Source organism: Pristis pectinata, chromosome 4 (genome assembly GCF_009764475.1).
Source record: "Pristis pectinata isolate sPriPec2 chromosome 4, sPriPec2.1.pri, whole genome shotgun sequence".
NCBI lineage: Eukaryota > Metazoa > Chordata > Chondrichthyes > Rhinopristiformes > Pristidae > Pristis > Pristis pectinata.
The window spans coordinates 8455456-8527544 of NC_067408.1; positions in this window are offsets into that span (position 1 = coordinate 8455456).

The following is a 72089-nucleotide window of genomic DNA, read 5'->3' on the forward strand; positions in this document are numbered from 1 at the left end:
ATTGGCGGACTCTTTTCCCTAATGGTTAGCGTAACACTATTACAACGCCAGCAACCCGGGTTTAATTCCGGCCACTGTCTGTAAGGAGATTGTACATTCTCCCCATGTCTGTGTGGGTTTCCTCCAAGTGCTCCGGTTTCCTCCCACATTCCAAAGACATACGGGTTAGGAAGTTGTGGGCATGCTATGTTGGCGCCGGAGGCATGGCGACACTTGCGGGCTGCCCCCCCCAGAACATTCTATGCAAAGCTGCATTTCACAGTGTGTTTCAATGTACATGTGACTAATAAAGAAATCTTAATATTCTAGATTGAATAAAAGTAGAAACATTTTTGGAATCTTTTTCATTTTAGTCTTGTAAACAAGATTCTTAATAATCATAAGCAAATTTGAACATAAACTTACTTGGTTCCTCAGCTACAAATTGCTGCCAAAGACAGTTTTCAGGGAAGAAATGCAAGCCCCATGGGCAAATCCTCTTGATAATTTCGAAAGATGAAAACCTCAAATCACGCTGGCATTCCCAGAACGAATGTCCTTTCCTTGGAAAGATTGAGGAAATGATTAGCATGGAAATGTTCCCTGATGAACTGCTCCATCATCCAATACTACAACCATAGACAAGGACACAGTTCAATGGGAGAGGTAGGTTATTTACAAAGACTTGTTTTGCAACTGCATTGTGTGATCTTGAAAAGGAAAAAAAAAGTTCTTGGGTATATATATCATTTTGCCAAGTTGCAAAATAGTTCCAGCACAGGTCCAAGATATAGAACATAGAACATTAAACATTACAGCACAGTACAGATCCATTGGCCCACAATGTTATGCCAACATTTTATCCAGCTCTAAGATCTATCTAACCCTCCCCTCCCACATAGCCCCCCATTTCTCCATCATTCATATGTCTATCTAAGAATCTCTTAAATGTCCCTAATGTATCTGCCCCCACAATTTCTGCAGGCAGTGCATTCCATGCACCCACCACTCTCTGTGTAAAAAAACTTACCCCTGATATCCCCCTTATACCTTCCTCCAATCACCTTAAGATTATGTCCCTCATGTTAGCCATTGTCGCCCTGGGAAAAAATCTCTCTCTGTCCATGTGGTTCATGTTTTCAGTTGTTCCACAAGAGCCTAGACACATCTCACTTCATTTCACCCCAGTAACACATTATACACTCATAAATTGTTACTCCATGAAAGAGGCCATTTGGCCTATCAAGTCTGTGCCAGCACCCAGGAAACCAAAAGACACAAGAGACCAAAGATGGTCTTGGTTTTGGTTTATTATTGTCACTTGTACTGAGGTACAGTGAAAAACTTGTCTTGCATACCGATTGTACAGGTCAATTCATTACACAGTGCAGTTACATTGAGTTAATATAGAGTGCATTGAGGTAGTACAGGTAAAAACAATAACAGTATAGAGTAAAGTGTCACAGCTACAGAGAAAGTGCAGTGCAATAAGGTGCAAGGTCACAACAAGGTAGATTATGATGTCAGAATCCATCTCATCTGTATAAGGGAACTGTTCAATAGTCTTATCACAGTGGGGTAGAGGTTGTCCTTACATCTGGTGGTACGTGCCCTCAAGCTCCTGTATCTTCTACCAGATGGAAGAGGAGAGAAGAGAGAATGACCCGGGTGGGTGGGGTCTTTGATTATGCTGGCTGCTTCACCAAGGCAGCAAAAGGTATAGACAGAGTCTAAGGAGGAGATGCTGGAATCTGGAGCAAACAATCTGCTGGAGGAACTCAGCAGATCAAGCAACACTTCTAGGTGGAAAGGAAATGTCAACATTTTGGGTTGACCCAAAGTGTCAACAAGCGCTTTCCCCCCCACAAGTGCTGCTCGACCCACTGAGTTCCTCCAATAGATTGTTTGCTGCTCTAATTTCCAGCATCTGAGTTTCTTATCTCAGGGTTTTGACCCAAAACATTGACAATTCCTCTCCCCCACAGATGTTGCTCGACTTAGGAGACTAATCCTGTCCAGTTCATTTGTCTGTTCTTTCCCCATAGCCCTGCAAATTATTCATCTTGGGGCCTGTTCAATTCCCTTCAGAAGGCACTGATCGACTGTGCTTCCCACCACGAGAGTTCAGATTATAACTACTCTCTGAATAAAACATTGTTTCCTCACATTGTTGGAGACACAAGAGATTCTGCAGATGTTGGAATCTGGAGCAACACACACAAAATAGTGGAGGAACTCAGCAGGTCAGGCAACATCTATGGAGGGAGATAAACAGTCTACGTTTCAGGTAGAGAAGTCATGATGAAAGGTCTCAACCAGAAACATCGACTGTCTATTTCCCTCCATAGATACTGCCTCACCTGCTGAGTTTCCTCCACCCATTTTGTGTGTGTTCTTCACATCTTTTGCTGGATATTTTGACTCGTTTCTCCCTCATCTTAAAACCAGCTGAAAATGGAAGCAACTTCTCTCTACTAGTTTCTCCAATCAATCCATAATCACATACACCTCTGTGAAATCTCCTCTCTCCTCCTTCTTCAAGAAAAACAAACCCAGATTCCTCCATCTAAACTTGTGGCTAAAATTCCTGGTCCCTGAACCTACCTGCACCCTGCATCCTCTCGAAGGCATTTGCACCTTTCCTAAAAGATGGTGATCAGAATTGGAGTCAAGACTCCTAATGGAGCCAAGCCAGAGCACCTCTAAATGAATTAAAAGTGCTTTCAAATGCACTGCTGTACATAGGAACAGGGGGAAGGTGGAACCAATCTGTGAAAAGCAAGCTCCCATTAACAGAAATATGATAATGACCATGTCCATGATAATGACACTGGCCCACTAGGGCAGGCACGGTAGTGTAGCAGTTAGCACAACGCTATTACAGTGCCAGCGACCCGGGTTCAATTCCCGCCACTGTCTGTAAGGAGTTTGTACGTTCTTCCCGTGTCTGCGTGGGTTTCCTCTGAGTGCTCCGGTTTCCGCCCACATTTCAGTAAGACGTACAGGTTAGGAAGTTGTGGGCATGTTATGTTGGCGCCGGAAGCGTGGTGACACTTACGGGCTGCCCCCAGAACATTCCACGCTAAGATGTATTTCATTGTGTGTTCCGATGTACATATGACTAATAAAGATATGTTATCTTATCCTATGTCATATGGATTGTAAAGGTTTCGAGGGATATTGGCCAAACACAGGCAAATGGGACAGGCATCTTGGAAGTATGGACCAGTAGGGCTGAAGGGCCTGTTTCTGTGCTGTATGACTGCTGTATGACTCTATGAGATAAACTGATTATGGGACAATTTTATGAAACATTGCATTTCTGGTGGTCACATTATAGGAAGGATGTGATTGCACTGGAGATGGTGCAGCGGACACTCATGAGGAATTAGAATTGGTTTATTATTGTCACTTGTACCGAGGTACAGTGAAAAAACTTGTCTTGCATACCGTTCATACAGATCAATTTATTACACAGTGCATTGAGGTAGTACAAAGGAAAACAATACAGAATAATGTGTCATAGCTACAGAAAAAGTGCAATGCAGGTAGACAATAAGGTGCAAGGTCATAACAAGGAAGATTGCAAGGTCATGAGTCTGTCTTATTGTACTAGGGAACCATTCAATAGTTTTATAACAGTGGGATAGAAGCTGTCCTTGAACCTGCTGGTAGGTGATTTCACGCTTTTGTATCTTCTTCCCGATGGGAGGGGGGAGAAGAGAGAATGTCCGGGGTGGGTGGGGTCTTTGATTATGTTGGCTGCTTTACCAAGGCAGTGAGAAGTGTAAACAGAGTTCATGGAGGGGAGGCTGTTTTCCATGATGTGCTGAGCTGTGTCCAAAACTCTCTGCAGTTTCTTGCAGTCACGGGGCAGAGCAGTTGCCATACCAAGCCATGATACATCCAGATAGGATGCTTTCTGTGGTGCATCATTAAAATTGGTGAGTGTCAAAGGGGATGTGCCAAATTTCTTTAGCATCCTGAGGAAGTAGAGTCATTGGTGAGCTTTCTTGGCTTTGGTGTCTACGTGGGTGGACCACGTTGGGCTACTGGTGATGTTCAATCCTCGGTATTTTTTACCTGGATAAGCTGTTTTTTTTTCCTTAAAGCCTAGGAGGCTAAAGGGGAATCTGATGGAGGTATTCAGAATTATGAAGGGTATAGAAAGAATCCATGGTAAGAAACTTTTCCCCATAACGGAGGTGTATAAAACAAGAGCTCACAGGTTTAAGATGAGGGGTAAGAGGTTTGAGGGGATCTGAGGAAGAATTTTTTTCACACAGAGGGTGGTTTGAATCTGGAATGTACTGCCTGACTGAGTGATGGTGCAGAGACTCTTGGCATTTAAATGTATCACGGCAAACAACTGAATTGCCAAGACTTGGAAGTTTGTAAACCAAGTGCTGGGTAATGGGATAAGTCTGGATTGATAGTCAGCGTGGACATTGGGGGCGGAAAGGGTTCTTTTCCTCCTCTGTCACTGTACTCTGCTGTGGAGACTTGATTATTTTGTGACATGAATTATAATGACACAGGTGAAGAACTCTCCTACTAATCTTCAGATTGGGATCTTTATCATTCATCTGAGGGGGCTTCAGTTTAATTACTCGGGCAACACGGCGCTCGATGTACAGTGGAGTCTCAGTCTGAGATGTCAGCTGAGTTCAACGGATGTGGAATCTCACTAACACCACTTGCCGAGAGTGTGCCGGGAAGATCACCCCCATTATCAACTGTCACATTGCCACCATTCAGTTTCCTGCATTTGCTCCGTAAATGACTCAAATACCAACACTAAAGATTGAATGTCATGAAGGTATTAGACAGACTGAACTGCAAGGCACTGCAACTCCCACTTGCAGTGTTCCTAATCGTTTCCTTTACAAAATAAAACCTTTCTGAAATATTCATGAATGTACATATTAAAGGCTACATTCTATTCTTTTGAAGTGTCTGTCAGCATGGGGGGAATTCAGCACTGCGACTAACTGAATTTTACCAAAGTTTATTCCAACAGTCTTAAAAATATGTGACATGTAAACTGTCTCATTCTTTTATCAAATACAGTAATGGTAAATTCTCTAAAATGCCAAAGAGGAAGTCCATTGATGGTACATTTTAAATATTTCGATTTATTCAGGCAATCTCAGCATCTTAATTTTAAGCAAGAAGGAAACATTTTCGCAGGATTGTCATAAACCACAGAGCCCCTCCAACCTGTCCCACGTTCAAAGAGTCCATAACCAATTAATATAACTCAATCCTACAACTTAACTCCATCTTCATTTGTACCCACCCCAGAGGACAGATAGGATTTGGAGGTAATTGTCCTTTACAGCTAACCTTTGCCTGATCGTGCCCACAGGAGAGGTAAGTCGCAGGGTCCTGAGGCAGGGTTCCTCCTGAAACATCGACAATTCCTTTCCCCCGGAGATACTGCTCGACCTTCAGAGTTCCTCCAGCAGATTGTTTGTTGCTCCACAGAAGTAAAACTAGTCAAGACTCACAACCAAGAACTCTCTCAAAAATTTATTAGGAATGAATGAAAACAACAAATATAAAGTAAAATACAAGCACTACATCATGAGAATTCACAAGAAACTGCCAAAGATAATACACAAAGCGCTGGAGGAACTCAGCAGGTCAGGCAGCGTCTATTGGAGGGAAATGGACAATCGACGTTTTGGGTCAAGAACCTTCATCTGGACTGAAAGATAGAGGGGAGGTACCCAGTATAAAAAAGGTGGAGGGACGGGGTGGAGCAAGAGCTGGCAGGTGATAGGTGGATCCAGGTGAGGCAGGGGGTGATAGGCAGATGAGGAGGGGGAGGAGTGGGAATGGCGTCAGAAGTTGGGAGGCGATAGGTGGAAGCGACAAAGGGCTGAGGACGATGGAGTCCGATAGGTGGAGCATGGAATAAGGGGAGGGAGGTGGGGAGGTGAACCAGTGGGAGGGAGTGTGTGGGTGATGGACAGATGGAGGGTGAGAGAGGGGAAAGTTATATGCTGATGAGGGAGCTGATGGATCAGGAGAAGAGATTAAAGAGAAAAGGGACAGAGGGGAGCAGTTAACAGAAGTTGGAGAATTCAGTGTTCATACTACCGTTGGAGACTACCCAGGTGGGATATTCTTTCACTCCACAGTATAATTATATGTATAATTTATATATAATTTATATTCCATTTGCTGTCTGTTCCTACGTGCCTGTGATACTGCCGCAAGAAAGTTTATTACTGTACCTGTACCTCACTGTATTTGTGCACATGACGATAAACTTGAGTCGGTTTGATTACATTTATTTTGTGTGACCCCATGACTGTGAACAAATACACTGCCAGACGTGACAAAAAACATCACATTCTAACAACTTTTAAAATTGTGAAGCGCTTCGCAATGTATTGGTATTGGTATTGGTTTATTGTCACTTGTACCAAGGTACAACGAAAAACTTGTCTTGCGTACCGATCGTACAGGTCAATTCATTACACAGTGCAGTTACATTGAGTTAGTACAGAGTGCATTGATGTAGTACAGGTAAAAACAATAACAGTACAGAGTAAAGTGTCACAGCTACAAGGAAGTGCAGTGCAGGTAGACAATAAGGTGCAAGGTCACAACAAGGTAGATTGTGAGGTCAAGAGTCCATCTCATCGTATAAGGGAACCATTCAATAGTCTTATCACAGTGGGATAGAAGCTGTCCTTAATGCTGGTGGTATGTGCCCTCAGGCTCCTGTATCTTCTACCTGATGGACGAGGAGAGAAGAGAGAATGATGCGGGTGGGCGGGGTCTTTGATTATGCTGGTTGCTTTGCCAAGGCAGCAAGAGGTAAAGACAGAGTCCGTGGAGGGGAGGCTGGCTTCAGTGACGCGCTGGGCTGTGTCCACAACTCTCTGCAGTTTCTGGCGGTCCTGGGCAGAGCAGTTGCCGTACCAAGCCGTGATGCATCCAGATAAGAATGTGCTACTGTTAATGAAGGTAAATGCATCCCACTAGAATATGGTTGCAGCAAAAGAAAAAAGTCTATTGAAAACAGTGTCCATTGATAACCCTGTGGCAGCTGCTGAGTTGTAGATGGTTCGAGGTGTACATTTGGGCTAGCCACTGTTAACTATGCAGCTAACATCAAAATAATAAAAATAATTCTACTTACAGAGTGGAGGTCACTCATGGATGAAACTACAGCAACTTCCTACTATCTAAGCAGTGTATTTTTTCCAGAAATATAGGGAGTGAAGGGTAGCCACACACTAATTGTCAGTTCAGTTCAGTTCAGTCCGGTCTTGTACAAAACGTTGTCACCAGACTTGATTGATTAGCCGAGCAAATCCATTCTCTCTTGAAATAATGTTGTCACTGAAGGCAGCCTAAATAAACACTGTTTGACAAAGTAATCAGCCTTATGCTTTCCCTTGTGGAGGTGCCTAAGTTCCATTTCACCCACAGTGAAATGGCTGAAATCAGGACCTGCTGTGCAAGGACTCACAGTTGTGATCAAACTCTCTGCATTGCTGAAAATACTCTGAGCAGCGAACTCAGCCTGAGTGGAAATTCAAAGGGCAGTCCTGCTCCAAACTCAAGCAGACCTCCAGAAAACAACATAGAACATTACAGCACAGTACAGGCCCTTCGGCCCACAATGTTGTGCTGACATTTTATTCTGCTTTAAGATTTATCTAACCCTTCCCTCCCACATAGCCCTCCATTTCTCTTTCATTCATGTGTCTAAGAGTCTCTTAAATGTCCCTAATGTATCTGCTCCCACAACCTCTGCCGGCAGTGCGTTCCAGGCATCCACCACTCTACGTGTAAAAAATTTAACCCTGATATCCCCCTTATATCTTCCTCCAATCACCTTAAAATTATGACCCTTCGTGTTAGCCATTGTCATGCTTGGAAAAAGTCTCTGACTGTCTACTTGATCTATGCCTCTTTTCGTCTTGTACACCTCTATCAAGTCACCTCTCATCCTCCTTCTCTCCAAAGAGAAAAGCCCTAGCTCGCTCAACCTATCCTCATAAGACATGCTCTCCAATCCAGGCAACATCCTGGTAAATCTCCTCTGCACCCTCTCTAAAGCGTCTACATCCTTCCTATAATGAGGCGACCAGAACTGAACACAATATTCCAAGTGTGGTCTAACCAGAGTTCTATAGAGCTGCAAATTACCTTGTGGCTCTTGAAGTCAATACCCCGACTAATGAAGGCCAACACACCATACAACTGCTTAACAATCCTATTGACCTGTGTGGCAACCTTGAGGGATCTATGGACGTGGACCCCCAAAGTCCTTCTGTCCCTCCACACTGGTAAGAGTCCTGCCATTAACCTTGTATTCTGTCTTCAAATTTAATTTCCCAAGTGTATCACTTCACACTTTTTTGGTTGAACTCCATCTGCCACTTCTCAGCCCAGGTCTACATTCTATCAATATCTTGTTATAATCTGAAGCAACCTTCTACACTATCCACAACACCATCAACCTTTGTATCATCAACAAACTTACTAACCCACCCTTCCACTTCCTCATCCAAGTCATTTATAAAAATCACAAAGACCAGGGGTCCCAGAACAGATTCCTGCGGAACACCACTGATCACCGACCTCCAGGCAGAATACGCTCCATCTACCACCACCCTCTGTCTTCTATGCGCCAGCCAATTCTGAATCCACACAGCCAAGTTTCCCTGGGTCCCATGCCTCCTGACTTTCTGAATGAACCTCTTTTGTCAAACATCTGACAAGTGGGAGGCTTTTAGCAAGAGTTCAGGGCCAGCATGTTCTGATAAGAGTGAAGGTCAAGGATGGCGAGATTAGAAAACCTTGGATGACAAAGGATATTGAAGGTTTAATTGGGGAGAAAAAGGAAGCAGATGACAGATAGAATCAACTACAATCAAATGAGCCCCTTGAGGAATATAGAGGGTGTGGGAGAGCACTTGAGAAGGAAATTTGGATGGAAAAAAAGAGGCCATTAAATATCCTTGGCAGGTAAGATTAAGGAGAATCCTAGGTCATTTGATGAATATATTAGGAATAAAACAGCAGTGAGAAAAAGACTGGGTCTCCTTTGAGCCAAAAAGGCGATTTAAGTGTGGAGCTTGTGGATATGGGTGAGGTCCTAACTTAATACTTCTCATCTGTATTCTCCAAGGAGAAGGATGTGGAGGACAATGAATTCAGGGAGAGATACGTTTGTAGTCTGGAGTATTCAGTATTAAGGTGGAGGGGTTAGATATCTTGGAATGCTTAAAATTGGATAAATCAATCTAAGATTAATCACAGAATGCTATAGGAAATGAGGGAAGAGATGGCTGAGGTCCTGATGAAGAAGTCTGCATTTTTGTCAGCCACAGGTGAGGTACCAGAAGACTGGAGGATAGCCAATGTTGCTCCCTATTTAAGACGGATGGCAGGAATAAGCCAGGTTACTACAGACCGCTGAGTTTTACATTAGTGGTAGGGAAATTTAAAGGGACAAGGCTTATGCAGATTTGGAAAGGGCAGGGACTGATTAGGGATAGTCAGCATGGCTTTGTGCAGTGGAAATTCTGTCTCACTAATTTGTTTGAATTTTTTTGGTATTGGTATTGGTTTATTATTGTCACTTGTACCAAGGTACAGTGAAAAACGTCTTGCGTACCGATCGTACAGGTCAATTCATTACACAGTGCAGTTACATTGACTTAGTACAGAATGCATTGAAGTAGTACAGGTAAAAACAATAACTACAGAGTAAAGTGTCACAGCTACAGAGGAAGTGCAGTGCAGATAGACAATAAGGTGCAAGTTCATAACAGGGTAGATTGTGGGTTCAGAGTCCTTTTGAGGAGATAATGGATATTGGTGAAGGCAAGGAGATAGATGTTGTCTATATGGACTTCAATAAGGCATCTTACCAGGTGCTGCATGGAAGGCTGGTTCATAAAGTTAAAGCAAAAGGTACCCAAGACAAGATGGCTAATTGGATCCAAAATTAGGTGAATGATGGGAGGCAGAGGGTTGTGTGGAATGACTTTTTTTCTGATTGGAAGTCTGTGACTAATGGTGTACCACAGAGATTGGTGCTGGGGCCTTTGCTGCTCGTGATATATATATTAACAACATGGATGTGAATGTACCAGGTATGATCAGTAAGTTTGCAGACAACATTGTTGGCTGACAACAGGTGTTGGTCAGACCACATTGATAAGATAAGATAAGATATCTTTATTAGACGCATGTACATCGAAACACACAGTGCAATGCATCTTTTGCGTAGAGTGTTCTGGGAGCAGCCCGCAAGTGTCGCCACATTTCCGGCGTCAACATAGCATGCCCACAACTTCCTAACTCGTACGTGCATTGGGTGTATTGTGAGCAGTTTTGGGCCCCATATCTAAGGAAAGATGTGCTGGCATTGGAGAGGGTCCAGAGGAAGTTGACGAGAATGATCCTGGAGATGAAGGGGTTAATGTATGAGGAGCGTTTGATGGTTCTAGTCCTGTACTGGCTGGAGTTTAGAAGGATGAGGGGGGATCTCATTGAAACCTACCGAATATTGAAAGGCCTGGATAGAGTGGACGTGGAGAGGATGTTTCCAGTAGTGGGAGACACTAGGACCAGAGGACACAGCCTCAAATGTCCCTTTAGAACAGAGATGAAGAGGAATTTCTTCAGCCGGAGGGTGGTGAATCTGTAGAATTCATTGCCACAGACGGTTGTGGAGGCCAAGTCATTTGGTATATTTGAAGCGGAGGCTGATAGCTTCTTGATTAGTAAGGGCGTCAATGGTTTCGGAGAAAAGGCAGGAGAATGAGGTTGAGAGGGTAAAATAAATCAGCTAAGATCGAATGTCAGAATGAACTCGATGGGCCAAATGGCCTAATTGTGCTCATATGCCCTATGGTCTTACATGAAAATTGGTGGTGTTTTGGATAGCAAGGAAGGTTGTCTACAGGATATGGATCGGGTGGAAGGTTGGGCAGAGCATTGGCAGATGAAATTTAGTCCCAACAAGTGCGAGATAATGCATTCTGGGAAGTCAATTAAAGGTAAGACATGTACAGTAAATGGTAGGGCACTAAAGAATGTTGATGAACAGCGAGACCCAGTGGTCCAAGTCTATAGTTCCCCGACAGTGGCAACACAGGTGGGCAGGGTGATGAAGAAGGCATGTGGCATGCTTGCCTTCGTAGGTCGGGGCATAGAGTGTAAGAATCGGGATGTTACGTTGCAACTTTGCAAAATACTGGCTAGGCTGCACTTGGATTAATGTGTGCAGTTCTGATTGCTGCACTGTGGGAAGGGTGTTGGTGTGCTGGACAGAGTGCAGAGGAGATTCACCAGGAGAAACAAAGGACTGCAGATACTGGAATCTAGATGAAAAACACGATGATGCTGGAGAAACTCAGCAGGCCAGGAAGCATCCGTGGAGAAAAGCAGGAGGTCAATGTTTCGGGTTGGGACCTTTTTTCAGGACTGCCAGGACCAGGATTGTTCACCAGGATATTTTCTGGATTGGAGGACTTTAGTTATGTGGAGAGATTGTATAGTCTGGGCTTGTTTTCCCTGGAGCAAATGAAGCTGATAGAAGCATATAAGATTATGAAAGGAATTGATAAGATAGGTAGTCAAAATCCTTTACCCATGGTAGGCACATCAATAACAAGAGGGAATAGGTTTAAGGTGAAAGGAAGTTTTTACACAGAGTATGGTTGATATCTGGAACATACTTCCAGAGGATGTGGTGGAATCAGATACAATGACTATATATAAGAGGCATTTAGACAGACACTTGAATAGCAAGGTACAGAAAGATACGGCCCTAATGCAGGCAAATCAGATCAGTGTAGGCGAGCAAAAGGGTTGGCGTGGACACGGTGGGCCGAAGGGCCTATTTCTGTGCTGTACAACTCTGTGACTCCATGACTCCATGAGGTAAACAAAGAACATTGGCGTGAAATGATGGGAACCCGGAAATGAAAAATGTTCACCAACACCTGAAAGAATTAAAAGATTACTCGGAGATTCATGTAGAAATAAATGTCTACCTTTCTTCTACTAATTGGCTTAGAATCAAACATCAAGGCCCAAAACAGGCCATCTGGCACTTCTTATCTGCATTGCTGCTTTGAAGAAACCCCTATTAATCCCAATCCTCCATAATTCTGCAAAGTGTCTCGTTTAGGTATTTAACCAATTCTGCTTCGGTAAATCACCACTGTACTGATCTTCTCCAACCTTTCATTCAACACATTTCAGGTCATAGCATCACTTTATGTAAACATTTTCCCTCACTTTACCTCTGCTCTTTTTGTCTTCCATCTGCATTCTCCAGCTACCGACCATTCTGTGCTCCGGAACAGTTCATCCTTAACAAAACCCTTCATCATTTAAAACACCTCCACCAATCCACAGCCGAAGGTTTGCTGCTCAAAAGAGAACATCCCCAGCTTTTCCATCACTGTACTAATTCCTGTGAAGCTTTTCCATTTCCTCTCTCAGAGCTTACTGAACTCTAGTGCCCAGAATTGAAAGCTGTACCCTGGCTGAGTGTTTCATGGAGGTTCAGCCTATGCTAGTGGAATCATAGAATCATTGACTTGTTATAGCACTGAGGACACTGTGACACCCTTCCAGTCTCTATTGGTGTTGGTATTGGTTTATTGGTATTGGTTTATTATTGTCACTTGTACCGAGGTACAGTGAAAAACTTGTCTTACAAACTGATCTTACAGGTCAATTCATTACACAGTGAAGTTACATCAAGTTAGTACAGAGTGCATTGATGTAGTACAGGTAAAAAAAAACAATAACAGTACAGAGTAAAGTGTCACAGTTACAGAGAAAGTGCAGTGCAATAAGGTGCAAGGTCACAACAAGGTAGATCGTGAGGTCATAAGTCATAGTCCATCTCATTGTATAAGGGAACTGTTCAATAGTCTTATCACTGTGGGGTAGAAGCTGTCCTTAAGTCTGGTGGTACATGCCCTTAGGTATCTACTACCCGATGGAAGAGGAGAGAAGAGAGAATGTCCCGGGTGGGTGGGGTCTTTGATTATGCTGGCTGCTTTGCCAAGGCAGCGAGAGGTAAAGACAGAGTCCATGGAGGGGAGGCTGGTGTCCATGATGCACTGGGCTGTGTCCACAACTCTCTGCAGCTTCTTGCGATCTTGGGCAGAGCAGTTGCCATACCAAGCCGTGATACATCCAGATAGGATGCTTTCTATGGTGCATTGGTAAAAGTTGGTGAGAGTCAAAGGTGATAAACCAAATTTCTTTAGCCTCCTGAGGAAGTACTGCTCTACCAGCTCCAGTAGGGCAATCCCGTCAATCCTATTTCCCTGTAGCACTGCCATTTATTTGCTCAAGTGTCTATCTCATTCCCATTGGAAGGTACTGATTAATTCTGTTTCTACTGGCCATACAGGCAGCTAGCTCCACATCAAAGCCACTCTTTGAGTAAAAAGTCCTTTATCACATCTTATTTGTGTCTTTTGATGGAAATTTTAAATCTATGCCGTATGGTCCTTGAACCTTCTATTGGCAGGAGTAGCTTATCTCTATTAACCCTGTCTAAGCTAGTCATCATCTTGTTTACCTCTATTAAATCCCTTTGCAACCTTTGTTGCTACAGGGAGGACAACCCTAGCTTCTCCAGTCTAACCCTGCAGCTGAAATCCCTCATCACTGAAACCATTCTTGCAAATGTTTTCTACACTTTCTCCAGGGTCTGCATTTCCTTCTTGGATGTTTAGCTTAACGTGCATACGCTTGTATCCACGCCTCTGTTTATGAATCACACAATCCCACATGATTTTTACATCATTTGCATATTTAGCACACAGAATTCTAAGTCATTGACATTTACCAAAAGATACAATGATTGAACCACCTTGCCTTAATCCTCCAATTTGAAAAAAAGAATCATTCACCCACCATCCCTATAATGTTGCTACTTCCTGCCTTTATGCCAGCTTCAGACCCATCTTTCTTGTTAATGTTTAGTTCCACGTGATTGTATTGGACTTTGTTCTTCTGAAAATCTATGTTAATGATATCTACGTTCTCTATTATCCCTTCTAAAGATTCAGTGTTAATTGAACATGACCAAACTTACATAAATCTGTGCTGCCTTTCCTCTATGAATAAAAACTTCTCCAATTAATATTTCCCCTGATTATTGCTTCTGAAAGCTTCCCTGCAGCTAAGGTTAAATACTCACCAGCATTTGACTGGTATGTCTTTTTACCCCCTTCAGAATATTTGCTGTGTTCCAGCCGTCTGGCACTTTGTATATATTGAGTAAGGATTTGAATATTATGACAAACCCTCATCCTCAGCGGCATCAGATGCCACCCATTCAGATTTGGTGGCTTCTCCACTTTAAGCTTATCTCATACCCCAACCTTATCCACTTTTATCATGTCATCTTTTCCGCTACCTCCTCTACTATAAAGATTTTGGCAGCATCCTCTATTTTGGTAACAACTGTAGCCATGTCTGTAGCAAGAACACTTCAACTCGAAATAAATCAAAATCAGAGGAAGGATGTGGAGGCCTTGGAGAGGATGCAGAAGTGGTTCACCAGGATATTGCCTGGTTTGGAGAGTATTAACTATAAAGAGAAGTTGGACGAACTTGGATTGTTTTCTCTGGAGCACTGGAGGCTGAGGGACGACTTGATAGAATTATATAAAATTATAAGAGGCATCGATAGAGTAGATAGTTGGTCTTTTTCCCAGGGTGGAAATGTCAAATACTTCAGGGTTTAAGGTGACGGGGGAAAGGTTAATGGAGATTTGCGAGACAAATTTTTTACGCAGAGAGTGATAGGTGCCTGGAACCTGCTGCTGGAGGAAGCAGCAACAATAGCAACATTTAAGAGGCATTTAAACGTGAACAGGCAGCTAATGGAGGGATATGGACCATGTGCAGGCGGATGGGATGAGTTAGATTGCCAGCATGGTTGGCACAGACATCGTGGGCCGAAGGGCCTATTCCTGTGTTCTATGTTCTACGTTCTACGTTAAAGGGGCAGTTTGCAATACTGTAAACGTATTTTTGTGGCCTTAACGCTTAAAAAAACCTTTACATTTCAGCATGATTAGGAAACATAAAAGCCTTTAAATGACCTTTAAAAACAGAGTGTGAGCTGAAGATAAAGGTGAAATATGAACCCTTGTATAATGGCTGTCCACAAGACATAAACGTCCACAGAGGTTTAACAACCTGGACTCCACCAGATGTCGATTCACCCACGAAATTGTAGAAATGCTCGGATCCTTGTTAAAATATTATCAGCCCTTTAAACTGCTACTAAACCCAAGACTTTAAAACCCCTTTGAGTAATAACAGTTGAACATCAAACAGATTTACCATTGCTTAATTACTGGTTCACTTAATTGACAAATTCATAGACTAACAACAAACAAATCGGAAAAAGATCACACAATCAAAGGTTAGGTGGTAGCGTTGGGGGATAATTGATTGCATCAAGAAAGGCATGCAGAGTTAGCTGATGTTACAATAGTGGTAGCAAAGTTGTTAAAGAAATTTCTGAAGGACTGGATTTATTCAGAAAGGCAGGGAATGATTGGAAAGAATTAGAACTGTTTTGTGCAGGAGAGATCACATCTCACAAATCTGACTGAGATTTTTGAGGAGGTGACCGGGGAGATTGATAAAGACAGGGTGGTAGATGCTGGCTACCTTGATTTTAGTAAGGTTTTTGAGAAGGTTACACATAGTAGGTTGCTCCGGAAGGTTAAGGCACAAGGAATCTGAGGGGTGTTGGTGAACTGGATCCAGAATTGGAAGCCTTAAAGGAGGCAGAGGGTGGTTTTGGATGGGTGTTTTTTCTGTCTGGAAATCTGTAATATCTCCCCTGCCCTGGGAAAGATATTCTGACTACCTATCCTATCTCTTCCTCTCATGGTTTGTGAACCTTGATAAGGTCAACCTTCAGCCTCGTACGTTCTGGCTGTGCACCGCTCATCTCCTTTGAACTTACCCCCTCTCACCTTAAATGCATGCCCTCCAGTCAGAGAGAGATCAGAGGTTGTAGTGCAGTTGTTAGTCTGTATTCCAATCTCTTAATTTAAGTGCAGATAGATCTTCATACAATAATAAATTCTAGTGTCTTGCCATTTACTAAATCTGTAGCTTGGGCTTTCATACAGCCAACAGAAGCTCTATTGTTAACGTAGCTTGTGATAGTGGAAATATCCCTCTGACACTTCAGTACATTAAAAATCTAGTGACTTCAATGGCGATCTCCTTGCTTTTTGTTCTCCAGTATATTCTGTTATCATATCATATAATGAACAATCAATCAAAATGAAATCAAAATTTTGCCTCATGCAAAAATTATATAAATGTGTAATTTTTTTCACTGTTATTTTCACATCCCTGGGGTGGAGATCCAGTTTGAGACAAAGCAAAGATTTTACTCCATCTGTTACTGTATGAGCTGAGAAAGTCAGGTTTTTTTAAAAATTTCTATTACTTTTTTCCCTTTGATGAAATGTATTTGCTTAGATGGAACATATTACAACCGTTATTCATTAAAATTGCATCCCTTTTGGTATACAAAAGAAACATTGCACAGTCTTACCAGCAGCTTATATAAGCCTCATTTATCAGCGAGAAAGAGAATTGAATAAGCATTGATACAATTTGTAACCTGCCTCAGTTTTATAATTCTTATCGTGCTGTTCAGGTCCCTCCAAGGCCTCTGTTCTCATTGCCTCCAACTCTATAGTGCTCTGGATTTTTCCCAGTCTGGTTTCCTGTACATCTGTGTTTCAATTGAAATAGTGTTCCAGATGCAATATAAAATTCTTCAACTTTCGGGAAAGGTCCACAGAATCACACCAAACTGAAGCAGCCTTCAGCTCCCAGGGAGTCCATGCTGGGCATCAAACGCCCAGTTACATCAATCCTGCACCAATTCCATAATATTGTCCGCGCATTCTCATCAACATCTCCCAGATTCTACCACTCACCGACACACTAGGGGCAATTTACAGTGGCCAGTTACCAACCAACATGTCTTTGGAATGTGGGAGGAAACTGGAGCACCTGGAGGAAAGCCACACAGTCACAGGGCGAATGTGCAAACTCTACACAGGTAGCACTGGAGGAGAGGATTGAGCCTGGGTCACAGGAGCTGTGAGGCAGCAGCTTGACTACGTGAGGAGGCAAAGGAATAGTGGACATTAAGATAAAATAAGATTTCTTTAATAGTCACATGTGCATCGAAACACACAGTGAAATACATCTTTTGCGTAGAGTGTTCTGGGGAGCAGCCCGCAAGTGTCACCACACTTCTGGCGCCAACATAACATGCCCACAACTTCTTAACCCGTACGTCTTTGGAATGTAGGAGGAAACTGGAGCGCCTGGAGGAAATCCACGCGGACACGGGGAGAACGTACAAACTCCTTACAGACAGCAGCTGGAATTGAACCCGGCTCGCTGGCGCTGTGATAGCGTTACATGAACTGCTGCACTACCGTGCCTGCCTGGACTGATGAAGGGTCTCGACCCGAAACACCACCTGTTGCTTTGCTCCACAGACGAATCAGAATCAGGTTTATTATTACTGATATATGACATGAAATTTGTTGTTCTGCAGCATCACTACAGTGCAAGACATAAAGACAAAATAAGTTAAGTAAGTTACAATAATAAATAAATAGTGCAAAAGAGGAATAATGAGGTAGTGTTCATGGGTTCATGCACCATTCAGAAATCTGATGGCGGAGGGGAAGAAGCTGTTCCTGAAATTTTGAGCGTGGATCTTTCGGCTCCTGTACCTCCTCCCCGATGGTAGTAATGAGAAGAGGGCATGTCCTGGGTGGTGAGGGTCCTTAATGAAGGATGCCGTCTTCCTGAGGCACCGGCTCTTGAAAATGTCCTCGATGGTGGGGACAGTTGTGCCCATGATGGAGCTGGCTGTGTCTACAACCCGCTGCAGCCTCTTTCGATCTTGTGCATTGGAGCCTCCATACCAGGCAATGATGCAACCAGTCAGAATGCTCTCCACCGTACATCTGCAGTAATTTGTAAGAGTCTTTGGTGACAGACCAAATCTCCTCAAACTCTTAATGAAGTAGAGCTGTGTCTTCTTCATGATTGCATCAATGTGTTGGGCCCAAAATAGATCCTCTGAGATGTTGACACCCAGGAACTTGAAGCTGCTCAACCTTTCCACCACTGACCCCACAATGAAGACTGGTGTGTGTCCTCCCAATGTCCTGACCTGCTGAGTTCCTCCACAGCCTGCTTTATCTCCAGATCCCAGCATTTGCAGTCCCTTGTGTCTCCAACTTTAGGTATTCACTGTCTCTTTCTGTCTGCACCAGAATTGGCAATTTCCGCTCACTATTATTTTGGCTCAGTTTATTCTTAATCTATTCCGATCATCTGTCCTGCTGGTCCTAGAGTCATGGAGACCCTTCTGGTCCATGCCAACCAAGGCTCCCATCCAAGCCAGTCCCACTTGCCTGCATTTAGCCCATATTCCTCTAAACAGTATAGCACAGAACAGGCCCTTTGGCCCACAATGTTGTGCCGACATAGCCAATCCTTCCCACCTACAGAATGCCCATATCCCTCTATTTTCCTCTCATTCATGTGCCCATTTCAGCCCCTCTTAAAAGCCCCCAATGAATTTGCCTCCACCACCTTATCAGGCAACGCATTCCAGGCATCCACAACTCTCTCAGTAAAAAATGTACCCCTCACGTCTGTTCTGAACCTACCCTCTCTCACCTTAAATGCATGACCTCTGGTATCGAATCGCTCAATAATGGGAAAAAGATATTGCTTGTCCACCCTATCTATGCCCCTTATAATTTTATACACTTCCAACAGATCACCCCTCAGCCTCCGCCACTCCAGAGAAAAGAGCCCAAGATTCTCCAGCCTGATAACTTTCCTTTCCATGTACCTGTCCAAGTACCTTTTAAGTGTTGTTAATGTACCTGCCTGAACCACTTCCTCTGGCAGCTCGTTCCACACACTGACCACCCACTGTGTGAAGAAGTTGCCCCTCAGAAATGGTTGCAGGAAGACCTTTAAATCGTTCCTTCTAAATCTTGTAAATGTTAATTAATGTACCTGCCTCAGCCACTTCCTCTGGCAACTCATTTCACATACTGACCACCCCCTGGGTGAAAAGGTTGCCCCTTGGGTTCCTATTAAATCTCTCCCCTCTCACCTTAAACCTATGCCCTCTTGTTCTTGATTCTCCAACCTTGGGGAAAAAAGAGTATGTGCATTCACCCTACTGTCAAGTCCCACAGCGTTGCCATTTTCAAATCATTACACAGACATAGAAGTTTAATGTGCTGGTAACTATTCCCTGTAATTTGGACTCAACCTTTCAGGGATGTTCCCTTTATTATAACCATCTGCTTCCTTACTTTCTCTCCCACTGAAAGCAACCTTGTTTTTCTTTCTTTCCCAGTTCTGACAAAGGATTTTGGACCCGAAAGGTTAATTATTTCTCTTTCCACGGATGCTGCCTGACTTGCTGAGTGTTTCCAGCATTTTCAGTTTTTATTTTGGATTTTTCAGCATCTGTAGTTTTTTTTAAATTTTCTTTATCAATGCTTTATTCCACTGCCCCAATAACTTCTGAGATACCTTAGAATTCTTTCTCAGACCTATCCATCTTCTTTCTTCCTTTAAGATGCTCTTTAAGGTTTACTTCCTTAACCAAATGATTGATCACTACCTCTAATCTCAGAGTATAAGACCGTGATGTTTTAGCAAGTGTAAATAGAAGGAAACTCGTGGAAGGTTTGGGGATCAGACAACACAGATTTAAACTTCTGGGCAAAAAATACAGAGGAATGAACATAGAACATAGAACATTACAACACAGTACAGGCCCTTTGGCCCACGATGTTGTGCCAACATTTTATCTTGGTCTAAGATCTATCTAACCCTTCCCTCCCACATAGCCCTCTATTTTTTGATCATTCATTTGCCTATTGAAGAGTTTCTTCAATGTCCCTAATGTATCTGCCTCCACAACCTCTGCCGGCACTGCATTCGACACACCCATCACTCTCTGTGTAAAAAACTTGCCTCTGACATCCCCCCATACGTTCCTCCAACACCTTAAAATTATGACCCCCCCCACCCCACCCCCCATTTTCGCCCTGGGAAAAAGTCTCTGACTGTCCACTCGGTCTATGCCTCTTATCATCTTGTACACTTCTATCAAGTCACCTCTCATCCTCCTTCTCTCCAAAGAGAAAAGCCCCAGCTCACTCAACCTATCCTCACAAGACATGCTCTCCAATCCAGGCAGCATCCCGGTAAATCTCCTCTGCACCTTCTTTAAAGCTTCCACATCCTTCCTATAATGAGGCGACCGAAACTAAACACAATACTCCAAGTGTGATCTAACCAGAATTTTATAAAGCTGCAACATTACCTTGCGGCTCTTGAACTCAATACCCTGACTAATGAAGGCCAACACTCCATACACCTTCTTAACACTCCTACCGACCTGCGTGGCAACCTTGAAGGATCTATGGACTTGGATCCCAAGATCCCTCTGGTCCTCCACACTGCTGAGAGTCCTGCCATTAACCTTGTATTCTGCCTTCAAATTTGATCTTCCAAAGTGAGAGTTAAAACATTATTTCATGCAATGAATAGTTATAAACTGCATGCTAGAATAATGGAGACAGAATCAAAGGTACCTTCCAAAAGGAATTGGATAGACATTTCAGAAACAAAAATTTTCAGGCCTCTGAGAAGGAGATGGGAATGGGACAAATGAGAATCCTCCACTGGGAGCTGATGGGCCAAATGACCTCATGCTCTACATAGCAATTCTATGTTCCTATATTTCTATGGTACATGGCTCAGTGTTAAATTTCATCCAATGTAGTTCTTGTGAAGCACCTTGCGGAGCTCTCACTTTACAAAGAGTGTCATCAATTGTTGCTATGACATAGAACATAATGTGTTGGAGTACACTGATAACCAGCCAGTCAGCTGCAAAACGCACAACAATTTGGAAGATACTGGAGGTCACATACAGGCACATAGAGCATAGAACAGTGCAGCATATCTGACCTCTTGCACTGCCCCAGTGCCCACCCCTGAGTCCAGGGACTTTCTGAGCCAAGAGTTTGGAAGTACGTTGTATCTGACAACCAGCCATAATTTTGATGGTACAGTGGCACAGTCAGCAGAGTGGCAGTCTCACAACGCCAGTGACCTGGGTTCAGTCCTGATCTCAGGTACTGTCTGTGTGAAGTATGCACGCTCTCACTGTGACTGTGTGGGTTTCCTCCCAAATCCCAAAGAATTGCAGGTCAGTAGGTCAATTGGCCACTGTGAATTTCCCCTGGTGTGTGGGTGAGCAGTAGAGTCTGGGGTGATTATGGGGGGTAGTTGATGTGGAATGTGAGATCACAGAGAAATTATGGGGAAACTGGATTGCTCTAAGAGTTGGAATAGACTCGATGGGCTGAATGGCCTCCCATCTCATAAGAAAATATGGAATATAAAGAGATGGGATATTTAGAGTAGCCCATTCATTGGATGGGATCACCAGCCTTCAATTAAACAAAAAGTATGTTTAAATGAGTCTTTTGGCTTATTTTTCTTTGATTACTTAGCTGGTTTCATGGGTTATTAAATACGCTTTTCACCTTTATCACTTTTTAAAAGCTTTTTCTTCAACTGTTTTCAGATGTGATTTATTCCCAGAGACTTTTGCAAACAATGAAAAGACATTTGGACAGCACAAACTGTCAGAAAGCAATCAAGTCAAGTCAAGTCAAGTCGAGTTTATTGTCATGTGCACAAGTACATGCATGCACAGTTGCAATGAAAAACTTAATTGCAGCAGCATCACAGGCACATGGCATTAGAGACACAACATTCTCAAAAGAAACATAAACATAAATTGTACAAAATTATACAAGAAAGAACACAATAGAACAAAAAATACAAAGTCCATGGTAGTGCAAAGTGGTCAAAGTGGTCATAGTGTTGCTCAACTGAAGTAATAATTAGGGTTGTGCAGGTTAGTTCAGGAACCAAGTGGTTGAAGGGAGTCAATGCAGTCATATATTCATGCTAAAACTTGCCACAACAGAAGGAGGACATTAAATCCACGGCAGCTCCAAGCAAAAGTGGTCTGTTAACCTAGCCTTTCAATCCTCCGCCTGGGACCCAGTCACCTCTCCCTTACATAAAGACAATGCCGACAATTTGTTAAATGCAAAATCTTTTGCAGATGTGGGTCTCATGCAGAAGGCAACTGCAAGAAACAGCGCAGAGAGTTAATTTTTTTTCTTTCACAGATGATTCTATGTTCTATAGTAAAATAGAGGGCTATGGGTAAGCCTAGTAATTTCTAGGGTAGGGATATGTTCGGCACAGCTTTGTGCGCCAAAAGGGCTGAATTGTGCTGTAATTGTTCTATGTTCTATGAGAATGAAGCAGGGCATTTATTTTTAATGTGTGGCTTTCTGTTAAAAGCTTCTGAGCTAAGTTTACCAATGTGTACATTGTCCTTCCCCATTAGTGCTGGAACCTCAGTGCTTCAGTTCACTGCTTCAGATGAAGACACCTTGTGATTCCAAACGTTGATCGCTAGTTTTTTCTTGAGTGATGGGTCAACCAACTGACACTGAAGGATGTATCAGACAGGGCTCTGTTCCAGTTGAGCTTTGAAAATGGGTGACTGATGGGCAGGATTAAGGAAAACCCCAAGGCATTCTACAAGTATGTGAAGAGCAAGAGGATAAGATGCGAAAGAATAGGGCCTATCAAGTGCAGCAGTGGGAAAGTGTCTATGGATCCGGAAGAAATAGCAGAGGTACTTAATGAATACTTTATGTCAGTATTCACTACGGAAAAAGATCTGGGGGATTGTAGTGGGGACTTGCAGTGGGCTGAAAAGCTTGAGCATGTAGATATTAGGAAAGAGGAGGTGCTGAAACTTTTGGAAAGCATCAAGTTGGATAAGTCACTGGGACTGGATGAGATGTACCCCAGGCTGCTGTGGGAGGCGAGGGAAGAGATTGCGGAGCCTCTGACGATGATCTTTGCATCGTCAATGGAGATGGGAGAGGTTCCGGAAGATTGGAAGGTTGTGGATGTTGTTCCCTTATTCAAGAAAGGGAGTAGGAAAACCCCAGGGAATTATAGACCAGTGAGTCTTACCTCAGTGGTTGGTAAGCTAATGGAGGAGATCCTGAGAGGCAGGATTTATGAACATTTGGAGAGGTATAATATGATTAGGAATAGTCAGCATGGCTTTGTCAAGGGCAGGTCCTGCCTTACGAGCCTGATTGAATTTTTTGAGGATGTGACTAAACATATCGATGAAGGGAGAGCAGTAGATGTAGCGTATATGGATTTCAGCAAGGCGTTTGATAAGGTACCCCATGCAAGGCTTATTGAGAAAGTAAGGAGGTATGGGATCCAAGAGGACATTGCAGTGTGGATCCAGAACTGGCTGGCCCACAGAAGGCAAAGAGTGGTTGTTGAAGGGTCATATTCTGCATGGAGGTCGGTGACCAGTGGTGTACCTCAGGGATCTGTTTTAGGACCCTTACTCTTTGTGATTTTTCTAAACAACCTGGATGAGGAAGTGGAGGGATGGGTTAGTAAGTTTGCGGATGACACGAAGGTTGGGGGTGTTGTGGATAGTATGGAGGGCTGTCAGAGGTTACAGAGGGACATAGATAGGATGAAAAGCTGGGCTGAGAAGTGGCAGATGCAGTTCAACCCAGATAAGCGTGAAGTGGTTCATTCTGGTAGGTCAAATATGATGGCAGAATATAGTATTAATGGTAGGATTCTTGGCAGTGTGGAGGATCAGAGGGATCTTGGGGTCCAAGTCCATAGGACGCTCAAAGCGGCTGCGCAGGTTGACTCTGTGGTTAAGAAAGCATATGGTGTATTGTCCTTCATCAATTGGGGAATTGAATTTAGGAGCCAAGGAGTATTGTTGCAGCTATATAAGTCCCTGGTCAGACCCCACTTGGAGTACTGTGCTCAGTTCTAGTCACCTCACTACAGGAAGGATGTGGAAGCCATAGAAAGGGTGCAGAGGAGAGTTACAAGGATGCTGCCTGGAATGCGGAGCATGCCTTATGAAAGCAGGTTGAGGGAACTCGGCCTTTTCTCCTTGGAGCAACGGAGGATGAGGGGGGACCTGATAGAGGTATATAAGATGATGAGAGGTATTGATCTGGTACATAGTCAGAGGCTTTTCCCCAGGGCTGAAATGGTTGCCACAAGAGGACATAGGTTTAAGGTGCTGGGGAGCAGGTATAGAGGAGATGTCAGGGGTAAGTTTTTTACTCAGAGAGTGGTGAGTGCGTGGAATGGGCTGCCGGCAACAGTGGTGGAGGCAGATATGATAGGGTCTTTTAGGAGACTGTTGGATAGGTACATGAAGCTGAGAAAAATAGAGGGCTATGGGTAAGCCTAGTAATTTCTAAGGTAGAGACATGTTCGGCACAGCTTTGTGGGCTGAAGGGCCTGAATTGTACTGTAGTCTTTCTATGTTTCTATGTTTCTGTGATCAATTTCTGCTCAGCAAAGTGCACAAAGTTTTACCCTCCACATTCCCTGGTCTTAGTCTCCTCATGAATAATTGCACAATATAAAGTCTACTGCTGTTTTGTTGCTCAGTTTGATGGACGGAAGCTGAGACACAAATCTGCTGAACTATTAATATATCTGCTTGTGATATGACAGCTGTGTTGTGTTGCTGAACTAGAAATCTGGCTGCCCGAACGAATGATAAGGTGCATGAGTTCAAATCCCACTTTGGGACTTAAATTCAATTGGTTAAGTAAATCTGGTATTCAAATACAGAAAGGTCTGTAATTGCAAAATTACTAGATTGTCATCAAAAACTCAGTCTGGTGCTTCAGGAAAAGAAATCTGTCACTCTCACCCAGTCAAGCCTTTATATATCTCCAGACCCTGCCATAACGCAGATGTCTCTGGATTACCCACCAACACTCATGTTCTGTGAACGAGTTAGTTTAGGCAGGGATCCTCCACCCAGTTAGCCAACTCAGAAAATGTTTGTAGACAATGGCCATGGGGTATGCTAGTTATCATATTTAATGAATATTTATCTGCCAAACATAATTATTTGTTGGATATTCAAACTAATTCTACTCCTGTTAGGACCTATCACGAAATACAGAGGCTGTTGAACCGAGATGGCTTGGTGCTAAAGGGCAGTTAAGCACAGGGTTTCGATTTTGATACTTGTGTTCCCATCCCCACAGAACTGCACTTTGTTAATCCCCATATATTTTAGGGAATTCGATTGGATGGCGTTGGGGAAGGGAATGGTGCGGGAAGGGGTTAGTGACACTGCAAATGAGCATCACAACTTGCAATCGCATCTGATCTCAAGTGGACATGCAAAAGTGCTTTTGGTGCAGAGTTTTGGTGTGAAGCGGATAGGGGACACATTTGAGCAATGGCGGGGTGACAGGGGTGCTGAATACAAACATGGGGCAGGGGCTGGGCGGGGTGGGAATGAGCCCAAGGCCATTAGCAAGTAGCCTGCGTTGCCATGAGTATTTAAAGAAGGATTTATATATGTACAGATATTTAATATGGAACACTTCAAAGCCTCTTGCATTCATTCAATTTTGTTAAAGAGCAGTGCAACTGTGCTTAACATTATCTAACTGGTTCATTAATGTCAGTTAAGCCGTCTTGCATATATGTAACTCCAAATCCACACTAATGTGAGTACTTCAATTGGCCCTCAAGCAATTCACTTCATGGCCAGTTAAGGGTTAGAATCAAAAGCTCCATTATCATCCCATGAATTAATAAAATAAAAACTTCCTGGAATTAAAATCAAACTCCATATCGTTACAATGCCACAGGGCAAAGAGGCAGCAGAGGTTTTTGCCCATAACAGGAGTTTGAGCTCACAATCTAGGATGATGTCCCACTTCAGAGATTTGAACATAAAAATCTAGACTAACACTCCAGCACAGTACAGAGAGAGTGCTGTATTGTTAGAGGTAGTGCCCTTTGAACTAGGCCCCATCTAGTCTCTGAAGTGTCTGTAAAAGATACTGTGATTCGATTGTGGGGAGAGGGGATTTGTTTGTGGAGTGGAGAGTGGGTGAATTGGTCCCAGCATCCTTGCCTGTAATTACACTCCAGTCAACATCATTATTAAAGATTATCTGATCATTGTGCTCTTAGATGTAGGTTGCTGGTAGGTGCTGCCCTTCCCATGATAGTAATTTGTTCGGGAAATTCAGGTATCACTTGTACATTCTCACTTTGACTGCGTTAGTTTCTTCCAAGTGCTCCGGTTTCCTCCCACGTCCCAAAGATATGTGAGTTGGGAGGTTACTTGGCCACTACAAACTGCCCACAGTATGAGATACGTGTCAGTGTAGTGGTAGAATCTGAGGAGAGCTGATGGAAATGTGGAAAGAATAAATTGGAATTCATGTAAGTGAGTGCTGGATGGTTGTCACGGACTTGATTGGCTAAAGGCCTGTTTCTATGCTGCATGACACTGACATACTCTGTGAAAAGCTCAAGATGAATAAAGGAGTTTCTTTTACTTATCCTACAGTTTGAAAGGAGTCTTGAGTTGTTGAGATGTATCCTTATGGTGATATATCAAACAGTAAACCTATCTATCTTTTGAAAAGTCAGTTAACTCAGGGAGAAAGGCTTCCTATTGAACTGGAATGCTGTATACAAAGGAATACAAAGTTAATGGCAGGATTCTTGGTAGTGTGGAGAAGCAGAGAGATCTGGGGGTCCATATCCACAGATCCCTGAAAGTTGCCTCACAAGTAGATAGGGTAGTTAAGAAAGCTTATGGGGTGTTAGCTTTCATAATTCGAGCGATCGAGTTTAAGAGCTGCAAAGTAATGTTGCAGCTTTACAAAACTCTGGTTAGACCACACTTAGAGTACTGTGTCCAGTTCTGCTCGCCTCATTATAAGAAAGATGTGGAAGCATTGGAAAGGGTGCAGAGGAGATCTACCAGGATGCTGCCTGGTTTAGAGAGTATGCATTATGAGGAGAGACTAAGGGAGCTCGGGCTTTACTCTTTGGATCGAAGGAGGATGAGGGGAGACATGATAGAGGTGTACAAAATATTAAGAGGAACAGATAGAGTGGACAGCCAGCGCCTCTTTCCCAGGGCACCAATGCTCAATACAAGAGGGCATGGCTTTAAGGTAATGGGTGGGAAGTTCAAGGGAGATATCAGAGGAAGGTTTTTTACCCAGAGGGTGGTTGGGGCATGGAATGGGCTGCCTGTGGTGGTGGTGGAGGCACGAACATTGGTCAGATTCAAGACATTAATAGATAGGCATGCGGAGGAATTAAAAATATGTGGGAGGAAGGGGTTAGATAGTCTTAGGCGAGGTTAAAAGGTCAGCACAACATTGTGGGCCGAAGGGTCTGTATTGTGCTGTACTGTTCCATGTTCTATGTTCTGTGTTCAAGTTCTTATTTAAACATTCTCTCTACAACATTCCATCTTTACAAAAGCAGTGACTTCTGGATTCTGGACCATCTTAACATCAAAGGAAAATTCACAGCTCAGTCCATCTCACTTGGTCGGACTGTAATGTTAACTGCTCTTCAAAGTAATTTGATGTGACTAAGGATCCACTCTATTCATCAGTAATGCAAGTTAATGGATAATGTGGGTGAAAAGTAGAGCTTCACTTTAATAAGGCTTACAGTTTTAAGTAGGGATAATGTAAAGCACTATCACCTTATATGTGACCAGGGGCATACACAAGAAGTGAACAGTGGCCTATTTCTCCAATGTAGATGAGACCACACTGTGAGCAACACATGTAGGACATAAAATTGGAATGGGTACAGGTGAATCATTGTTTGATCTGGAAAAAATATTTGGGAGTCCCTGGATGGAAGAAAGGGAAGAGGTAAAAAAAGGTGCTAGATAGTGGCAATAGGGTGATGAAGAAGGCATTTGGCATGCTTGCCTTTATCGGTCAGGGCATTGAATACAAGAGTTGAGATATCACGTTACAGCTGTGCAAGATATTGGTGAGACCACACTTGGAGTACTGAGCACAGGTCTGGTCACCATACAGCAGGAAGGATGTCATAAAGCTGGAAAGGGTGCAGTAAAGAATTACAAGGATGTTGCCAGGACTTGATGGCTTGAGTTATAAGGACAGACTGGAGAGGTTAGAGCTGTTTTCCCTGAAGTTGCAGAGGCTGAAGGGGTTGCCTTACAGAAGTTTTATAAAATCAGGATGAGAGTAGATGGGATGGATGGCCATAGCTTTTCTCCCAGGATAAGGGAGTCTAAAACTAGAGGGCATAGGTTGAGGTGAGAGGGGAAAGATTTAAAGGAGACCCTAGAGGCAGGTTTTAGAACATAGAACACAGAACATTACAGCACAGTACAGGCCCTTCAGCCCACAATGTTGTGCTGACATTTTATCCTGCTCTGAGATCTATCTAACCCTTCCCTCTCACATAGCCCTCCATTTCTCTATCATTCATGTATCTGTCTAAGAGTCTCTTAAATGTCCCTAATGTATCTGCCCCCACAACCTCTGCAGCCAGTGCGTTCCACGCACCCACCACTCTCTGTGTAAAAAACTTACCCCTGACATCCCCTTTACACCTTCCTCCAATCACCTTAAAATTATGCCCCCTTGTTTTAGCCATTTTTGCCCTGGGAAAAAGTCTCTAACTGTCCACTCGATCTGTGCCTCATCATCTTTCACACAGAGGTTGGTACAAATATGGAACGAGCTGCCAGAGGAAGTGGTAAAGGCAGATACAATAACAACATTTAAAACATTTGGTATGTGACCAAAGACTCTTGCAAATTTCCACAGATGTATGGTGGAGAGCATTCTGACTGGTTGCATCACTGCCTGGTATGGAGGCTCCAATGTACAGGATCGAAAGAAGCTGCAGAGGGTTGTAGACTTGACCAGCTCCATCAAGGGCACAACCCTCTCTGCCATCGAAGACGTTTTCAAGAGGTGGTGCCTCAAGAAGGCAGCATCTATCATTAAGGACCCTCACCACCCGGCACATGCCCTCTTCTCATTACTACCATCAGGGAGGAGGTACAGGAGCCTGAAGACCCACACTCAATGTTTTAGGAACAGCTTCTTCCCCTCTGCCATCAGATTTCTGAACGGTCCATGAACCCATGAACACTGCCTCATTATTCGTCTTTTGCACTATTTGTTTATTTTTGAAACTGATAGTAACTTTTATGTCTTGCACTGTACTGCTGCCGCAAAACAACATGTTTCACAACATATGTCAATGATAATAAACCTGATTCTATTTCTGAAGACATTTGGACAGGTACATGGATAGGAAGGATTTAAGAGATACAGGCCAAATTCAGGCAAATGGGACTAGCCGAGGTAGGTACCTCGGTTGGCATGGACAAGTTGGGCTGAAGGGCCTCTTTCTGTTCTGTATAACTCGATGACACCATGACTCTACATTTTATGCAGTTGCATGGGAAGGTGCTGTGAGAGTGGGAGTGGGAGTGGGTGTTGGTAGATCTGGAAGAGCCGACCAGGAAGGCATGGAAAGATGTGTCCTTCCCTCATACTGAGGAGAGTGGAGTGAGGAAATGAGCCCAGCAGTGACATCGTGTTGACTGTGCCAGGATATTTGCCTTCATGCTGCAATAACATTTCAGCACCATTGATACATACAAGGGCATGAGGTGATGATGGTTGAGAGCTTCAAGTTCAAGGTGCTTGTCTTGGTCCAACTATGTAGATGCTGTGGCAAAAAAAGCACATCAGTGCCTCTACTTCCTCAGAAGGCTGAGGAAATGTGGTACGTGCAAGAAACAAAGTGAATTAAAGAGGTGTTGGAATATTAAGAGGAATAGCACCCAATTATCTGTAGAGGGCAACTGCTCCACCCAGGACTGCAAGAAACTGCAGAGAGTTGTGGACACAGCCCAGCGCATCACGGACACCAGCCTCCCCTCTTTGGACTTTACCTCTCGCTGTCTTGCTGAAGTAGCCAGCATAATCAAAGACCCAATCCACCCGGGACATTCTCTCTTCTCTCCTCTTCCATCAGGTAGAAGATACAGGAGCTTGAGGGCACATACCACCAGGCTTAAGGACAGCTTCTACCTCACTGTGATAAGACTATTGAATGGTTTCCTTATACGAAGAAATGGACTCTTGACCTCACAATCTACCTGTTGTGACCTTACACCTTATTGCACTGCACTTTCTCTGTAGCTGTGACACTTTACTCTGTACTGTTATTGTTTTTACTTGTACTACATCAATGTACTTTGTACTAACCCAATGTAACTGCACTGTGTAATGAATTGATCTGTACAATTGGTATGCAAGACAAGTTTTTCACTGTACCTCGGTACAGGTGACAATAATAAACCAATACAAATACCAATTATCTAGATAATTGGTTCATCCACCAATGTCCTCAGTGTGCTGGATTAATGGAGTACCACAGTAATATACACACACCAAACCTTCCATCGAAGCACACCAGCTATAATGGCCTTCCCAGGGCTAATCAAGCTTCCTCCTGCCTTCAGGTGATCAATAAAAACCAGCAGCTCTTCCATCAATATCTACAAACTCATCCCCACTAAAGGGTTAATCAATTTGTACACCATCGCCATAACACATATATAATAACAAATAGAATATCCCCAATGGAAATAAATAAATCAAAAGCACAACCTAGTTTTCCTTAAGGCCACTGCATTATTGACCTATTTTGGAATTTATAATTGCCCAGCTTCCCAAGAGAAAATAACCTAGGTCATAAATTATCTCAAGGGTCAATATCAAACAGGCATTCCTTCTGACCAATAGTTGCTTCTCTGATAACTTGATATTGCCAGTTGATTGATCGTTGTTAATTCCTCTTTTGGGGTCTTTTTGACATCCCACACACGTATCATGATTAGCTGTGCCTGACAAGCCATGGTTTGAGGGCTGTCAGTCTATTTTCATTGTATCTTTGTTCTTGGATTAAGCAAGCTCTCCATTCCTGCCTTAGAAGTCACCTGAGGCTCTTTACTAGTTGACTGTTTGTATAGTTGATTTACAACCAAAGAACTTTTAATGCTATTCCCGAGTATACAAGATTATAAAAGATCTACATTGTGACTATGACTACTTTCCAGAAACGTTTCATTAACTGTAAAACAATTTGAGATGCAATTCAAGAAAGACACAATTTTTATTTAATCTAGCTGAGGTGATTAAGATGAATGAAGGATGGATGAGGTAGAGTGAGAGAAAAACTATTCTCTCTGTTAGAACAAGAATCAGAAGACATTAGCTCATGGAAAGGGTCATACATTTAGGAAATGATGTGTCAGGGTTATTCTTTGTTATTCTTTAACCTAAAAGACTGTGGATGCTCAGTTGTTGAAAATAATTTAATCTAAGGGAATTAAAAGATTTGGATATTAAGGGGATGTCTTGAGGTAGAAGATCCATCACGATCTTGTTAAACAGTGAGAAGATTTGAGGGGCTTAGTCCATCCTCTGGTTCTTATGCTTTTACACTGAATTGCCCAGAAAAAAGGGAGTAAAAATCTTACAGATAAGTTATTCATTAAGTGATGTTAAGAAGCACTTCTTCACACACAGGGTAGTGAGAATCTTGAACTATCTCCTGAAATCTATTGCCAAGTTTGGTACATTGACTTTGCAATGTGCGTGTTTGTCGGCCTTTGACTTATCAGAATTCAACAGCAGAGACAGTCAGGAAGTGAAGGGTTAAAGGAGCAAATAAAGATGGCTGCTGTCTCTTAGGCAGTCCCTCAGGACTCAGAATGTCTTGCTGCCACTCTGGTTCTGTAGGTTCTGTGCTGAGTAAAGAGACCAATGTGCCAACTGCAGATGGGGCAAGGAGGTATCTGATGGGATGGCATGTGGGCAGCTTGTGAGATGGTCCACTCTTTTGCTGCCTATTTGAGTGAACCTATTGAGTTCTGGAGAGTATTCACCAGGGTAAATTGATAAATTGGTTCATTACTGTCACAGGTACCAAGGACAGTGAAAACCTTGTCTTGCATACTGTCCATACAGATCAATTCATTACACAGTGCATTGAGGTAGTACACAGTAAAACAATAGCAGAATGCAGAATAAAGTGTTACAGTATAGATAAAGTGCAGGGCAGGTAGACAATAAGGTGCAAGGTCACAGTGAGGTAGATTGTGAAGTCAAGAGTCCATCATATCGTACTAGGAAATCATCCAATAGTCTTATAACAGCGGGATAGAAGCTGACATTGAGCCTGGTGGTACCTTCTTTCTGGCTTTTGTTTCCTCTGCCTGATGCAAGCGGGGAGAAGACAAGATGTCTGGGGTGCAAGAGGTCTTTGATTATGCTGGCTGCTTTACCAAAGTGTAGACAGAGTCCATGGAGGGGATGCTGGTTTCCGTGATGCGTTGGGCTGTGTGCACAACTCTCTGCAATTTCTTGCGATCATGGGTAAAGCAGTTGCTGTACCAAGCCGTAACACATCCAGATAGGATGCTTTCTACGGTGCATCGATAAAAGTTGGTGGGGATCAGAGGGGACATGCCAAACTTCTTTAGCCTCCTGATTAGACAGTTTTCCATTGGCTCAAAAGAGAAGCTCCATTTCTGCTTGACATTTGTTAAAAGTGAGGTACAACACTGTAGTGAAAAAGACTGAGAAAAGTATTGGAAAATAAACAGAAACAACACATAGTTCAGTGCTTCTGCATTATTATGACTGAAGATTATTAGAGGAGATAGTAAGATTAACCTAAATCAGATATTTGAAACATCCTGTACATTGTTCAGGACAGCTGAGTAACCAGGAACATTTTGTTTTACAACCAACAACGACAGTTTTATAAGAAAAAATACAGAGCAATAAGGTAGCAACGAACGGGCAGCTACAACAAACTGATGGATCAAAAGAAGACTTTGATTTTTATGTGGAGTGTTTCGAACAGTAGTTAGTCACAAATGGTATTGCAAGTGGGAAAAGAACAAATATATCCCTTGCTATTTTAAACTTCTCAAAAGTTCAGTTACAGCAAATTGGCAGATTTGTCTTCCACAGAATCTGCTGATGCACGGTGAACACATTACAAAGGCTAGGACAAAACAGACTGTAGAATATTTCAGATTTCATTGTCAGCACTGAGGGAGAAAATGCTCTTGATGATGGCATCATTGTTTGAAGTATCTAGCTCCTGCGATTTTGTTGCATCGCTAGTTGATGCCTTCTGAGATCAGTTTCTCTCTGTCTCTGCTGTTGTTATAAGAGGATTTGACTTTTGATTTGGCCTGTGATGGAACATATGACAGTACAGCACAGGAACAGGCCCTTCGGCCCATGATGTCTGTGCTGACCATGATGCCAATTAAGCTACACATCTGCCTGCACATGGTCTGTATCCCTCCATTCCCTGCCTGTTCATGAGTCTGACTAAACACCTCTTAAAGATTGCTATTGTATATACTTCCACCACCACCCCTGGCAACACGTTCCAGGCACCCACCACTCTCTGTGTAAAAACTTGCCTCGTAAGTCCACTTTAAACTTTCGCCCTCTCCCCTTAAATTTATGTTCTCCAGTATTTGGCATTGCCACCCTGGGAAAAAAACTCTGTCCATCCTATCTATGCCTCTCATAACTTCCATCAGGTCACTTCTCAGCCTCTGATGCTCCAGACAAAAATGTTCAACTGGCTTTGAAAGTTGCCCTTTAAAGATATCAAGAGAGATCGAATGTCATCTCTATCAAGCTCTGGTTAGGCCGCAATTAGAGTTTGGTGTGCAATTCTGGTCACCTCATTACAGGAAGGATGTCGAGGCTTTAGAGAGGGTGCAGAGGAGGTTTGCTAGGACACTGCCTGGATTAGAGGGCATGTGTTATCAGGAGAGGCTGGACAAACTTGAGCTCTTTTCTCTGGACCAGTGGAGGCTGAGGGGTGATCTGTTGGAAGTGTATAAAATTATCAGGGGCATAGATAGAGTGGACAAGCAATATCTTTTTCCCATTATTGAGCGATCCAATACCAGAGGGCATGCATTTAAGATGAGTGGGGTAGGATCAGAACAGATGTGAGGGGTACGTTTTTTACTGAGAAAGTGGTGGATGCCTAGAATGCATTGCCTGATAGGGTGGTGGAGGTAAATTCATAGGGGGCTTTTAAGAGGAGCTTGAATGGGCGCATGAATGAGAGGAAAATGGAGGGATATGGGCAGTCTGTAGGTGGGAGGGATTAGCTATGCTGGCACAACATCGTGGGCCGAAGGGCCTCTTCTGTGCTGTACCATTCTATGTTCTATGTCATTCTGACCCAACTGTAGTTGCTGTTGAACAAGTGTGCACACCAACAGACAAAACAGATGGCAATGAGTTAAGTGGACCTCTTCCATTTCATCAGCATAAATCAAGTGCCCAGAATCATGCTCCTCAAACAATTGCCTTGTTTCCCAAGCAAGAACGCTACCATTGTGCTGGAAATCACCAATACGTTTCCAGTAGACTTCATCAAGAAAAATGCCACCCTTGTGGCTAGGGCGTCAAAAACCAGAGGACATAGGTTTAGGGCGAGAGGGGAGAGACTTAGTAAGATAAGATATCTTTATCAGTCACATGTACATCGAAACACACAGTGAAATGCATCTTTTGTGTAGAGTGTTCTGGGGCAGACCGCAAGTGTCGCCACGCTTCCGGCGCCAACTTAACGTGTCCAAAACTTCGTAACCTGTACATCTTTGGAATGTGGGTGTAAACTGGAGCACCCGGAGGAAACCCACACAGACACGGGGAGAACGTACAAACTCCTTACAAACAGCGGCCGGAATTGAACCTGGGTCACTGGTGCTCTAATAGCGTTATGCAAACTGCTACCCTACAGTGCCTGCCCGAGGGGCAACTTTTCACCCAGAGGGTGGTCAGTATATGGAATAAGCTGCCAGGACAAGCAGTTGCAGCAGGTAAATCAACAGCATTTAAAAGATACTTGGACAGATATGTGGATAGGAAAGGTTTGGAGAGATATGGGCCAAGAGTGGGCACATGGGAAATTGGTCAAGTAGACAAGTTGGGCCAAAGGGCCTGTTTCCGTGCTCTATTGACTCTATATGATTATAGAGGATATACAAAGAAGCTAAGTATACAGCTCAATATAGAATGTGACTGATACTGAAGTCAAATGCTGCCTCACCGTTTGGTTATCTCCACCCTTCACTGAACTTGAAGTTATGTTTGAAGCTATACTACAACTTTGGAAGGCCACAACAGGACTTTTATGTCCAGTTTTGGTGAACTTACTAAGGAAGGATGTGAAGGTCTTAGAGCGACCCCAGGGAGGTTCCAGGGATGAGGAATTTCAGCTCCACAGACTGGAGAAGCTGTGTTTTTTCCATTGGAGGAATAAACAAGGTTGACAGCAGATTGAATTGTGCTGTACAAGATTTGATAGTGGTGTAGGTCAGATTAATTGGAATTGGTTATTTATTGTCACATCTACTGAGATACAGTGAAAACTTTGTTTTGCATACCATTCATTACAACAGTGCGTTTGAGGTAGTACAAGGTCAAACAATAACAGAATGTAGAATAAAGTGTTACAGTTACAGAGAAAGTGCAGTGCAGGCAGACTATAAAGTGCAAGGCCATGACGAGGTAGATTGTGAGGTCAAGAGTCCATCTTATAGTACTAGGGGACCGTTCAATAGTCTTATAACAGCGGGATAGAAGCTGTCCTAGAGCCTGGTGGTACGTGCTTTCCGGCTTTTGTATCTTCTGCCTGATGGGAGGGGTGGGAGGGGTCTTTGATTATACTGGTTTCTTTACTGAGGCGGTAGAAAGTATCGACAGAGTCCGTGGAAGGGATGCTGGTTTTCGTGATGTGTTAGGGGAAGTTGTTCCCATCAGCAGATGGTTCAGGAAACAGTTTAAAATTTTTAGATGAAAGGTTGAAGTGAGCTGTTGGGACAGACTCCTACGATCTGGAATTCGCTACCTGTAGGGATGGTAGAAACAAGATTAAACAAGCCTTCCAACGGGGATTGTTTGAGAGAATAACTTACAGGACAATGGGGAAAGAGCTGGAGGACTGGATTGATGGATGCTCTGCTATGAGCTGGCATAGACTCAATGGGTGCATGAACTTCTGTGGCATAACTCCGATGTATTGCCTCTCTTGTGCCGGAACCAAGGATATCTCTAAGTGGACACAGGACATTCTGAGAGGGGAGGGTGAGCAGCCAGAGGTCATGGTCCATATTGGTACCAATGACATAGGCAGGGAGATGAGGTCCTGCAAAGAGAATTTAGGGAGTTTGGTGGTAAATTCAAAAACAGGACATCCAGCATCATAATCTTAGGATTACTACCCATGCCACGTGCTGGCGAGGCAAGAAATAGAAAGATAGTGCAGTTCAACATGTGGCTAAGAAACTGGTGCAGGTGGAAGGGCTTCAGATATATGGATTGCTGGGCTCTCTCCAGGGCAGGAGGGACCTGTACAAGAGGGACAGGTAGCACATAAAATGGAGGGGCATCAATATCATTGCAGGGAATTTGAAATTTGGAATTGGAATTGGTTTATTATTGTCATTTGTACTGAGGTACAGTGGGAAAACTTGCCTTGCATACCGATCGTACACATCAATTCATTACAACAGTACAATGAGGTAGTACAAGGTACAATACAGAATGCATAATAAAGTGTAACAGCTGCAGAGAAAGCGCAGTGCAGGCAGACAATAAGGTGCAAGGTCATAACGAGGTAGATTATGAGGTCAAGAATCCACTTTATCATACTAGGGAACCATTCAATAGTCTTATAACAGCGGGATAGAAGCTGTCCTTGAGCCTGGTGGTACATGCCTTCAGGCTTTTGTATCTTCTGCCCAATGGGAGAGGGGAGAAGAGAGGTTGTTCGGGGTGGGTGGGGTCTTTGATTATGTTGGCTGCTTTACCAAGGCAGCGAGAAGTGTAGACAGAGTCCATGGAAGGGAGGCTGGTTTACTTGATGTGCTTCTGAAGGTTTGCTGGTGCTACTTGGGATGGTTTCGAGCGGCAGGGGGGTGGGAGCCACAACAGCAGGTCACAAGGTTGATGGGGAGGTCGAAGTTATGACAAGTAAGTCTGAAAGGAAGGACAGGCAGGGACAGGTGGAACTGATGGGTGGAAGTGTGTTTATTAGAGGTAAGTACTAGCAGTAATGCAGATCAACTTAGAGCCTGAATCAGTCCATGGAACTATGATGTAGGAGTACAGGGATATGGATCACGTGCAGGCAGAAGGGATTAGTTTAATTTGGCATCGTGATTGGAACAGATATCATGGGCCAAAGGGCCCGTTCCTGTGCTGTACTGTTCTATGTTCTACAACAATTTTACGATTGCAGGAGCAAAGTTTCAATCAAAAAGATATTTTTAAAGGAACAAAAGGAACAATGAAAGTAGGAAGGAGAGGGGGGGTTTGGTGGTGGGGGAGTGGGAAGAAGAAGCAACTTCCAAACTTCCTAGGGAGTTTCGGAAGGGAATTCTGAAACTGAGTACCTGGACGGGAGATGCCTGTGGTGGAGTGTTTACACCACAAGTTTTTTTTATATAAAACTGTGAAGGTTGGTTGTAAAACAAAATGTTCCTGGTTACTCAGGAACTCTGAATAATGTGCAGGATGTTTGAAAGTTTCTGATTCAGGTGAACTTTACTCTCTCTATCACCCACTCTAATAAATTGAGGACTGATCAAGATTCCAGAAGTAAAGTTGCGAGGAGATAATGGAGGATTATAGAGTGCGAGGGAATTGCAGAGATGCAGAGGGGCAAGACCATGGAGGGACTGGAATACGAGGATGAAAATTATTCTGCTGGGAGTCAGGATCAAGCAATGAGCCCTAGGCAGTTGTAAGTGGAAGGTGGTAGCAGAGTTTGATGGCCTTAATTCTCTGGAGAGAGGCGATAAAGAAGGCTGTGGGGTTGCCAAGGCTCAGAGTAACAAAGGAATGGTTGAGAATTCACCCCAGTGACAGTTATTATGTTGATACAGATTAATAAATGAATAGAAAGATTCAAAAATGATACACAACATCTCTATGACTCTGATACTGTGGATTCTTTTAATATCCATCAATAGATTACATCTGGTTGAATTGTAGAGTTGTAGTGAGATACAACAGGCAAACAGATCCTTTGGCCCATTGAGTCTATGCTAAACGTCAACCAGTCATTTGCATTAATCCCACCTTAATCACGTCTACACACCAGGGGAAAGTTACAGCGGCCAGTTAACCCACGGATCTGCATGTCGTTAGCATGTGGGAGGAAACCAGAGTACCCAGAGGAAACCCACAAGGTCATTGGGAGCAATACACAACAAGTGCTGGAGGAACTCAGCAGGTCAGGCAGCATCCATGGAGGGAAATAAACAGTCGATGTTTTGGGCCGAGACCCTTCAACAGGGCTGGAAAGGAGGAGGGCAGAAGCCAGAATAAGAAGGTGGGGGGAGGGGGAGGAGCACACACAGGCAGGGGAGAGGTGAGTTCAGGTGATAGGCAGGTTGAGGTCATTGGGGGAGTGTGTAAACTCCACAGAGACAGCACCAGAGGTCAGGACTGGCACCTTCAAAGCTGTGTCCAGTTTGTGATCAATAGGTAACAGGAAAGCACAAGACATTTTCACTTTTTGAATTCAACCAGACGTAATCTATTGACAGATAATTAAAGAATCCACAGCATCAGACTCATAGAGATGCTGTGTGTCATTTTTTGAATTTTTCCATTCATTTATTAATCTGTATCAATGCCATAGCCACCTGAGAAGGCAGGCAAGATCTTCATTCAATGTCCTGAAGGCAGAGAGCCCCTTCAACATCACAGCCCTCACTCAGCACACCACTGGATTGGCAGCTGAAGGAAAGTAAACAGGGGTAATAACATTGTTGGGATCAGTCTCAGAGCTGGCATGGACTCAATGGGCTGAATGTCCTTCTCCTACATCACAAGGGAACATAAAATGTCCTTCAGTCTCCAGGGAGATATTTGAATCCACCATCTCGAAAGTGAGTGCGCTCCTACTGACCCAGGTTGATATGCGTTAGACAAGACAGGGAACTGCTTCCCGACACACAAAGAACCAATTGCTTTTGACTGACCATCTCAATGTGCAGATGAAAGGGTAATAGAGGCTGAGAGCTCATCAACAGCGTTAAATAAAGAATGACGTAGTCCCTCAAAGGCTTATAAACGTGGAGGAGTAAGAGTCAAGCTGAGATATTGGTCCAATGACCTAAAGGAATTTATAGATTTCCAGAGTGGATCTTCATTTCCATTGTGCCTGGAGATTGTGTTACTTGAATGTGAGGTTAGAAGCCAAACCTTCCCCTTTGTTGCCTCCTCCACTCTTGCTCTCTCTTTGTTTCTTAAAAGATGTTTTACTTCAGTTCTGATGAAAGCTGACCAATCTGAAGCATTAACTGTTTCTCTCTCCACAGATGCTGCTTGACCTGCTGAGTGTTTCCTTCAGTTTGTTAGCCAGCTGGAGGCTTGAACATGATGATGAACTGGAAGACAATGGGCAACACATTGGCACAGCTGGTAGAACCAGTGCCTCTCAGTGGCAGAGACCCGGGTTTGATCCTGACCCCGAGTGTGGAGTTTACATGTTCTTCATTGGTCATCCCGTTACAGGATGTGGCGGCTTTGGAGAGGGTGCAGAAGAGATTAACCAAGAATCTGCCTGGATTAGGCGGTATAAGCTACAAGAAGAGGTTGGGCACACTTGGGTTGTTTTCCCTGGAGCATCAGAGGCTGAGGGGAGACCTGGTAGAAGTTTATATAATTTTGAGAGGCACAATAGAGTAGACAGTCAGAAACCTTTTCCCAGGGTAGAAATGTCATCTAGTGGAGGACATATATTTGAGGTGAGGGGATAAAGTTTAAAGGAGATATGTGGGGCAAGTTTTTTGCACAGAGAGCGGTGGGTGCCTGGAACAGGCTGCCAGGGGTGGTGGGGGAAGCAGGTATGATAGCAACGTTTAAGAGGCTTTTAGATAGTCACTTGAATATACAGGAATGGAAGCATATGGACCAAGTACAGGCAGAAGAGACTATATCATCTGCTGCATTTGGTGCCCCTAATGTGGCCTCCTCTACATTGGCGAGACCAAATGCAGACTAGGTGACCACTTTGCAGAACACCTGCCCTCTGTCTGTAACCGCAGTCTGCATCTTCCCGTTGCCAGACATCTCAACTCCCCCTCCCACACGATCACTGATATGACGGTCCTCGGCCTCCTCCACTGCCAGGAGAATTCCAAGTGAAAGCTAGAGGAACAGCACCTTATTTTCCATCTTGGAACCTTGCAGCCTAACGGCATGAACATTGAATTCTCCCACTTTAGGTAACCCCCAACCCCCCTTCCCCACAACTTCCGACCCCCCCCCCCCCACCATGCTTCTTCTATTCTTCCCTTCCCTAGCCTCTTTCCCCTTTCTCTCTTTACCTTTGACCCATCCTGGTGGATCTGCTCTCCCCTCCTCCCCCGCACCTGCCTATCACCATCTCTTACCCGCATCTACCTATCACCACCTTGTGCCCACCCTGCCTCCCCTCTTTTGTCCACCTATCACTGCTCTGCTTTTCCCTCCTATATATTGGGCTTCCCCTTTCCCTGTCTTCAGTCCTGAAGAAGATTCCTGACACAAAACGTCGACCACCTGCTTTTCTCCACGGATGCTGCCTGGCCTGCTGAGTTCCTCCAGCATCATCGTGTTTTTCATCTAGATTCCAGCATCTGCAGTCCTTTGTTTCTCCAGAAGAGATTTAGTTTAATTTGGCATCATGTTCAGCCAAAGGGCCTGTTCCTGTGCTGTACTGTTCGATGTTCTATGTTTCTGTGACCATGTGGATCATCTCCAGCTGCTACACTAGGGACAATTAACCTAGCAGCTCCCACATCCCAAAGGCATGTGAGCAGCTTGGTTAATTTAGGACATAGAACACAGAACACTACAGCACAGTACAGGCCCTTCGGCCCACGATGTTGTGCCAACATGTTATCCTGCTCTAAGATCTATCTAACCCTTCCCTCCCACATAGCCCCCTATTTTTCGATCATTCATGTGTCTATCTAAGAGTCTCTTAAATGTCCCTAATGTGTCTGTCTCCATAACCTTTGCTGGTACTGCGTTCCACGCACCCACCACTCTCTGTGTAAAAAACTTACCCCTGACATCCCCCTTATATCTTCCTCCAATCGCCTTAAAATTATGTCCTCTCGTGTTAGCCATTGTCGCCCTGGGAAAAAAGTTTCTGACTGTCCACTCGATCTATGCCTCTTATCATCTTGTACACCTCTATCAAATCACCTCTCATCCTCCTTCTCTCCAAAGAGAAAAGTCCTAGCTTGCTCAACCTATCCTCATAAGACATGCATGCTCTCCAATCCAGGCAACATCCTGGTAAATCTCCTCTGCACCCTCTCTAAAGCTTCCACATCCTTCCTATAATGAGGCGACCAGAACTGAACACAATACTCCAAGTGTGGTCTAGCCAGAGTTCTATAGAGCTGCAACATCACCTCAGGGCTCTTGAACTCAGTACCCCGACTGATGAAGGCCAACACTCCATACACCTTCTTAACAACCCTATTGACCTGCGTGACAACCTTGAGGGATCTATGGACGTGGACCCCAAGATCCCTCTGTTCCTTCACACTGCTAAGAGTCCTGCCATTAACCTTGTATACTGCCTTCGAATCCGATCTCCCGAAATGTATCACTTTACACTTATCAGGGTTGATCACTGTAAATTGCCCCTAGTGTGTAGGTAAATGATGGAGTGTGGGGGGAATTGATGAGAAAAAAAAGGAGAATAAAAAAAATGGAACTAGTATAAGATTAGTGTAAGTGTATGCTTGATGGTTAGTCCAGATTCAGTGGGCTGAAGGGCTTGTTTCCGTGTTATATGACTCTTGTTGTCTTTTGACTGCATGAGAACTATATATTATCCAGTTCACAGCTTACATTGTTTCATTTGGATCGATAACTTGCATGGGGACTTGTCTACTGGGAGCAGATGTTATATGGGAGAGGTTTGTGTTGCAGTTGTGCAAGATGTCGGATCCAGTCATTTTCAAATCCACAGGTTCTTTCAGGAGTCTAGAAATGAGTTGAAGACAACATGGTGTTTTACAAAGTTTTATTGGAAAAGTTTAAAACAAAGAAAGAGTCACAGAGCACATGGCACCAGCTTTGATGAGCCGAGACAAAGGGAAAAAAAGAAAGCTCAGGCCGGGGGGGGAGAAAGAGCAAGAGAGAGATTAACAAAAAGCGACACCTTTTATACCTGAGATAAGAAATGCTCTTTAGCTAACAATAGTCCAGTCAGGAAGCCTATTAGATACTTGTGGTCAGACCAACCAGTGAAAAAAAACCACATATTCACCTGATGGATGAACCAATAAGCTAGGAAGTGGCCATTCCTTGTGCAGCCAATTGAAGTGTATTAAACACAATACATGTTAAAAAGCTAATTAAAATGGTCGAATCCAACATTGGTGAGATCGCCTTGGAGTACTGTGCACTGTTATAGGAAAGACGTCATTAATCTGGAAAGATGCAGAGAAGATTTACGAGGATGTTGCCAGGACCTGAGGGCCTGAGTTATAGGGAGAGACAAGCCAGGACCTCCCGGTGGCCACCCACTTCAATTCCACATCCCATTCCCATACTGGCAGGTCTATCCATGGCCTCCTCTACTGCCATGTTGAGGCCAGATGCAGGTTGGAGGAACAACACCTCATATTCTGCCTTGGGAGTCTCCAACCTGATGGCCTCAACATCGATTTCTCTAACTTCCGGTAACCCCTTCTTTTCCTTCCCCTCCCCCCCCCCCACTCTTTTGTCTTCCCTTATTCCTGCGGCTTCCTAACCCCACCTTGATAACCTGCCCATCTCCTCTGCTCCCCTCCCCCATCCTTTATTCCATGGTCCACTGCCCTCTCCCACCGGATTCCTTCTTCTTCAGCCCTTTTCCTCTTCTACTTATCACCTCTCAGCTTATTACATCTTCCCCCCCTCTTCCCCACCCACCTACCTTCACCCCTCTCACCTGGACTCACCTATCACCTGCCTGTGTGTGCTCCTCCCCCTCCCTCCACCTTCTTATTCTGGCTTCTGTCCTCTTCCTTTCCAGTCCCGATGAAGTATCTCAGCCCGAAACGTCGACTGTTTGTTTCCCTCCGTGGATGCTGCCTGACCTGCTGAGTTCCTCCAGCACTTTTTGTGTATTGCTGTTGGAGTTTTGTCTGCCCTGTTATAGGAAAGACATCATTAAGCTGGAAAGTGTGCAGAGAAGATTTACGAGGGGGTTGCCAGGACTTGAGGGACTGAGCTATAGGGAGAGGTTGGGCAGGCTTGGCCTTTATTCATAGAACATAGAACACTACAGCACAGTACAGGCCCTTCAGCCCACAATGTTGTGGTGACATTTTATCCTGCTCTAATATCTATCTAACCCTTCCCTCTCACATAACCCTCCGTTTCTCTATCATTCATGTGTCTATCTAAGAGTCTCTTAAATGTCCCTATGGTATCTGTATATATTCCTTTGAGTGTAGGAGTTTGAGGAGTAACCTTATGGAGGTGTATAAAATCATGAGGGGCAGAGTGAACGCACACAGTCTTTTTCCCAGGAAAGGGGAAAATTAGAGGGCAGAGGTTTAAGGTGAGAGGGGAAAGATTTAAAATGGACCTGAGGGGCAACTTCTTCACGCAGAGGGTGGTGCGTATATGGAGTGAGCTGCCAGAGGAAGTGGTTGAGGCAGGTACAATAGCAACATTCAAAAGACATTTATATAAGTACATAGACAGGAAGGGTTTAGAGGGATATAGGCAAAACATGGGCAAATCGGACTGGCTTGGTGGACACCTTGGTTGGCATGGACAAGGTGGGCCGAAGGGCCTAATTCTGTTCTGCATGACTATGGTGAGCTCACCGTCCAAAGAGGTCACTCCTTCACAGCCTTGATGAATTAGGGCTGAAATAGTAATGGCTCTTTCAGTTGAGAGCACATGATTGTAAAACTGACCCTGGCAACACTGCCTTTTATCATACATCAACAGCGTTTATATAAAGATACAACCTCACCATGAAGAATATTGTTGTCTTAGATTACTAATGCACAGCTCACTGTGATATGTTTTCAGCAAGAAAAAACATCAGTGAGTCTGGCTTTTTAGCAAAGAAAAGATGCTTTTAAAACTCATGAGCCATGGGATTTTAATGAACTTGCTGCCTTCTCTTTCTTTTCAATGAGGAAATTGATCCAAAGAAATTAGAGTGTGTAGAACCCATATCTTATTTGAAAATTGTGCATAAAATCTATTTCTTGCATGTTTGAAAATATTTTGCCCCCATTTTTGGTTGAAGTCTCACCCATCAGGAAATTAGACTGGGTACATCCCATTGTGAAGCTCTTCATAAGATATAGGAGCAGAATTAGGACATTCGGCCCATTAAGTTTGCTCCACCATTTCAGCACGTCTGATTTTTTTCAACCCCACTCTCCCGCCTTATCCCCTTAACGCTTAACCCCCTTCCCAATCAAGAACCTATCAATCTCTGCCTTAAATACACCCAATTACGAGGCCTCCACAGCCCTCTTGTGGCAATGAATTCCACAGATTCACCAACCTCTGGCTGAAGAAATTCCTCCTCCTCTCACATTTAAAAGGCCATCCCTTTCTTCTGAGGCTGTGCCCTCGGATCCTAGACTCTTCAGCATTTCAGCATGGTGTCATTCTCATGATGATGTCTCTCGTGATGATGTCATCAACGCACACTTATTGATGCTTCTCTTACAGAAAGTGGTACGGAGGCTTCAACGTGCAGGATTGAAAGAGGCTGCAGAGGGTTGTACACTCAGCCAGCTCCATCACGGGCACAACCCTCCCCGCCATCGAGGACATCTTCAGGAGACAGTACCTCAAGAAGGCGGCATCCATCATTAAGGACCCTCACCATCTGGGACATGCCCTCTTCTTGTTACTACGATCAGGGAGGAGGTACAGGAGCCTGAAGACCCACACTCAACATTTCAGGAACAGTTTCTTCCCCTCCGCCATCAGATTTCTGAACGGTCCATGAACCCATAAACACTACCTCATTATTCCTCTTTTGCACTTATTTTTTGGTAACTTATAGTAATGTCTATGTCTTTGCACTGTACTGCTGCTGCAAAACAATAAGGTTCATGAGATTTGTCAGTGATAATAAATCTGATTCTGATTCTGAAAAGGAAGCAATCCTATGGCAAAGATCAAAACCTGTGGAAAATCAGGGTCCATGTGAAAATTTTTCCCACTGCAAAATTAATGTTTGGCTACAGATTCTGAATCTTATCTGCAGATATATCTGCTAAAGGTTGCATAATGTAAAACATAAAATAAGAGCAGGAGGAAATCATTCAGCTCTTCGAGCATGTCTACTTTTTGTTTTGTACCTGGGCAATCTCACCCTCCTACACGATCATGGCTGATCACCTGTATTAATGCAATATTCCCACACTTTCCCCAGACCTAGTTACGGAGTCATACAGCACGGAAACAGGCCCTTTGGCCCAACTCATCCATACCGACCAAATGCCCATCCAAGCCAGTCCCATTTGCCCATGTTTGGCCCATCTTCTCTGAACCTTTCCTATCCATGGAACTGTCCCACTGTCTTTTAAAAAGTTTCTATTATACCTGCCTCAACCGCTTCCTCTGGTCGCTCATTCCACATACTGACTACCCTCTGTGTCAAAAGGGTTGCCCCTCAGGTCACTTATAAATCTCTCCCCTCTCAGCTTAAACCTATGCCGTCTAGTTCTTGATTCCCCAATCCTGGGAAAAAGACTGATTGCATTCCCCCTATCTATGCCCCTCATGATTTTATACACCTCTATAAGATCCCACCTCTGTCTCCTACACTCCAACGAATAAAGTCTTAGCTCTCCTTATATCTACTTTCAATGACTTGGCCTCCACTGCCCTCATGGCAGTGAATTCGTCAGCTTTAATATCCTCCCAAGTGAAGAAATTTCTCCTCAATTCTAAACCTCTTGCCCCGTAACTTGGGGGCATGAATCCTCGTTCCAGACAGCCCACCCAGGGGTAAACATCTACTCTGTCACACTCTGTCAGAATTTTGTAAACTTCTGTTCGATCGTTCTTCCAACCTCTTGTGAATACAACAGTAAATGAAAATAATTAAAAAAATCTGCAGATGCTGGAAATCTGAGATAAAAATAGAAAATGCTGAAAAGTCTCCGCAGGTCAGGCAGCATTTGTGGAAAGAGAAATAATTAACTAGTCAGGTGGTAGACCTATGTCAGAATTTCATCTTTGAACTGAAAGATTAACTGTTTGTCTTTCCACAGACACTGTCTGGCTTGCTGAGATTTTTTTTAGCGCTTTCTCCTTTTATTTTGGGTGAATACAAACCTGGTCAAGATATCCAAGCACCTAGGAAATCCAAGGCATCCCAGGATCAGTCCAGTGACCCTTCTTTGCACCCTCTCTCTGGTACATATATCCTTTCTTGGGTATGGCGATCTTTCAGTGAGGTAATAACTAAAATGACTAATAATTAGCTATAAGGAGAGGCTGGACAAACTCGGACTGTTTTCTCTGGAGCATCAGAGGCTGAGGGATGACACGATAGAAGTATGTAAAATTATGAGAGGGATAGACAGGGTAGCTAGTCAGAGCCTTTGTTCCCGAGGCGGAAGTATAAAATCCTAGAGCGCATAACTTTAAGGTGAGAGGGGAAAAGTTTAAAGGATATTTACGATGTAAAATTTTACACAGAGTGTGGTAGGTGCCTGGAATGTGCTGCCAGGAGAAGTGATGGTAGCAGATACGATAGTAATGCTTAAAAGGCATTTAGACAGGCATGTGAACAGGCAAGAATGTAGCGGTTCGCGTTAATGCTGTTACAGCGCAAGCGACCCGGGTTCAATTCCCGCCACTGTCTGGTATCATGGGCTGAAGGGCCTGTTCTATGTTCTAACTTGGATTTATTTATAACATGCATAATTAAATAAAGCAGGCGTAATAAAATCACAATAACAAATTATACACAGTATATACACAGATAAACAAAGTGCCAGAAATATTGTAGAGAAATAATAAGAACTAAGGTTTACACTTCTGAAGCACATTTAATGCAGCAATACAGACATATTACACAGAAGTGTGAAACAAATTGCTGGAGGAACTCAGCGGGTCAGGCAGCATCTGACAAAGACCATCCCTTTGCCTCCACAGGTACTGCCTGACCCACTGAGTTCTTCCTGCAGTTTGTTTTTTTTTGCTCCAGACTTCAGCATCTGTTGCAGGCACAGTAGTGCAGCAGTTAGCGTAAAGCTTTACAGCGCCAGCGACCCAGGTTCAATTCCAGCCTCTGTCTGTAAGGAGCTTGTACGTTCTCCCCGTGTGTCTGCGTGGGTTTCCTCCGGGTGCTCCGATTTCCTCCCACATTCCAAAGGCGTACGGGTTCGGAAGTTGTGGGCGTGCTATGTCGGCGCCGGAAGCGCGGCGACACTTGCGGGCTGTTCCCCAAAACACTCTACGCAAAAGATGCATTTCACTGTGTGTTTCGATGTACATGTTACCAATAAAGATATCTTATCTTATCTTATCTTGTGTCCCCATTTTACACAAACGCATACCACTGCAAGACTCTACAATCACTGCCCCCTTCCTGATCCCATGGCAAGTATTGGTTTGGGTCACAGCACAGGGGCACCTTGCATGGAGGGTCAGCGATCCCACCGCAGAGTGCATTATCCCCTTCTCCACCTCACTTCCATTGCAGCCTTTGTGCAGAAGTAATGTGGTTTCTCCACAGTGTCTGCTTCCATGTATTGACTTGCTTCCCCTTGATTGAAGTAGAAATGAAACAATAGCTCCATTCTCATTTTTCAGCTGCTGTAGGGAAATGTACGCATTAGAGTGAAGAAATAAGGCCGCAAAACATGTAATGATTTCTTTTAAAGGTAAATTTCACCAATTCAGGAATTTTTTTGTGGGTTCCCCATCAGGACACCTATTAAGGCCAAGCCAAGTGAAATACATTTCCTGGGAATAAATGTACCTTTGTGTTTAATTCTCATTTTTTTTCCAACAAAGTCCATTACTTTGAAGTAACTGTATAGTTTTGCAAAGATTTAGGACCACATTGTTGAACCAGTATATCTGTTACATCTCTGAGTTTTTTTAGTTCTGATGGAAAACCATTAACCTGCAAAAATAATCTGAACAGAAAATTGGAAAAACTGAAGTCATTGGTCTTGATTTCTATCACAAGTCTCTTTCCCGACCTACTAACTCCATCCTCTTCCTGGAAGATGTCCCATTAGTGGCTGTGCTCCAAGTTGCCAAAGTTTACACTCAGATTTTACAAGGTTTATACCCCAGAATTTCTTAGCCTCTCTACCTCCAATTTCTCCTTCAATATACTCTTTGATCAGGTGTTTAGTCTTCTGCCATATTTCGTTATGTACCTTGTTGCTAACATTAGTTTGATAATGCTTCTAAGTAAAATGTGTATGGCTTGCTGCATTAAACTGCCATAGAAATGTAAACCTTACTTCTTATTATAATATTTCCAGCACTTTTTATCTGTGTAAATGCAGTGTATGATTTGCTGTTGTGATTCTATAATGCCTTTTTCAAAATTCTGGATGTTACTTGTAAATAAATGCAAATGAATATTTTTAGCCTATGTGGAACTCCCTCCAATTTTGCACTTAGTTGAAAATTGGACCAAAATGCTTGGCATGGCTCATGCCTTTCAGAGAGCAAACGTTCTAGAATTATCTGTAAAACCAGGTTTTGGGGTGCAAAACTTAAGGTGAATGAGAATGTAAGTTTTGGTTTGTGAGAGACTTGTTCTGTTTATGCGTGTGGAGCATGGACTGATATTCATGCACACCTCGGGTATTTAGTCACTCCACCATTGAAGGCTGTACCAAAATCCGTTGCCTTGATAGATGTTACAAAATGTCGTAGAGGAATACAAGACTGAAACAGGCCCTTTGCTCCATCAATCCCATCTGTACCTAATCCCATTTTCTAGCACTTTCCCCATGGTCCTCTATGCCTTGGTGATTCAAGTGCTCATTTAGATAATGATTGTTCTCAAGCCACTGGTGGCCAGCCCTGAAGATATTGCACTCAATCCCCATTGTATCCTTCACTTTTTAATAATCAAGAGAAGAGGAGAGAGATTTAAAAGAGACCTAATTTCTTTACGCAGAGGGTGGTGAATACCTGGAATGAGCTGCCAGAGGAAGTGGTCGAGGCAGGTACAGTTGCAATGTTTAAGAGACATTTGGACAGGTACAGGAAGGGGAGGGGCTTGGAGGTTTATGGGCTGAACGCGGGCAACTGGGACCAGCAGGGAGGATGCTGTGGACGGCACGGACCAGTTGGGCCAAAGGGCCTGTTTCCGTGCTGTATTACTCTATGACTCTATCAATTTCATCCTTCCTCACTTTGTTCTACCATTGGCAGTTGTGCTTTAAACTACTATCCTCTGTTCCTGTCAGGTTTCCTTCAGTGTACACCCAACTTCATCCCTCTTTCTGAAAGCTTTTCTTAAACTCCTGATCTCTAAAACATCACTCTTAAAATTCTCACCCATTTTACCTCTCTTACTTCTTTTAAGATGTTCCTTAAAACCCATGATGTTTTGGTGATGTGACCCAATACCTTCTGACATATCTCTGCAACTATGAATCATCTTGGAAGGTTTCAGTATGGTTAGTTTATGTTCTGGTGCTGTGAAGGAGTAATAACTGTCGTAGAGTCATACGGCACAGAAACAGGCCCTTCGGCCCAACTGGTCCATGCCAACCAAGATGCCCATCTAAATTAATCCCACATTGGCCCATATCCCTCTAAACCTTTCCTATCCATGTACCTGTCGAAGTGTCTTTAAATTTTGTTAATGTACCTGCCTCATCCACTTCCTCTGGCAGCTTTTTCCATATATGGACTACCCTCTGGGTAAAAAAGTTACCCCTTAGGTTCCTGTGAAATCTGTCCCCTCTCACCTTAAGCCTATGCACTCTAGTTCTTGATTCCCCAGCAAGACTGAATATATTCACCCTATCTATGCCCTGCATGATTTTATACACTTTTATAAGATCACCTCTCTTTCTCCTACTCTCCAATGAATAAAGCCCTAGTCTGCCGAGTGTGGCAACTCATTTCGAGCTGCTCTCTGCAGATCTACTCATTACTTTTACCTCAATGAACTGTGTAATGAATTGATCTGTACGAACGGTATGCAAGACAAGTTTTTCACTGTACCTCGGTACAAGTGACAGTACTAAACCAATACCAATACTATAACTCAGTGCCTCGAGTCCTGGCAACATCCTTGTAAACCTTTTACTGCACTCTTTCCAGTTTAATGACATATTTCCTTTAGCAGGGTGACCAAAACTGAACACAAAATTCCAAATGCAACCTCACCAATGTCTTGTATAATTGGAACATAACATCCCAACTTCTGCACTCAATTCCATGACTGATAAAGGCTGGCATGCCAAAAGCCTTCTTCACCACCCTTCTACCTGTGATGCCAGTTTCAAGGAACCATGTACTTGTACTCCTAGGTCCCTCTGTTCTGCAACACTCCTCACTGTCAGTTACCATTATTGTTACCTAGGCAGAACTCGGCAGATCCCAGAAATATTGAGAGGCATGTCTACTTTTTGTTTTGTACCTGTGCAATCAATTTGTTAAGGAAGATTTCAGGAAAATTTTCAACACAAACTTTGTAAGACCATCTCAAGAAGAAAGCCTTGTTCTGAGGTACTGAAGGTGAATTTTTGCCCGTACTTTGTTCTAAGGTCTTCAGAGAGGTGCTGTTGCTAAGGCAGGTAGCCTTGGTAACTTCATCAAGAAGTAATTTATGTCACACAGTTGACCTAAATCTCCTGCAGGTTGACACAAGCAGTTTCGAGGGGGTCACCATTATTGAATGCAAATGACACCAACTGATCATTATAATGCAATTAACACAGCTGTTGCTTGACAATTTTAAAAGTGCAGTCTTGACAGGGTTTAATGGTGACATTCTAATCCAGGTGTATATTGTGTTAGGTATTGTCAGAGAAGATAGTAGTTTTTGGTTGACTGAAGGCATTTGATTAATTGAGAACTGATTTATAACAACTTTTTTCAACAACTTCTCTTTAAATTCTTCTCACTTTCTACAGACAACGGTGTAGCCATGGGCACTCACATGAGCCTCGGCTATGCCTTCCTTTTCATTGGCTACGTTGAACAGTCTCTGTTCCAAGCCCCATTCCTCAAATCTTTCTCTGCTATATCAACAACTGCTTTAGTGCCACCTCTTACACCCATGCATAACTTGACAGTTACTTAAATTTCACCACCAATTTTCACCCAGCTCTCCAATTCACTTGGACTATCTCTGACACCTCTCTCTCCTTCCTCACACTTTCCATGCCATCTCAGGAGATTCATTATCCACCGACATCTTCTACAAACCCACTGACACCCACAGCTACTTTGATTACAGCTTCTCCCACCCTGTCTCTTGAAGGATGCTATCTCTTTCTCTCAATTTCTCTGCCTCCGCTGCATCTGCTCCCATGATGAGGCTTTCCACTCTGGGTTTTTTTTACACAGAGGGTTGTGGGTGCGTGGAACGCACTGCTGGCAGAGGTTGTGGGGGAAGATACATTAGGGACATTTAAGAGACTCTTAGATAGACACATAAATGATCGAGAAATGGGGGCTATGTGGGAGGGAAGGGTTAGATAGATCTTGGAGCAGGATAAAATGTCAGCATAATATTGTGGGCCGAAGGGCCTGTAGTGTTCTATGTTCTATCTTGTATTATTTGACTCAATGAGCGCTGGGAAGCTGGAGCTGGCTGCCTGAAAGGGTGGTGGAGGTAGAAATACTCACTGCGTTTAAAAAGTACTTAAGGAGCCGTGACCCGCTGTGGCTTTGGATCGAGAGCTGGGAAGTGGGAATGTCAAAGTTTGGCCAACATGGACACAATGTACCTTCTCTGGGAAGCTGTTAATTTATTCTTCCTTTACAAGGTTAGCTGTGCTTCCTTAGATCCACACTGGCTGAGTAACAGTAACCAGAGCAAAGCTGAGCGTTCAAGCTTCAATTTCAAGTCTGGAGGATCCAAGCTGTACACTTCTGCCTCTACAAAGAAAGAATTGCATTTAAATAGCACCTTTCACAACCTATGGATTTCCCAAAACACTTTACTGCTAATCGAAATCTCTTTAAGTGTTATCACCACAGTGGGAAATGCAACAGTCAGTGAGAGCACTTCAAGCTCCCTCGAGAATCAACTTGATAGCAACAAAATATTTTTCAGTGAAGTTCGTTGATGGATACATTTTGGGCTGATGTCAGCGATAAATCTTCTTTTCATCTGTGAAATCGTATCCCAGGGTCTTCTATTCTTACTGGGGACAGCAAATGGGGTCTCAGCTATCGAGTCATAGAGCAATACAGCACGGATACTGGCCCCTTGGCCCAACCAGTCCATGCCAACCATGATGCCCACCCAGTTAGTCCCAATTCCCTGAGTTCAGCCCATATCCCTCCAAGCCCTGCCCTCCATGTACCTATCCAAATGTTTCTTAAATGATACTATTGCATCTGCCTCAACCACTTCCTCTGGCAGCTCGATCCATATACTCACCACCCTCTGTGTGAAAAATTTGCCCTTCAGGTCCAGTTTAAATCTTTCCCCTCTCACCCTAAATCTATGCCCCCTAGTTTTGGACTCCCCTACCCTGGGAAAAAGACTGTTACCGTCCACCTTATCTATGCCTCATAATTTTAAACGCTTCTATAAGGTTGCCCCTCATTCTCCTACATTCCAAGGAATAAAGGCCAACCTCTCTCTATAACTCAGGCCCTCTAGTCCTGGCAACATCCTTGTAAATCTTTTCTACATTCTTTCTAGTTTAACCACATCTTTCCTATAACAGGGTATGATCAAAACTGTACACAGTACTCCAAGTCTGGCCTCACCAATGATTTATACAACTGCAATATAGTTTCCCAACTCCTATACTCAATGCCCTGACTGATGCCCCAATCTACAGATGGTATCTCCTACAGTTCAACAACTAGTCAGTTCCACACTGGAGTGTAAGCCTCTCGAGCCTCTGGTCATTCTGAGTCAGGGGAACGAGTGCAACCCACTGAGTCATTGTTAACACAATGAACAATGATATCAGGACTGGAACACTGTGGATGTTTCTCTGTACGAAGGCAGCCTCTCCAATTGTTCATTGTTAACGAGTGCAGCGTGTGATCCAAGAACAAAACGTTGCACTTACATAGCACCTCTAACAGGTTGCAAGCTGATTCTCAGGAGTGTCATTTAAAAAGTGACACTGAGACACACAGAACATAGAACATAGAACACTACAGCACAGTACAGGCCCTTCGGTCCACAATGTTGTGCCGACATTTTATCCTGCTCTATTATCTATCTAACCCTTCCCTCCCACATAGGCCCCTATTTTTCTATCATTTGTGTGTCTGTCTAAGAGTCTCTTAAATGTCCCTAATGTATCTGCCCCAACAACCTCTGCTGGTAGCACGTTCCATGTACCCACCACTCTCTGTGTAAAAAAACTTACCTCTGACATCCCCCTTATACTTTCCTCCAATCACCTTAAAATTATGTCCCCATTGTCACTCTGGGAAAAAGTCTCTGACTGTCCACTCGATCTATGCCTCTTATCATCTTGTACACCTCTATCAAGTCACCTCTCATCCTCCTTTTCTCCAGAGAGAAAAGTCCTAGTGTTCTCAATCTATCCTCATAAGACATGCTCTCCAATCCAGACAGCATCCTGGTAAATCTCCTCTGCACCCTCTCTAAAGCTTTCACATCCTTCCTATAGTGACTCGACCAGAACTGAACACAATACTGCAAGTGTGGTCTACCCAGAGTTCTATAGAGCTGCAACAGTACCTCACAACTCTTGAACTCAATACCCCGACTAATGAAGGCCAACACTCCATACACCTTCTTAACAACCCTATTGACCTGCGTGGCAACCTTGAGGGATCTATGGACGTGGACACCAAAATCCCTCTGTTCCTCCACACTGCAAACAGAAATATGAGGATAGGTGAGCAATTCTTGGTCAAAGTAAACTTGAGGGGCAAAGAAGAACAGGAGGTGGAGTTGGAAACACAGGACATTGCAGATCCTGGAGTCTGGAGCTAAAAAACAAACTGCCGGAGGAACTCTGTGGGTTGAGCAGCATTTGTGGGTGGAAAAAAATTGTTGATGTTTCGGGCCAGGACCCTTCATCGGGACTGAGAAGTTAAGTTACTGGTGTAGGCCTCAGTAGATTTGACCATTGATCCAGAGTAATGATTCAAGTCCCACAACAGCACCTGAGGACCTTAAGTTGTTGACGTTTCGGGTCAAGTCTCTGCATCAGTCCTGATGTAGGGTCTTAACCCGAAACATTGATTATCCCTTTGCCTCTACAAGTAGGAGAGCTGTTGCCTCACAGCTCCCTTGGCTCCTGCGATACAGGTTCAATGCTGACCCCCAGTGCTGTCTGTGTGGAGTTTGCACGTTCTCCCTGTGACTGCGCGAGTTTCCTCTGGGTGTTCCAGTTTCCTCCCACATCCCAAAAGCATGTGGGATGGGAGGTTAATTGGTCATTGTAAATTATCCCTAGTGTGTAGGTGAGTGGTAGAATCTGAGGGGAATCGATGAGACTGTGGACGGGATAATATGGAATTGGTGCAGGATTGGTGTAAGTGGTCACTCGATGGACAGCATGTGCTCCCTGAGATCAGGAGGCTGCTTCCGTCTGGCGTGACCCTATGACTCTGTGACTGACCTCTGCCACAACAAAGGAATCACCAGTCCACAGGAGCCTGAACCGAGGGTAGCTCCCCCTTCTTCCCATTAATAACACCTTGACTGAAATTAAGATAAGATTTCTCTATTAGTCACATGTACATAGAAACACACAGTGAAATGCATCTTTTGCATAGAGTGTTCTGGGGGCAGCCCGCAAGTGTCGCCACGCTTCCGGCACCAACATAGCATGCCCACAGCTTCCTAATCCATACGCCTTTGGAATGTGGGAGGAAACCAGAGCACCCGGAGGAAACTCACGCAGACACGGGGAGAACGTACAAACTCCTTACAGACAGTGGCCGGAATTGAACCCGGGTTGCTGGCGCTGTAATAGTGTTACACTAACCGCTACACTACCGGACTGGTGTCAACCCAAGTTGAACCACTGACCTATGTCTGCAATGGCCATCCCGAGCTCCTGGTTACAAGCCATTTCGATTTCCCCTTCCCATTCCCACACGGACCTGTCCATTCTCGGCCTTCTCCACTGCCAGAGTGAGGCCCAACGCAAACGCAAGGAGCAACACCTCATTTTCTGCCTGGGTGGTCTACAAGTCAATGGTATGAACATTGTGTTCTCCAGCTTCAGGTAACCCCCGCCTCTGGTTTCACACCCTTTTCCCAATCCTTCTCAGGTCCCCCTTTCCAATAACCCCCTCCAGCTCCGCTTCACCCCTTTTCATCCCCTTCCCCTTCTGGTTTCATCCACCTGTTACCCAGTGACCCCTCCCTCCATCTCCATCTAGTCCTGGTTCCCTCCGTCCTTCACCTCTCCCCTAATCGTTCCCATTATCACCTTTCTTACTTGTCAGATTCCAGCACTGGTAGCCTTTGTGTTCCCAGCCTTCCAAGCTCTCTCCTCCTTCCCCCTCCTCTCCACCTAACTGGCTCCATCTTTCCCTTTGTTTTTGTCTACCTCCATCTACCATCCACCTGCCTCTTGTCTCCCAACTCCACCCCTCCTCCTCCTCCTGTACCTGGCTCCATCTGCCAGTCATCCTCCACCCACCTCCCTCAGTCCACCAATCACCTCTGGCCCATCTCACCACTTCCCCTCTCCTCTTTATACCAGCCATCTCGCCTCTCCACTCTTAGTCCTGATGCAGGGTTTCAACCCGAAATGTCGACAGTTCCTTTCCTCCCCACGAATGCTGCTCGACCTGTTGAGTTCCTCCAGCAGATAATTTGTTGCTCCACATTCCAGCGTCTGCAGTCTCTTGTGTCTCCACTAACCACCAATGTTTGATCCCACAGTAACCACCACAGTTAACAGTGATATTATTGCCTTCAACAGAGTTAAAATATTGCATGGACCTTCACAAGTGCATTCATCAGAAGGCTATTTTAGACCATAAGACCAGAAAATATAGGAACAGAATTAGGCCATTTGGCCATCGAGACTGCTCCGCCATTCAATCATGGCTGATTAGTTTTAAGAACCCCATTCTCCCACCTTTTCCACGTAACCCTTACCCCCCTTATCAATCAAGAAGCTATTAATCTCTGCCTTAAATGATTTGGCCTCCACAGCCCTCTGTGGTAACGAATTCCAGACATTCACCACCCTCTGGCTGTAGAAATTCCTCCTCACCTCAGTTTTAAAGGGATGTCCCTTTATTCTGAGGCTGTGCCCTCGAATCCTAAACTCTCCTACTAGTGGAAACGTCTTCTCCACGTCCACACTATTCAGGCCATTTGAAAGGAAAAACACTTCACTTGACTTGAACCACCCCTGATTTATGAAAGGCAAAACTAATGCAAACATTTTGGGTGGGACTTAAATAAATATTTTAGATTTTTGCGGTGGCTGGACCAATGAAGGTCAGTGAGCAAAGATGAGACAGGCAAACTGGGTCTGGTTCCAGCTTGAATAAGGAGAGAGCTTGGGATGAGCTGAATTTTGCACCAGAGGCTTGTGTTGAGAAGTTGCTGTGGTGGAATGGAAAGGAAAAATCTCATCAGATAAAGACAAGGATGAGGGCAGCACAATGGCGCAGCTGGTAGAGCCACTGCCTCACAATGTCAGAGACCTGGGTTCAATCCTGACCTCGGGTACTGCCTGTGTGGAGTCTGCACTTTCTTCCTGTGACAGTGTGGGTTTCCTCTAGGTGCTGCAGTTTCCTCAAAGACGTGCAGTGGTTGGTTAATTGGCCACTAAATTGTCCCCAGAGTGTACGATAGGATTTGGGGGCGGGGAGTTGATGAGGAGATAAGGAGAATAAACAATGGGATTAATGAAGGGTCAGTGTGAATAGGTGGTGATGGGCTGAAGGGCCTCTCTCCCTACTGCATCTCCTAATGACTCTGTTTGGGTTTCAGCAGCATATTATCATGCATAACATACTCTGCAATACAGACTTCCTGCAGGCATCCTTTGAGACAATACTTCTGCTTCAGTTGTTAAAAATAAACAGTTAAATAGTCCCCATGTTGTCCAAGAGTTAAATTAATTTTGTGTTTCTAGCCTTAAGCAAACTCTCTCAGTGTAGATGAAAGACTTGTGAAGTATTGATCTCCCTAATGTTGCAACAAACTTTGTACTCCAGGCTTTCTGAAGTTTAATCTGCTAAGACCCACAGTGAAAACCTTTCTCTGTAGATGGGAACTATCACAAGCTTATATTTTCCCATCCATGGTGCAATGGGAGAAATGCTCTAAGGTTTTGTTATGGTGTTGCATGAAGAAGTCGAACAATTTTTACATTGGGTTGTTCATGGAATCATAGACATTTACAGCACATAAAGAAGGCTTTTGCCTCATTATATCCATGCCAAACCAACATTTATTTTACCATAAATCTACTTGCTGTCTCTTGGTCTATAGCCCAGGAGAACATAGAATGTAGAACATTACAGCACAGTACGGGCCCTTCAGCCCACAATGTTGTGCCGACATTTTATCCTGCTCTAAGATCTATCTAACCCTTCCTTCCCACATAGCCCCCTATTTTTCGATTATTCATGTGTCTACCTAAGACTCTCTTAAATGTCCCTGATGTATCTGCCCCCACAACCTCTGCAGGCAGTGCGTTCCATGCACCCACCACTCTCTGTGTAAAAAACTTATCCCTGACATCCCCCTTTATACCTTCCTCCAATCACTTTAAAATTATGTCCCCTCATGTTAGCCATTGTCCCCCTGGGAAAAAGTCTCTGATTGTCCACTTGATCTATGCCTCTTATCATCTTGTACACCTCTATCAAGTCACCTCTCATCCTCCTTCTCTCCAAAGAGAAAAGCCCCAGCTCACTCAACCTATCCTCATAAGACATGCTCTCCAATCCAGGCAACATCCTGGTAAATCTCCTCTGCACCCTCTCTAAAGCTTCCACATCCTTTCTATAATGAGGCAACCAGAACTGAACACAATACTCCAAGTATTATGGAGGTTGTGGCTTTTTAAATTTTTGCTTTTTAAATGTAACAAAGGCTTCTAGATTTTCCGTTAATACATTTCTCAGGGGGTGAGAAAGGCCAGTATTTATTGGCCATTAACTGTCTTTGGTCCACTTTAGTGATAGACATATACATTGAGGAGGAGTTGGAGTTGCCAAGGCAAGTGACGGCAGTGTATTTTATCAGTGGTACACACTGTAGCTGCAATTTATCAGTGGTGGAGAGAAAGACTGCGGGGGATTGGTGGGGTGCCAGTGAAGTGGACAGCTTTGACCTGGATGGGGTCAAGCTTGTTGCTGGAGTTGAACCCAACCAGGAAACTGGACAGTATATCATCATGCTCCCTGCTTGTGCCTTTTATATGGTGGAAAGGCTTTCTGATGTCAGGAGGTGTGTCACTTTCAGCAGAGAAGGTTTACTGGACCGATATATACCCGGAATGGGTGGGTTGTATTAGAACATAGAGCATAGCACATGGAACAGTACAGCACAGGAACAGGCCCTTTGGCCTATGATGTTGTGCTAAACTAACTAAACTGGGACCTCCGTAGTGTAAGAGGTTTAGTCGGAGCAGAATTTGTTAGGTGCATCCAGGAGGGTTTCTTAAATCAATATGTAGATAGTTCAACGAGAGGAGGGGCCGTACTGGACCTAGTGTTGGGAAACGAGCCTGGCCAGGTGACCGACCTTTCAGTGGAAGAACAGTTAGGGAACAGTGACCACAACTCCTTAAGTTTTAAGATAGCTAGAGATCAGGATAAGTATGGACCTCCTTATCAGAAGGGCTTGATAGCAATAATTTATGATTTAATTATGAAAATACGTCTGGAACCATTGGACAAAATTAAGAATGGATGGGAAAGTGAACTCCAGACATCTATACCTGTAGAGACTTGGAAGAAAATTCTTCATTTAGTTAATACATCTTCAATGTGTGCCAGACACTCATTGATACGGTTTAAGGTAGTCCACAGGACCCATATGTCCAAAGATAAGTTAGCTCGTTTTTATAACCATATAAATCCTATATGTGATAGATGTAAATCGAATGTGGCTTCTTTGACACATATGTTTTGGTCCTGTCCTCTTTTGGAAAAATATTGGAAAGACATTTTTAACATTATTTCAAATGTATTGAAGATTGATTTACAACCTCACCCTATCACTGCAACTTTTGGATTACCAAGGAGTCTGGCCATTTATCTGCTTCCGCTAACCATATGATTGCTTTTGTTACATTAATGGCCAAACGATCCATTTTGCTTCAATGGAAGGATCCAATACCCCCTACTACTTTTCAATAGTTTTCTCAAACTATATGATGTTTAAACTTGGAAAAAATTAGGAGTGGTACTGTTGATCCTTCGCTTAAATTTGAAGATATTTGGAGTCCATTTATTCAATATTTTCACATGATGTAGATCCCCTTTCAATAACTTTCCAATTTAGAGGAACGGAGTTGATGACATAATATTGCTCTGTTTCTACTGAGAAATTTTAGCCCCGTTTTTTTCTTCCTTTTTTTTGTTGTTTGTTTTTTTTGAATTTTTTTTGTTTAGTTTAGTTTATATTGTTTACAATTTTTCTTATTGATTTGGGTTTTTTTTCTTTCTTTTTTTAATTTATATAATAAATCGTTTTCTTTCCTTTCTTTTATATGATATTCATTTACTAAGATTGTTGGGTCTACAGATATTTTAATATTTTATTGTTCTTTATGATCATCTATGCCATGATTGTTATCCTGATCTCTTTGTATTACATATATAAATATTGATGCTATATATCAATTTGTATTAATTTGAAAACTAATGAAAAGATTGAAAAAGAAAGGATAAGTATGGACCTTGTGGGAGAGTATTAATTTGGAGCCGGGCTAATTACAGGAGCATCAGGCAGGAACTAGGGAGAATGAATTGAGAACAGCTGTTTTTGGGCAAGTCCGCATCCGACATGTGGAGGGTGTTTAAAGACCAACTGCACTGAGTGTAAGACAGGTATGTTCCAGTCAGAAGGAAGGACAAGGATGGCAAGGTTAGAGAACCTTGGATGTTGAGAGAGGTGGTGAATTTAGTCATGAAGAAAAAGGAAAAGTATGTAAAGCTTAGGAAGCTAGGATCAAACAGAACACTTGAGGATTATAAAGAAGCCAGAAAGGAACCCAAGAAGGGGATTAGGAAAGCCAGGAGGGGCCATGAAAAGTCCTTGGCAAGTAGGATTAAAGAGAATCCCAAGGCACTCCATACATATGCCAAGAGCAAGAGGATAACAAGGGAGCGGGTAGGACCACTCAAGGATAAAGGAGGGAACATGTGCTTGGAAGTGGAGGAGGTGGGTGAGGTCCTTAACGAGTACTTTGCATCTGTATTTACCAAGAAGAAGGACATGGAGGTTTGGGAGATCAGTGTGGAGCGTGCTAATATGCTAGGGCATTTCAAGATAAGTGTTGGGTCTCTTAAAGAGCATTAAGGTGGATGTCCCCAGGGCCTGATGGGATATACCCCAGGTTATTGAGAAATGTAAGAGATGAGATTGCTGGGGCCTTGACCAATATCTTCGTGTCCTCTAGCCACAGGCGAGGTTCCAGAGAACTGGCGAGTAGCTAATGTTGTTCCATTATTCAAGAAGGAAATTACTGGAGAGGATACTTAGGGATAGGATTTATGAGCATTTGGAAAACCATAGCCTAATTAGGGACAGACAGCATGGCTTTCTGCAGGGCAAGTCGTGCCTTTTAACAAGGTGACGAGGGTGATTGATGAAGGTAGAGCTGTGGATGTTGTCTGCATGGATTTTAGTAAGGCGTTTGACAAGGTCCCTCATGGGAGGCCCATCCAGAAGATTAAGGTGCATGGGATCCAAGGTGAATTGGCCATTTGAATTCAGAACTGGTTTGCCAGTAGAAGACAGAGGATAGTGGTCGATGGGACTTATTCTAGCTGGAGGTCTGTGACTAGTGATGTTCCTCAGGGATCCATACTGGGACCTCTGCTGTTTGTGATGTATATAAATGACCTTGATGAAAATGTGCATTGATGGGTTAGTAAATTTGCAGATGATACGAAGATTGGTGGTGTTATGGAAAGTGTAGAAGACTGGCAAAGGATACAGCGGAATATAGATCAGTTGCAGATCTGGGCAGAGAAATGGCAGATGGAGTTCAACCCGGCCAAATGTGAAGTGTTGCACCTTTGGAGATCAAATGTAAAGAAACAGTATGCTGTTAATGGCAAGACCCTTAACAGTGTTGATGAGCAGAGGGATCTTGGGGTCCAAGTTCATAGCTCCTTGAAGATGGCTATGTTGATAGGGTGGTAAAGAAGGCATATGGCATGCTTGCCTTTATTAGTCAAGACATTGAGTTCAAGAGCCAGGAAGTTATGCTGCAGCTTTATAACACTCTGGTTAGGCCACATCTGGAGTATTGCCTTCAGTTCTGGTCACCCCAGTATAGGAAGGATGTTGAGGGTTTGGAGAGGGTGCAGAAGAGGTTTACCAGGATGCTGCCTGGATTAGAGGGCATGTGCTATGAGGAGAGATTGGACAGACTTGGGTTGTTCTCTCTGGAGTGGGGGAGGCTGAGGGGAGATCTGATAGAGGTTTATAAGATTATGAGAGGCATAGATAGAGTAGACAGGGTTGAAATGTCTAATACCAGAAGGCATGTATTTAAGGTGAGAAGGGGTAAGTTCAAAGGAGAGTGCGGGGCAAGATTTTTACACAGATAGTGGTGGGTGCCTGGAATGCGCTGCCTGGGGTGGTGGTGGAGACAAATACGATAGGGGTGTTCAAGAAGCTCTTAGATAGGCACATGAATGTGAGGGAAATGGTAGGATATGGACATTGTGTAGGCAGAAGGGATCCGTTTAGTTGGGCATTTTATTACTAATGTAATTTGTTCGGCACAACGTTGTGTGGGCCGAAGAACCTGTTCCTGTGCTGGACTGTTCTGTGTTCTATGTTCTAGTAATTAAACGCCTACTAAACTTGTCCCTCCTACCTACAGAAGTCTATATCCCTCCATTCTCTGCACATTCATGTGCCAAATGAATATGCAGTCTTATGAAGAGAAGGTTGGAGAGGCTAAGTTGATATCCACTTCAAAGCGTGCGAGGTATCTTGACTAAAAGGACCATGATAGGTCTTGGTGGAGTGGATGTGGAACGGATGTGGAATTTTCTCCTTTGAGAACATCTTGAACCAGGAGTCTCTGTTTAAAAGTAAGGGGTCACTCATTTAAAATGGAGGTAAGGTGATTTTTTATTCTCTCTCAGAAGGTCTTCAGAACTCTTTTCCTCAGGAGCAATGGAAGCAGAGACTTCAAATATTTTTAAGGCAGAAGTAAATGGATACTTGATAAGAAAGGGGGTGAAGGACTTCTGTGAGAGGGATGGAATGAAAAGTTAAGGTTAGAGCCATGATCATATTGAGTTGCAGAGCAAATTTCAGGACTATGTTCCTAAATATATGTTCATAGGATATCCGGCCTCCGACTGCTTCTGCAGTCAAAATATTCATGTGGCTGGTCCAGTTGAGTTTTTGGTCTGTGGTGACTTTCAGGATCTTGATGCTGAGGCAATCAGCAATAATAATGCTATTTAATACCCAGCCCCCATCACTCTCTTTCCCCTCCCCCACCCACTCGATCTGCCCATCACCCACACACTCCTCCCACTGGGTCCCCTCCTCCCACTGCACGGTAGTGTAGCGGTTAGCGTAATGCTATTACAGCGCCAGAGACCTGGGTTCGATTCTGGCCGCTGTCTGTAAGGAGTTTGTACGTTCTCCCTGTGACTGTGTGGGTTTCCTCCCCATCCCAAAGGTGTGCGGGTTGTGAAGTTGTGGACGTGCTATGTTGGCGCCGGGAGCGTGGTGACACTTGCGGGCTGCCCCCAGAACACTCTACGCAAAAGATGCATTTCACTGTGTGTTTCAATGTACATGTGAATAATAAAGGTATCTTATCTTACCCATCTGCCCTCCCCCCTCCCTTATTTGGTTCCATGCTCCACCTTCCTCTCCTATCAGTTTCCACCGTCTGCGGCCCTTTGTCACCTCCGCCTGTCACCTCCCAGCCTCTGTCACTATTCCCACTCTCCCCTCCTCCATCTGCCATCATCCATCCTCACCTTGATCCACCTATCACCTGCCAGCTCTTGATCCACCTCTCCTCCTCCAGGACCCAAAAGGTCTGGACCCAAAACATCGAGTGTCCATTTCCCTCCACAGACACTGTCTGACCTGTTGAGTTCCTCCATTTCCAGACCCAACCACCTACTGAGTGAAACAATGTTTTCTCAACTCAATTGCCAATTATTCTCTACCAAGATATATAGATGCCCTTGTTATTGACCTTTGAATTGTGCTGAAATGTACTTTTTCTCTTCAACCTGTCGAAGATCTCATAATTGTATAAATCTCACTTAGAATATAAAAGACCATTGCTCGTACATATTGGGAGGTATTCATTAACTTCCTTTCTAATAATGTTGCCTGATCTAACGAAAATATTTTGTGAGGTTTCATTTAACACAAAGGAATAATAAAATCAAGGTATGAAATGTTTTAAAAATCTCTACCTTCTGGGTAGGAGCAAGAGAGTTTGGGCAAATTTTTGCAGATGACACAAAGACGAGTGGAGTTGTTGATGGTGTGGATAGTAGTCTTGGCTCCAGGGTGATATTGATGTGTTGAAGTGGCAGATGGAATTTAATCCTGATAAATGTGAGCTGACACATTTTGAGAGTACAAATGAGTCTAGGACCTACACCTTGAATGGTAGGGTCCCAAGGAGTACTGAGGGATTTTGGTGTGCAGATCTAAAGATCATTGACAGGCAAATAACATAGTTAAGAAGGCATGTGGGATATTGGCCTTCATTAATGGGGCATTGAAGATTAGATCAGGGAAGTTCTGCTCCACCTTTATGAAACATTGGTCAGACGTCAGCTGGAGTACTACATGTATTTCAGGCCACCACACTATAGGAAAGATGTGATAGTGCTGGAGAGGGTACAGATGAAATTCACCAAGATGTTGCCTGGGATGGAGCATTTTAGTTATGAGGAGAGCCTGGGTCTGTTTTCCCTGAGGCATAGGAGGTTTTGCGGGGATGTGATTGAGGTGTGTAAAATTATGGGTGGTCGAGATAGGGTAAATTATAGGAAACTCTTCCTCTTATCAGCGGTGAATAAAACTGGAGGATATAGATTTAGGGTAAGGGGTAAGAGATTTAGAGGGCATCTGAGGGGGATTTCTTTCATCCAGAGAGTGATGAGTACCTGGAATGCATTGCTGGAGAGAAAATGATGGTAACAGTATTTAAAAAGTGTCTAGACAAACACTTGAACCTCAGGCAGACAAGACCATGGGCCAAGTGCTGGAAGATGGGATTAATGAGAGTGAGTGCCCACTGGTTGGTGTAGACATTGTGGGCCGAATGGCCTGTTTCTATGCTGTATACTCCAGACGTTATTGTTAAATATTCTGGCCAATTATAATCCCTCAGTTAATATCCTTTCATTTTTATCTTTCCTGAGATAGCTTGCTCTGCAAAAATTGGCTGATGTGCTTCTTATGTTTCAACAGATTTCAAGCTGCTATGTTGCATGTGAAGCACTTTGTGAAACCCTGGGGTTGTGAATGGTACTACACAAGAGAAGAACAGAAGAAAATAGGAGCAAGAATACGTTATTTAGCAACTCAACTTGCCTCGCCATTCAATATGGCTGATCTACCTCAGACCTCAACTCCTCCTCTACGCCATAGGGTCATAGAGTCACAGAGTAACATAGCACGGATACAGGCCCTTTGGCCCAACCAGTCCATGCCAACCACAATGCCCACCCAGCTAGTCCCAATTTCCTGCATTCGGCAAATATACCTCCAAGCCCCTCCCCTCCATATATCTATCCAAGTGCTTCTTAACATACTATTGTACCTGCGTCAACCACTTCCTCTGGCAGCTTGTTCCATATACTCACCACCCGCTGTGTGAAAAAGTTGCCCCTCAAGCCCTTTTTAAATTTTTCCCCTCTCACCCTAAATCTATGCACCTAGTTTTGGACTCCCTGCCCTGGGGAAAAGACTGTTACCATCCACCTTATCTCTGCCTCTTATAATTTTAAACTCTTCTATAAGTTTGCCCCTCGATCTCCTTTTAGTAGTCATCAAGGGATTCCCAGTCCCCAACCTCCTAAACCCAATGTATGCTTCCTTCTTTTTCTTGACCAGAGCTTCAATATCTCTCATCAGCCAGGGTTCCATAAACTTACCAGTTTTACCCTTCACTCTACCAGGAATATACTGCCCCCAGACTCTTGATATCACACTCTTAAAAACCTCCCACTTGCCATTCATTCTTTTCCCTTCAAACAGGCTCTCCCAGTCGACCTCAGCTAGATCCTGCTTAATTCCCCCAAAATTAGCCCTGCTGCAGTTTAGGACCCGAATCTGTGGACCCATCCTGTCCTTTTCCATCACTGTCATAAAGCTCTCATATTCAGAGTCACTGCTACTACAAGCTTGCAGATAATACCTCCGTAGTGGACTGTATCTCAAATAATGATGAGTCGGAGTACAGGAAGGAGATAGAGAGCTTAGTGACATGGTGTCATGACAACAACCTTTCCCTCAATGTCAGCAAAACAAAAGAGCTGGTCAAGGGGACGGTGTACATGCACCTGTCTATATCAATGGTGCTGAGATCAAGAGGGTTGAGAGCTTCAAGTTCCTTGGAGTGAACATCAGCAATAGCCTGTCCTGGTCTGACCATGTAGATGTCATGACCAAGAAAGCTCTCCAGTGCCTCTGCTTCCTCAGGAGGCTAAAGAAATTTGGCATGTCCCCTTTGACACTCGCCAATTTTTATCGATGCACCACAGAAAGCATCCTATCTGGATGCATCATGACTTGGTATGGCTACTGCACTGCCCAGGACCGCAAGAAACTTCAGAGAGATGTGGACACAGCCCAGCGCATCATGGAAACACCATGGACCCTGGCTATACTCTCCTCTCCTCCACGGACTTTGGCTATACCTCTCGCTGGCTTGATGAAGCAGCCAGCATAATCAAAGACCCCACCCACCCGGGTCATTCTCTCTTCTCTCCTCTCCCATCAGGCAAAGATACAGGAGCCTGAGGGCAAGTACCACCAGGCTCAAGGACAGTTTCTATCCCACAGTGATAAGACTATTAAATGGTTCCCTTATACGATGAGATGGACTCCTGACCTCACAATCTACCTTGTTATGACCTTGCACCTTACTGTCTACCTGCAATGCACTTCCCTGTAGCTGTGACACTTTACTCTGTATTCTGTTAATTTTTTTCCCTGTACTACCTCAATGCACTCTGTACTACCTCACAGCACTGTGTAATGAATTGACCTGTACGATCGGTATGCAAGACAAGTTTTTCACTGTACCTTGGTACAAGTGACAATGAGAAACCAATACCAATGCCAGCCAGATTCTCATAGCTTCCCGATTTTTCAACAATTCATCTGTCTCCACTTTAAATACTTCTAATGAGCTGCATCCATCACACTGCAAGAAGAAATTAGAGGGCATAGGCTTAGGGTGAGAAAGGAAAGATTTAAAGAGGACCTGAGTGAGCAACTTTTTCACAGAGAGGGTGGTGGATATAGGGGAATGAGTTGCCAGAGCAAGTGGTAGCGGCACTTACAACTATAGCGTTTAAAAGACATTTAGACAGATAAATGGATAGGAAAGGTTTGGAGGAACATGGACCAAACACAGGCAAATGGAAATAGCTTAGGTAGGCAGCTTGTTCAGCACAGGCAAATTGAGCCGAAGGGACTGCTTCCATGCTGTATAACTCGATAACTCTAAGAAATTTCTATGTACCTCGTTTTAAGTGAGTAGTCCCTTACCTTAAAGCTACAGAAACCTCTTTGCTACCATTGAGTGAAAAAGCTCAGGTGACTTCCAGACAATTACAATTCCACACCCTTACTTGTTTGGCATTCACAGGATGTGAACATTGTCGGCAAGACCAGAACGAAAGGATGTGATTGCGATGGAGATAGTTCAGAGGAGATTCACCAGGATGTTGCTGGGATGGAGCGTTTCAGTTATGAGGAGAGACCAGATCAGTTGGATTTGTTTTGCCTGGAGCAGAGGAAGCTGAGGAAGGACTTGATAGAGGTATACAAAATTATGAAGGGAATAGATTGGGTCGATGGTCTTTTCCAAAGAATGGAGACTTATAAAACCAGAACACCTAGGTTTAAGATGAGGAGTAAGAGGGTTAGAGGGGATCAGACCATTTCTTTGTCACACAGAAGGTGGTTGCAGTTGGTGGAGGTCTTTACTCTCACTACACTTGAGAAGCATCTGGACAAGCACTTGAATCCCCAAGGCATAAGAGCCTACAGACCAAGGGCTGGTAAATGGGCTGGGATTAGTGTAGATGGATAGGATAGTCAGCATGGACATGGTGGGCCGAAGGGCCTGCTTTTGTGTTGTGTGTCCCTATGGCTCCATGATTTATTGCCTCTTGAGCAGAGTGGCTTGATGGACCATTTCAGAGGGTAGCTGTGAATGCCTAGAGAGTCATGTACAACCCATCGCAGCTGCAGAAGGTAGGCAATCCATAACAGGGATTAGTAAACAAAATGGGATTTTTATGATGAAGAAACTAATCATGATCGCCATAAAAAACACCAATCTTTCTTGTTATTTAAGTTCTTTAATTTAAGTTTCCCAGCTTCTATGGTTGGATTTGAACTTATGCCTTCTGATTAATATCCTGAACCTCTGGATACCAGCTTGGCAACCAAAATACTTAGCTGCAATATCTACCACAACCAGCATTAGAATTATAGTTTGCACAATTGCAGGTGGTTGGTGTTTGGATCTATCACCTTTTGACCTTAATGTACATAGTTTAGAGAAAAAAAAGATTTATCTTTTGGCTTCATACGTAGGTGACTCTGACAGAGTTCTAATCAGAGGCAAAGAAACATATGAGTTATTTGGAATGAGCTGCCAGAAATCGTGGTTGAGGCGGGCACATTAGCAACAATTAAAAGCCATCCAGATAAGAGGGGGTAGGAGAGGCTGAGATGGCTATGAGCCAAATGCAGGCAGATGGGACTAGCTCACAGCTGGCATGGACAAGTTAGGTTGAAGTACCTGTTTCTATGCTGCAAAACTCTATTACTCTCCGTCTACCAGAGTGAAAATTCAATCTGATTATAGTCAGGAAAATTACCTCTGGTTTCCTAACAGTCACTTACTGTTCTTGCTGTGCCTTGTATTTTTGAAGGAGCTGTATTGTCATGCACTGAGGACAGACATACGTGACCATTGACTGTGATGTCTTGCCACCGCTCAACAGGCTTGAAGACAGTGGTGAGAAATCATCCATTTATTCGTGCCGCTGTTATCCTTAACTTCTGTTGTAATCTGATGGAAAAAAAGACAAAGCCTAGTGCGTCACAGAAACCAGCCTCCCCTCCTTGGACTCTGTCTTTACGTCTCACTGCCTTGGCGAAGCAGCCAGCATAATCAAAGACCCCACCCACCCGGGTCATTCTCTCTTCTCTCCTCTTCCAGCAGGTAGAAGATACAGGACCCTGAGGGCACATATCACCAGGCTCAAGGACAGCTTCTATCCCACTGTGATCAGGCTCTTGAACGATTCCCTTATACAATGAGATGGACTCTGACCTCACGATCTACCTTGTTGTGACCTTGCACCTTATTGCACTGCACTTTCTCGGTAGCTGTGACGCTTTACTCTGTACAGTTATTGTTTTTACCTGTACTACCTCAATGCACTCTGTACTAACTCAATGTAACTGCACTGTGTAATAAATTGATCTGTACCATTGGTATGCAAGACAAGTTTTTCACTGTACCTCAGTACAAGTGACAATAATAAACCAATACCAATACCAAGGTAGCTCACATACTTGGCAAAGAAAATACTGCTAACTAACTTCAGTAGTGTCTTTAATTCTATTCCTCGAACTTTTATAGAAAAAGGGTTACTTTAACATTTGGAAAACCACAGGCTCAGTTAAGAGACACCTCTAACGAAGCTGTATGCACTTACCACGGCACAGTAACTGTTGTCAGAAAGAAATATAATCTAAAATCAAAAAAGATCAAGTGTTTTTTGAAAGGCAGCTTCATAAAAAATTTGTATTATCACAGTATGAGAAGTAATTCTAATATCAATAGCAGTGCTGGTTATGTTGGTCGTATGTTCACCTTGCAAACTAAAGGTTATGAGCTCAACCCATGTTAAATGCTTTAAAGCCAGAGTGTTGTGAGGCCACACTTGGAGTACTGAGTACAGTTTTGGTCACCCTGTTTAGGAAAGATGTCGTTAAACTGGAAAGAGTGCAGAAAAGATTTACGAGAATGTTGCCAGGATTAGAGGGCTTGCATTATGGGGAGACGTCTTTATAAGAGACAAAAGAGAGATCAGATATCTTTATCAGTTACATGTACATCCAAACACAGTGAAATACATCTTTTGCATAGAGTATTCTGGGGGCAGCCCGCAAGTGTCTCTATGCTTCCGGCGCCAACATAGCATGACCACGACTTCCTAACCCGTACTTCTTTGGAATGTGGGAGGAAACCAGAGCACCCGGAGGAAACCCATGGAGACACGGGGAGAACATACAAACTCCTTACAGACGGCTGCCGGAAATAAACGCGGGTCACTGGCACAGTAATAACGTTATGCTAATCGCTGGACTACTGTGCCTGCCTTTATTCCTTGGAATGTAGGAGAGTGAGGGGTGACCTTACAGAAGTGTTTAAAATTATGAGAGGCATAGATAATCTGGATGGCAACAGTGTTCTCCCCAGGGTAGGGGAGTCCAAAACAAGGGGGCATAGACTTAGGGTGAGGGAGGAATGATTTAAAAGGGACCTGAGGGGCAACCTTTTCACACAGAGGGTGGTGAGTATATGGAACCAGCTGCCAGAGGAAGTGGTTGAGGCAGGTACAATAGTATCATTTAAGATGCACTTGGATAAGTACATGGAGGGGCGCGGCTTTGGAGATATGGGACAAATGCAGGAAATTGGGACTAGCTGGATAGGCACTGTGGTTGGCATGGACTTGTTGGGTTGAAGGTTCAGTATTCGTGCTGTATTGCTGTATGACTCTAAGCCAAGGCTGACACCTCACTGCAGTACTGAAAGAGTGCTGCGCTGTCAGAGATGTTCTCTTTTTCAGATTAGAGTTAAATTGTGGATATGAGAGTTCAGGATAATATTTCGAAGGAAAGGCATCTCTAATGCTCTGGCCAATATTTATCCTTCCTTCATCATCACAAAGAACCCATTATTACCATTCTGCTCATGGGAGATTGCAGTGTGTAAACTGATACTAAATTTCCTAACAGCTGCTGTGATACACTTCAAAATATTTTGCTGGGGGTATAGCACTTTGGGATGACCCTCAGGCTATGAATGGGAAATACTACAAAATCTTTGTTCTTTTATCTATCCAGCAAGAAATTTCACTCATAACAGCTCAGTTTCCTATGAAGGAATAACTTCCACACTTCAGACAATTCTAATCTCTACAACAAGCAAGTTGAAAACATGAGAAATAGGGACAGGAAAAATCAATTTGACCCTTTGAGCCTTCTCCATTCAATGTGGTCATGGCTGATCTTCCACCTCAATGTTATTTTCCTGTACTATCTCCATTTTGCTTAATTCCCTTAATACCAAAAAATTGTCAATCTCTGTTGCATGAACTCAATGACTGAGCCTCTACGGCCCTTGAGGGTAGGGAATCCCAAAGGTTCACCACTCTTTGAGTGAAAAAATTCCTCCTGATCTCAATCCTAAACAGCCTTCCCTTTACTATGAGACTGTGACTCCTGGTTCTAGACTTCTCAACCAGGGGAAACATCCTCCTTGTATCTGGTTCGTCAAACCCTGTCAGAATTTTCGTTTCAATGAAATCTTCTCTCATTCTTCAGAACTCTTGAGGAATACAATTTGAGTCTCCTCAATCCTTCTTCATGTTGCAAGCTCACCAAACAGGGAACTAGTCTGGTGAAGCTTTGATGCATTTCCTCTGTGGTAAGTGTTTCATTTTTTAGATAAGAAGACCAAAGCTGTAATCAATACTCCAGATGTTTTCACAAGAAGACCATATATAGGTGCAAGAAGACATCTTTACTCCTGTACTCAACTCCTCCCTAATAAAGATCAACATACTTATAAATATAAATTAACATAATTTATAAATTTGCCAATGATACCACTGTTGTTGCCAGAATCTCAGATGGCGACGAGGAGGCGTACAGGAGTGAGACAGATCGTCTGGTTGAGAGTGTGTCATGACAACAACTTCTCACTCAATGTCAGCAAGACCAAGTCATTGATTGTGGTCTTCAGGAAGGGGAAGCAGGGAGAACACACACTAGTCCCCATTGAGGGGTCAGCGGTGGAAAGGGTGAGCAGCTTCAAGTTCCTGGGTGTCAACATCTTGGAGGATTTATCCTGGGCCCAACATATTGATGTAATCATGAAGAAGGCACACCAGTGGCTCTACTCTGTTAGGAATTTGAGGAGGTTCAGTATGTCAGCAAAGCCTCTTATAAATTTCTATGGATCTACAGTGGAGAATATCTTGACTGGTTACATTATCATCTGGTATGGAGCCTTCAGTGCACAGGATCACAAGAGGCTGCAGAGGGTTGTAGACTCAGCCATCTGCATCACGGGCACAACTCTC